The sequence below is a fragment of the Cyprinus carpio genome, chromosome B20 (assembly GCF_018340385.1).
Source record: "Cyprinus carpio isolate SPL01 chromosome B20, ASM1834038v1, whole genome shotgun sequence".
Taxonomy (NCBI): Eukaryota; Metazoa; Chordata; class Actinopteri; order Cypriniformes; family Cyprinidae; genus Cyprinus; species Cyprinus carpio.
The window spans coordinates 12,820,683-12,892,030 of NC_056616.1; the positions used below are offsets into that span (position 1 = coordinate 12,820,683).

Sequence of the window (71,348 nt, forward strand, 5' to 3'; positions counted from 1 at the left end):
TTGGGAAAAAAAGACTAAAAGACTAAAAGAAAACAAAAGAAAAGACTTTAAAAATGACAAGTCCTTCATTATGTCCTGATTCATCTTCCAACAAAAACAACAACAAAAAAAACTCTGGTTAGGTGTCCTGACATTTCACTTCCTGTGAAGAGTTCTCAAGCAAAATAAATTGCGGCCACTGACTAAACTCACCAACCACAAGCATAATTCCTCACACACTCACACAAACATACATATTTTGCAAGCACCTTGTTCTCCAGTGACTAATAGCCAGAACCACATCAAGTGCAATTAGGATGATTGACGGATGCCAATAGCCTCTTGTCTGGCATTTCAGTTTAATTAATGCCATTGTTTAATCAAGCACATGATTTAATGTTCGGACTTCAGTTGTACTTTTAATGGAAGGTAAAGGTCCAGAACGGCTGCATGCTTTAGAGCGGCTCGTTGTCGTTGCTTTGATTAGATCATGATTACAGCCCATCGAACGTGAAGAAAAAAAATCACGCCAACAGAACAAACTTTAATGGCAATTTGTAAACAGCGTGCAGGCCTGCATCTTGCCTGCTTTGACTATTGACGAGTTGACTGTGTTGTCATTATGTTGTCAAGCTGCCATAGTGAAAAAGCATGCCCCCTTTTAGTGGTGTGTAAGTGAGGGAGATTTGTATTCCCAGAACAGACATGAACCTTCGACGTATAGAGCCGTTTGCTCACACTGTGACTCTAATTATTGCCATTTGCTGAAATGATCAGGCTTTGACCAATGCATGTGTGCCTTTTTCCCCTCCACTGAACAAATGCAAATTCTTTTCTTATATACAACCACTTTTATTGTATTTCAGGCACTTTTATTTTATTTTATTTTATTTTTTATTTATTTTAGTACATCAGGTTGAACAATATAAAGCTGAAATAAAATAGCTTTACATTTTTTTTAGACTTTATTTTAGCTAACATTTAATTTATTTCAAGTAATAAAAATAATTTTATTTTATTTTATTTTATTTTATTTTATTTTAAACACTGGCTGAGCTCTTCGCCATTAATTATTATGGCTGTTTGAGAGGTGCAATTAATAAATAAATAATTGAATTAAATAATCATGTTTTTTATATGTGGAATTACAAGAAAATTACTAACCACATTTTTTGAATATTTAAGTTGACAAACAAACAAAAGTAACAGTAAAATCAGGTATAATAATAATAATAAATTAGGTCATTTCATAATGATAAAAATAATAATAGTTAATAATAATTATTATTAATTCATAATTAGATCATGACATAATAATAATAATAGTTGTTAGTGTTGGTTTTTGGTGTTTTATTGTATTTTTTGTACTTTTATTATTTATTTTTGAGCATCTTTTCAAATGTGTATATGTTTTATCCATGTGTCAGACCCAGACTGCCAATTACCCATTAAATTAATCAAAAATATGAATTATTATGTTTAGAACTATGATAATCTAATAACCAAATTAATAACAAAGTTTTATCATAAATAGTACATACTTTATTACCAAGGAGACAAAGGTACTTGAAATGTAAGACGTATGATTCATGAAGAAAAAACAAGGTACATCTCCTTTGTGAACATAAACAACGTATTATGTGCCAGTCATGCTGTAAATCTGTCAAATTAAATTGGAATGTATGTTTAATTGAGTGTATTTAGGTTGAAATCAACCTCCACAAGACTAAGAATAAGTAATGTTATTCCAAAAATGTTTAAAATGTCTTTTCCACCACCTTCATTTCCCATACTGTTAAACTCAATAAATGATTTGAAATGTGTTGAAAATGACACCGTGAGAACAAAAAAGTGTGCACTTGAAACACATCTGAGCAAGCACAAGCCCTTGTCTCTGTATATAGGACATCTCTGATCCCAGTGTGATTAGCAGACAGCAGAGGGGAGGAATGGCACTGTAACTGTGGTAAAGGCAGCACTGGCTCTCTGTTTCTCAGCTGGAGTGATCTCCCACTGCGGAGCGCTGGAGGAGGCCTGAGAGGCAGGCATCAGCGGCCCACTGTGAGGTTGCCTCACAAGGAAACATTCACTAAAAAGGCTGTCAGTCTCCACTTTAACAGCCTAACGAACGGATGTAAGCTTTATCATTTTGTAGATTCTTTCCACCCACACATACTGAAATTGATCTTTTTTTTAAATCACAGGACGCAAAAACTACTGACATGAACAGCATAATGGCAGTTGATAAAATCAGATTTGTTGGATCTGTTAACTTTCACATTTGCCTTACTGAAAGAAGGTGATTTTATTCTGGGCTGGTCATGTTGGGCTGTTGATAATATATATATTATGGGTGATCCATGAACTATTATAATTATACCCTTGAGCAAGTCACTTCACCTCAGGTTTCTCGTGGTGGATTGTTGCTATAATAACTGTACAGTAAATTGCTTTTGATTGAAATGTCATGTCAGTTAAATAACAGATTAGTAATATAGTTAGTCCAGTCTGCAGTGTTCTGCTAAAATACATTAATGCACAGAAGCCGTTTTCTCTGGGGTGCCATATAGACCTGACACTCTGAAAATACTTAACGTTTCAGGATTCAGACATGACCAAGAGGGATTTTCTGCTGCTTTATGACATGAAAAATGAAATTGTAAAATAGAACGGGCGGTTTCATAGCTGCTGACCTAGATAAGCTCTTATTTTTGACATCTGAGGAAGTGTGTGCATAGACAACAAAATTAGCCCCTGTGACGTTTTGCTGTAGAGAAACTGCACCACCTTGTGGTTACAATGAATTTGTTCTTCTTAAACGTTGAAATGTTTATGTACTTTAATTGAATATGGGAGGAATCTTAACTTTGTCAGAAACATTGTTTTATATGTGACAAGCAATTTTTTTTTTTTTAAACTGAGGGACTGGTGAGCTCTGTTTGTGTGCATTTGTGTCTGTGAGATCATATTTCTTTCTACACCACTGTCCATCTGTTTTTATTGTAGCTGTTTTGCAGCATCTTCTGCTGGTCTGAAGGATAATTATGCCCCGAGGAATGATTGCGGTAAATCTTCCTGTTACACTCATGCTTCCCAGAGGATCTTTGCAGTTACAAAACACACACCATCCAAAATCCACACAGGTAATAATATCCCAATGTGCACATTACCTAAAACAGAGCTGCACTCAATATTATTTCCTCATTTAAAAGTTGTAAACATGAAATCAACAGTACTCTTAAAGCCAAGATGCCCAAACCAAGATTGGCCCATGATTAAGACTTTAATGGATGCAATACACTGGTGAACGCACCTTTAAGTGCACAAAAATATGTTGTAGTAGAGACTGTTGTGGTGATTTTAATTGGGGATAAAGGTGCAAGTCACCCGCAGGATATTATTGAAGAAAACAAGAAGAAAGCACAGTAAAGGTGGTCGTTTTTTGTCGTTAACATAGACTCTGAACCCTGAAGCCTTCAAAAGCCCGAAGCACTGCTGAGAGCCAAGCTCTTCTGCTGCTTATTAATATAAACACGTGATACATCTGTGAGAAGGGAATGTAAAACAGGTCGAAGAGCTATTTACTGAACGTGTCTTCATGAGCAGTCATATTTTATAGAAGTAACTTCAAAGAGTTTCAGGTCATCAGCAAGATCGAAACATTGAAACGAGCCCTTATGTCCTTCAGGCAGATCTGAATGTGCTGGAGAGGCACTAATTGAGCAAAATAATACAATTAAGGCTAAATCCTCCATTAGAGAAGTGTTCAAGGTTGCTTACGCTGTGCAGAATTGACTCTTGGCTGGAGACCGTTATCATGCTGATTTAAAAGGAGCAGCGTGTTAACGAGCAATCAATTATGCCCCTCCATGTGTAGATGTGTGTGTTTGGCAGGGGGCAGGCATGATGAAGGGTTAATGCATTTATATTTACTACCCCCACTGGGGTGCCAATGCAGAGGCGGGACATAGGAAATGTCAGTGGGCACAACAGTATTCAGAGAATTGTCACCTTGGTTTAGATGTTTTCATTCAGCTAACCACATCTGTAAAGTCATGTACACAGAAGATCCAGTTCTGCCTAGAGGTTTTTAGACAACTAGTAAGTGTAACACATCTGCTTCTTGCTTGACCAGGTAATTTTGGTTTATACTGTACTGTGGATTCTTTCATTTGATTGCCATAAAATTAGATGTTTGTCCATCCTAGGCTTTTAGCCAGCAGGTGTCACCCTGCAGCATTTGCTGAGCAGACTTGAGACTTGAAGGGATTTTTAACCCCAAAATAAAACATCTGTCATCATTTACCCTCATGTTGCTCCAAATCTTTATCAGTTTCTTTCTTCTGGGGAACAAGGAAATATTTAGAAAAATGCATTTTAATCAAGATATTTTGTGTTCTGCAGAAGAAAAATTTGTACAGGTTTGGAATTACATGAAGGTGTGTAAGAGTGCTTTCATACTTGGTTCGCTCGCCTGGTCCGAACCCGAGTTTGATTGCCCCCCCCTCCCCCTTGCCCCCGCTGGACTGCGTTCATATTATGGTATTTGGGTCTAAACTGCGGTTTGTTTGCGTCATCAAGCCAGCAGCCATTTCCCTCGTTGCTTAGTAATGACAGTGCAGGAGAAGGGGGCAAATGCTTAACATTGCTCTCTGCACTTTTATATTGTCAGGAAAGTGAGTGAAATACACACACAAACACACATTTTTTTATCAAATAATGCGTCATTAATAGCGGTTCACTTCCGTGATTTGGTACAATTGCATTCACATCAGCAGCGAACCGTACCAGAGTTCACATGAACCGTACCCCAGACCACCCTTTTTAGGTGGACTCTGGTACAGTTCGCGGGTGCGCACCAGACTTCGGAAGACAGAGTTCACATCATCCAAACGAACTGAACTCTGACGTCAATCGAACCCGGGTGCGCACCAAAAGTGCTAGTGTGAAAGCACCCTAAATGATGACAGAATTTGAATTTTTAGGGTGAACTATCACTTTAAAATACTGTACCTTTAGTGCAGTGGTTCTAAACAAGGGGACGGTGGCCCCTAGGGGCTTTAAAACGTCTTAGGTGGCCTCAAAATGACTTTAAATAAACAAGTAAACAAGCATTAAAATGTGTAGAAACAACAGCAAGATATTTCTTATTTTAATTCACCCCCTAAACACAGTTTGTTTTTCTGTGAATACTGAATTTGGGATAGGCATATAAATGTATAAAAAACTTAAACACATTTTATGTATGTGCAGTTTTCTACTTTCTAGACAGGAATAAAATGAGTAAAAAAGAAAAAAAAAAGGATGTTGTTGTGGACAACAAGAAGCCTTGGAGTCAAAAGTGTTGAGAACCACTGCTTTAGTGAAAAAATAATTTCTAAAAAAATTTAAATACATCACACAAGAAAAAAATTAAAAATGACACAAAATAAATATATTGTATATCTTGTGATAATGAGGAGGAATGACATTTGGTAGATGTAGGGTTTAGGTTAATGACTGTAGTCAGGGCTTTTCCTCTGCTGTTCATCATTTTAATGGTTTCTCTGTAGCTAGTTATGATCAGATCCATTATAAGCGGACATGTTAATAAATAACAATGAAATCAGATTTGTGTGTGAAAGTAGATAAACTGGCTTGAGAAAATGGTGAATAGTGTTTAAAAACACTAGAGCAACAATGGGAGTAGTTCTTTTTTTTTAGTTTATCACACTTATCTTGCAGAAGCTGTTCAGAAGATTTAGTTTCTGCTGATTATAAAGCAGATTTTGAACACTGAGTCCCTTCCATAGGCCAATGAATTGCAGGATAGACAGTGAACACTTTTGTCAAGAGAACTCTATCCTGCTGTGTTCCTTGCTTTTTTGATTACTTTTTTGCATTCATTTTTAAAGACCTGAATGCTTAAGTGCAGTATCCAGCTACACTTCTGTCCGTTATCTCTGCAATCACAGCAATACCCTCCCTCTCAAAGAAGCAAAATGCATCACTAAGAAAGACAGTCTTTTGCCCTTTCAGTTCTTTGTAAGTGTCTACACAAAAAGAGTGTGAGAGAAAGAAAGAGAGTCAGTGGATCAGAAAGAAGTTGAGGCTGGTGTATTATTTCACTTGTGACACTTATAATGAATGCAGATGGTGGTTGGGTAAAATTACAACAAAGTGTGGGTGTCCCTTTTTTCTCAGGTCTGTGACTGATATGTGGATAAGATGTGTAACAATGAGCCTGCTGGTCCTGACATTCTCTGTCTCTCTAAAAAAAAGGTCTTTGTCAATCAAATACGTGCAGGTCTGAGCTGTGGGACGGTGGTAGTGCACAAGCTCAGGGTTATACTGCTCCCGTGGGGGCGCAGCTCTGGAAGATGTTGTCAAACCAAAAAATAAAAAAACTGAAATATTTTCCATGTTATCTTGTGTTTCCATGTTCCAGAAGTGTGACCAGGTAGCATCCAGTCATGAAAAGCCTGCCAGGCGTATCCTTTAGACCCACATCTACATCTGCTGAGCTCCAAAGAAAGCTCTACAGATTTCCACAGAATTGGGACACATGTCAATCATAAAATTCTTAAAATCCCTGTTCCCTTGCCTGAATGTTTCTTTAAAAAACTTGGATATTTTAGTAATGCTTGAAGTTACAGTATTAGTTGTCTCTGTTTACCACATTTTCCCTCAAAAACAGTGCTAATATACAGTATAGAAATAACAGTCAGGGCCAGTCAGGTCACATTACCCCACAGTGTAAAAAATTATATATATATATATATATATATATATATATATATATATATATATATTTATATATTTTATTTATTGCTGTCTATTTGTGATAATATTTGCACTATTGTTTTTTTTTTTTTTCTGGTGACTTGTTTTGATTGTGTCACTGTCTATTTTGTAGACATAGAAAAGCTACAATAGGTAAATGTGTTAGCTGCGTGAATGCTAACAATATTGATTTCTCGATTTGAATCAGTCTTCATTTTGTTGACATGATATTGATTCCTAATTTCCATGCTCGATCTTAGTCTATGTTGTTTTCTGTTGATGCATTAACAAAACTAAACATTACTTGTAGTGTGCCCGCCATACAACTGTTACTTACATGAAACAAAGTCTCAAACAATAAAAATGTAAAAAAAAAAAAAAAAAGTCAAATCAATAAATGTAGTGTAATGTAATCTAATGTTTTTTTCACTCTTTAATGTGGAATGACAGATAGCTGTAGCCACATTTACTAAATATGTACTATATTACATATTCAGTATATTTTTACTTAACCTGTTAGTGATGTCTTTATTGTTAAATGTATGTCTATTCGTTAATGTAAATATTTATTACAGCCACCATTGAAATGTTTATATTGTGAAAGACTTAATAAAATATTTATAAAAAATCTTTACAAAATTAAAAAGTTGATAAACTGCCTAATGTGTAATTTAAATGTTTGTTTTTATTGGAGTGTTGAGTATAAATAAATCTGGTTAATTAATTCATTAATAAATAACCCAAATATACATTTTTGGGATTTTGGATGAATGAAAACTTTAATTTTGGTTTCTGTGATTCAGTAAAAAAAATAATAATAATAATTTCAGTGAATATAGGCCTAATCTATATACTGCATGTCTTTTTAAACCAAGCAAAATTGCAAGCAACTGTACAGAAAATAATTTAAGCATTCAAATGTGTAGATTCTAACTTTTTTAAAATTACAATTTGAATAATTTAATAATGATAATACTTATTTTTGGAAGTTTCATTTATAATCCACTCATCTCAAAATGGTCTGTGTTTATGAATCATCTGCACACTTCTTTGTGCACTCTCAAGGGGATGCTGGTAAAAAGATGGAGATGGGTGTGACTGGGTTCCCATGATTCCATTTATTCTACTTGGTATATAGAAGAGCCTCAGGCATCTACTGCATTCATGAGTTGCTGCTCAGTAGACGGCCTCTGATTCTTATTGATGTCATGAAAGAAGCGTGAGAGCATCAGGCGTCCATTAATGTCTCTTTAACACAGCCTGTGAGCATGAGTGAATGGTTCAGCTCAGTCAAGTAATACCATTGATCTGCTCTCATAAGCTTGATGTCCAGCAACAACCTAACAACCACCCTACATAGGCATCTGACTTTATCATGTTAGTCATGTTATGTTTTTTATCATTAAGAAACTTAATCTGTATATTTTCGGTCTGGTCCCTATAAATCACCCAGAAAAATCCTGGTAATCACATAGAAACCCACTAAAATCACTCAGAACCTCTTAGCAAACACAGCAAGGCTTAGGCAGCAACCCCACAATGCTGTGACATTGTGATGGCCACTTCTGCACGAGCAAGCACTGCTCACTCTCCTTCAAATATAAAAATCTACTATCAGGTTTTTGTGTTTTCACGACCGGGTGTCTAAACGTGCACTTAAAGGAATTTGATAGGTCAGTCTCATGCACTGCATTACAGAACGCCACATACCCTCATACATACTAATGTGATTTCCTGACATGGGAAACTAATATAAGGCCATTTTGTGTCATCACAGACCTGTATTTGGCCATGTTTGATATTAAGGTTGCACCAGAATGACTTGAAAATGGTTTTCTTTAGTGGCAGATCAAATCCGTCGATGTGATTTTAAAAGTATAAATCATCTTTTAATTCTGGCTCATTTTAATGTGTGTGTTGTTGGTTTTTTCTTTTTCTTGTTTTTCCATTGTACTCACTGAGGGCAGGACTCAACAGTGAGGATTAGCCACTATTGCAAATTTCTTTTCAAACATATAATTTAATAGAAATAAAATTCAAGTTATATGTAAACAATATATAATTATGTTTTTTTTAATAAGTTGTAAAATAAGAGAATTAAATTACAAATGTAAATATAAATAAATAAGAATTAAATAAATATAAAAATACACACATGCGCGCACACACACACACACACACACACACACACACACACACACACACACACACACACACACACACACACACACACACACACACACACACACACACACACACACATATATATATAATCCAGCAGCAAAATTCATTATTGTTAAGATCTAGATAGTAGAATAATGTGAAAACTTGACATGCTGGCTAACAAAATGTGCTGTTCCATTCCAGACATTAATAAAACCTAATAAAGATTAACATGGGAGTAAATGATAATAAATGAATACACAAGAGTGACATGAACGGCCAGATGGCGCTGTTGCCAAATAAAAGCAATGCTTTCTTCTGTTTTTTTCAGCTTTAACAAATGAAGTAGAGCAGGGCCAGCATTCTCCTTGGATTCTTTCAGTGTAAATTCAAATATACATAATATGAGCTTTCAAAGCACAGACTCAAGACCTTGGTCTTTACTAAAGCTGAGTTTAACTGTTTACTACGCAATAATACAGCCAAGGTTTATGCCAATGATAGTTTGTTGACTTTGTTGATAATTATTATTTAAGGTACACTAAATTATTTTGTGTATATATATATATATATATATATATATATATATATATATATATATATACACACACATATATAATCTTTATCTATTTGTTTTTTTTTATTTTATTCTTTATTTTATAATCTGTTTTTTTTCTATGCTTTCTTCTAAGTTGTCTCACTGTGATTTCTTGTAAATTCTGAACCTGTCATCTGTGCAGGTGTTCCAGCACATAAACTGTACATCATTTGTGAACCGTAAGACTGACTGAATTATGCCCTACAGCAGAACTTCGTCTAAACTCACATCAAAGCCTTAGTAAATCGTCCCCTTATTTTTCCCCCATGTTAAATACTTGTGATTTTGATTAAGTTTTAGTGCCCATACAGCCCTGTTTTGTTGAACTAGAGTTCAGAAAACCTTTTAGGATATTTGATGTACCTGTTCAAACCTTTCTAATAACTGGTCGAATGAGTGTCAATTGTAAATATAGTAAACATAGCAATTTGCAATCATAAATGTGCATTCCTCATTCTCATCACAAAACTTAAATTTAATTTAGTTGTTCAATGTTCAATCTAAACCTATTTAAACAAATCCTGTGTAGGAATTTTTAAACTGGGGTCAGCAGAAAATTGCAGGACAAAAGTTGTTTAGACAAATATGTTTTGTGAAAAAAACTACACATATTGGGTTCAAATCTTAATAATTATTTGTAATTATTCATAATATTTTCCAAGAAATTATTTGAATAATTTAGCTTTAGAATTATACAATACTGTATGTATATGTGTGTGTGTGTCACCATTAAAACATTAATCTGTATTTCTCCCAGAATTTTTTTTTGCAAGGGGATCATTATATGTGGGGGTCCTTCCTTGGCAACAAAAAAATTGAAAACCACTGCCATGTAAGTAAGATTTCCATAAGGCACCTCAAATAACCTTCCCCAGTAGCTTTCCACCTATTTTCCACCTCTATGCATTGTTGTGATTGACACATGGGTTTGTTAATGATTATTCCATGTTTCCATTGCTGTGAGCTAATAATAATAGTTCTCGGAACGTGCCACGGTAGCCTATATAGGCCTGTTTGCTCCCTTAAGCTAATCCCTCCTGAAAAAGAGTTCCGCTCTACAGCAAACTGCGCGCCTGCTGCCCTCCCTCCTTCTCTCTTGCAGCAGGACTGACATGAGGAAACACATCCCATTAGCCGCCTACGCTCGCTCTTCTCCTCATGGATAAACCAGCTGCACACCACCTTCAGTGCACCCCCAAACAATGGCACTCAGAAGGCACATTCTTCTCTATTCATATGTTCTGTAGCCTCCTAACACCGGCTGCACATTTCTCCATTCTCTGCATAATCATTATTCAATATAGCTAGGCTTCCTCTGGACTGCTCGGGTAAAGCCTAAACAAGTTCTGTCATATGACGGCTTAAGTCCTGCTTATCATTCACTTTCCCTCAGACTGTCATGGTTGGAGGAACTGAGACTAAAGCCAAACACCATTTCCAGTAAAGCCAATAGATCCTGGAGGGAGTAGGAGGACGTTATAATTGAGCTAAGGCTAAGCAGAAATATGATCTCTGCTGTAACACTATCTTCCTAAAGTACAATGCGGCGATATAAGAGATTGTTGTCATCAGGGGAGGCAATTAAACATAAAGAAAGGAGAAAAGAAATAGGTGAATTGAACTACGGTATACAGTATATACCACTTCAATGTCAGTCGGCAGAATCGGTGGAATCAAAGCTCCCCTGGGAGGAAGCTGACTCCACTTCAAATGCTGGTTTCGTTGGTACAGTATATGGGCCTGGCATTAGATTCCTCTTAAAGGAGTAGTTCACTCAAAAATAAAAAATGGTACAAACCTGTATGGCTTACTTTCTTGTGCAAAACATGAAGAGATTTTGAAAAATGTTTCAGCTGTTTGTTGATATGATGAAAGTCAATGGCATCCAAAACGTTAAAAGTTTTTGTTTATATAATATACGTGTGTGTACTATGTATATTTATTATGTATACATAAATACTGTACACAAACATGCATGTATAAATTTAAGAAAACTTTGTCTTTATATATACATCATAAATATACACATATTATATAAGTACACATATATTATATAAACAAAAACGTTTATTTTGGATGTGATTAATCATGATTAATTGTTGCCCAGCACAATTGCTCACTCAGGCTTCATTTGATCAAAAATAAAATAAAAACAGTAATATTGTACTGTAATGGCTATGCTACATTTTCAGCAGCCTTTAGTTTATAGTGTCACATGATCCTTCAGAAATCATAGTATGCTAATTTGTTGCTCAAGAAACAATTATTGTCAATGCTACAAACAGTTGTGATGCCTAATATTTTGAGTAAGCCGTGACAATTTATTTATTTATTAATTTTTTTTTGATGTGATCTGAGCTAACTTTGCAATCGTTAGATGTAATCACCATTGGTATCGCAAATTAATGTATTTTGTTTTGTTTTTTGTTGGTCAGGACAAAACTGGCAGACATATTACTTGTTCAGATGACATTTTACGGTGAAACTTTTTATTTTGGACATACTTCTAAGATGTAGTATCTTTAATTCCGAAGTACAGTAAATATCCACACTGGTGCTTGAGTGACAGTCCACACATACACCTCAAAACATTAGATTCATCCGCGGTGAAGAGCTATGCTGATGCACATCCCACGTAAAGAAGACAATTCTGCAAATAACTGCATTTGCAGGTTTTACACAAAAATGGCGCAGAGGCAAAACTCACAGACTGCAGCTTTAAAGGTGGGGTAAGCGATTTTTCAAAAACGCTTTAAAAAATGGATTCGGGCCGAGTAGCAAGACAAACTTGTAGCCAATCAGCAGTAAGGAACGTGTCTACTCATGATGTGGAGGAGAGAGCGTTCAGTGCACAGGACAGAAAGTTAGAGATGGCAGATAAAAAATAAAAGAGGAAAACGTCTGCAGAACAAAAAAAGGCTTAAGGCAAGAAGTAGGACCCATGTAAATATTGGATCAGCTTTCCAGCGCTCGAGAGAACTCAAGGAGTGGAAGGCCTGCTATGGGATGCCAAGGTTGCTTTGTTTCTTCTTGATAGGTGAGTAACACCATGTCTGCGGCACAACAGCTAAAGTCTGTCTAGTACACTGGACGCAACAAAGCGACCACTGAAAATCATTTGAAATTTGTGTCAATATGTCATAAATAGAACGCAGCAGCAGTTTCCTGTCTGGGATTTGTCGTGTAGTGCCGTGCTGCATCCAGTGTAGACCATATATATATATATATATATATATATATATATATGTATATATATATATATATATATATATATATATATATATATATATATATATATATATATATATATATATATATATATATATATACATACAGTGGGTATCGAAAGTATTCAGACCCCTTAAATTTTTCACTCTTTGTTATATTGCAGCCATTTGCTAAATCATTTAAGTTGTTTAATCATTTAAATCAACCCCATGTTGACAGAAAAACACAGAATTGTTGACATTTTTGCAGATTTATTAAAAAAGAATAACCGAAATATCACATGGTCCTAAGTATTCAGACCCTTTGCCCAGTATTTAGTAGAAGCACCCTTTTGATCTAATACAGCCATAAGTCTTTTTGGGAAAGATGCAACAAGTTTTTCACACCTGGATTTGGGGATCCTCTGCCATTCCACCTTGCAGATCCTCTCCAGTTCTGTCAGGTTGGATGGTAAACATTGGTTGACAGCCATTTTCAGGTTTCTCTAGAGATGCTCAATTGGGGTTAAGTCAGGGCTCTGGCTGGGCCATTCAAGAACAGTCACGGAGTTGTTGTGAAGCCACTCCTTCATTATTTTAGCTGTGTGCTTACGGTCATTGTCTTGTTGGAAGGTGAACCTTCGGCCCAGTCTGAGGTCCTGAGCACTCTGGAGAAGGTTTTCGTCCAGCATATCCCTGTACTTGGCCGCATTCATCTTTCCCTCGATTGCAACCAGTCATCCTGTCCCTGCAGCTGAAAAGCTCCCCCACAGCATGATGCTGCAACCACCATGCTTCACTGTTGGGACTGTATTGGACAGGTGATGAGCAGTGCCTGGTTTTCTCCACACACAGAGAATCTTATTTCTCACCATCTTGGAGTCCTTCAGGTGTTTTTTCATGTGTCTTGCACTGAGGAGAGGCTTCCGTTGGGCCACTCTGCCATAAAGCCCCGACTGGTGGAGGGCTGCAGTGATGGTTGACTTTCTACAACTTTCTCCCATCTCCCGAATGCATCTCTGGAGCTCAGCCACAGTGATCTTTGGGTTCTTCTTTACCTCTCTCACCAAGGCTCTTCTCCCCCGGTAGCTCAGTTTGGCTGGACGGCTAGCTCTTGGAAGGGTTCTGGTTGTCCCAAACGTCTTCCATTTAAGGATTATGGAGGCCACTGTGCTCTTAGGAACCTTAAGTGTAGCAGATTTTTTTTGTAACCTTGGTAACCAGATCTGTGCCTTGCCACAATTCTGTCTCTGAGCTCTTCAGGCAGTTCCTTTGACCTCATGATTCTCATTTGCTCTGACATGCACTGTGAGCTGTAAGGTCTTATATAGACAGGTGTGTGGCTTTCCTAATCAAGTCCAATCAGTATAATCAAACACAGCTGGACTCAAATGAAGGTGTAGAACCATCTCAAGGATGATCAGAAGAAATGGACAGCACCGGAGTTAAATATATGAGCGTCACAGCAAAGGGTCTGAATACTTAGGACCATGTGATATTTCAGCTTTTCTTTTTTAATAAATCTGCAAAAATGTCAACAATTCTGTGTTTTTCTGTCAATATGGGGTGCTGTGTGTACATTAATGAGGAAAAAAAATTAACTTAAATGACTTTAGCAAATAGCTACAATATAACAAAGAGTGAAAAATATAGGGGGGGGCTGAATACTTTCTGTACCCCATGTATGTATGTATGTATGTATGTGTGTATATATATATATATATATATATATATATATATATATATATATATATATATATATATATATATATATGTCTATGGTGTAGACAGCATCACTGATTATAATGAGTTCTATAGTGTAGACTTGATGTAACATTGGTTTTGCTTTGTTTCACAGAACTAATTGTTGCCTGGGTTGCGTACGTATGTGTGGGCAGAGCTATGAAAATAGGAGTGAGACCCTTTTGGGGTAGGGCCGTGTTTGTTTTGGTGATTTCAAATGTCAACATTGGCTACCAGAATTCGCTTACCCCACCTTTAAGAAGAGCATTTATTTGAAATAAAAACTTTTTGTAACATTGTAAATGTCTTTACTTTTACTTTTGATCAATTTAATGCATAATATGAAAATAATTCGTATTATTTATTATTATGTTTTTTATTCATTTCTTTCAAAAATATTAAATTTTTGGGGTAGTTTTTTTTTTAGCCTTGGAATTAGCTTGAGCGTTTTGAACCCCATTGACGTTTGTTGTATATACAAAACAGTTAAAATATTATTAAAATAACTTCTTTTATGTTCTGCAGAAGAAAAGAAGGTCATACATGTTTGGAAAAGCATGAGGGTGAGTAAATTTTTCATTTTGGAGAGAACTATTCCTTTGAGGAGAGCTGTGAGTATCTCAACATACTGGCAGTTTTGTGTCAGTAGGCCATAGCAACTGGCCAAATGTCCTTGGTGATGTGAAACACTATGTTCTTATGTGTTGTTATTTAAATCAAATTATCAGGATCTGAGCTTTTAAGTAGGCACACATGCTCCATAGAAACCAAAAACAGGAGTGTATTATGATTTAGGCCGATCCCTTCTTTACAAAGTCTTTTTTTTTTTTCAGGATTACCAAAGCCGTGGCCTGATTGAGAGAAAAATGCTAACAAGTATGGGCAGGCAGTCTGACCCCTCCACTGATTTCTGGGCACACACAGGTGTGGTGATATACAGGAAACTATCCAACACTGAACAAAAGATCCTAATGCAACCCCAAGGCACAAATGCATCTGCATTCAGGAACATGTTGTTGTGCACCGTCCGTGGCTGACAAACCTGCAACGTAGCTTTCAGATAACTTAAGCACTATTGCACTATTTACCCCGTGTTTATACAGAATGGACGCATAATTCTTAATTATTATTAATAAGTTGTTCCCTGGTGGTCTTAAACACCAAACAATGCAACAATGAAAGGCATGTACAGGATATCAGCAGTTTTAAAGCACCGTACAGTTACGGTTATCATGATGGGAAACAATCAAACTTGTCGAGAGCTTGTAATACCCCGTTCTTTGTTGACGCTTCCTGCTGGTCACCCAGTCCCATTGCTGGGACATGTTTGCATAGAACGCCACTCTTATCAGGGCCTATCTTCCAAAGCCGGCCGAGCCCGGCGAGTGACAGCAGGAGCACGTACAGTGGAGGGCAGATAAAGGCGCTGCTGTTTAAATAAAGAGCGGTGGCAGTAAAGTGGGCTCGGAGGAAGGCCCCATTCTACCTCTAGTACAATGGAATCATTCTTCAGACCTGGGGACAGAATAATATTGCCCTTCTGAAGCGGGTGGCACAGGAAAAGAGGGAGCCTCGAGGGAGTTACCCAAAACTCTCTGGCTTTATTTACAGCCGTCCGGTCACTGAGGTACTGCTGGCACCCATGGGAGGGCTGCAGAATCAAAAGCGCTGCACAAAAAAACACCGTGGCTGGGCCTTGACTCTGGAAATCTTTTCTCAAGGCCTCGCAAGTGAGGCTGCCTCAGCCGAGGAATTGTTGTGCAGCAACAGGAACTTTTGATGGATTTACAGCTACATGACGTGTGTTTGCTTAGAGATTGATGTAGAGTTTTATTGAGGAGTACAATGGCTGAGCTGAAGATGTCCTTGTATGCTTGTGTTTGAATACACAGTACTTCTGAATTCATTTTAACACAATAAATTTTCTGGCTTTCAGGGGTGAAAATGGCAGTTCAGGGCTCTGACCAATGGATGGCGCTTATCCCTCAGAAAGTTCCAGACTTATCACGCCCTTCTATAAAGAAAGTCGCTGAAAAGTAAGTAGCTGTGTGATAAATATCTTACTGTAGATGAGAATCAGCTTGGAGGGGGTAGGCATTATACATAGTGTGTATGAGTGTGTGCCATATGTGATTAACAGTTTACTGTAAGACCATCTGTGACTAATCAATTTACACTAAATGTTGATGTGCAAATGTACAGGAAGAGATAAGCAGCAAACATACAAAAACTTTTCCATGTAAATAGTGGTCATTGGATGAGAAGTTACAGCCTTCTGGATTGTATTTGTCATGATTTTTAACGTAACCTCCCATGTCTGTTCCAAAAAAGACAAACCTTAATTTTCTATCTTTCTCAGTCACTCATTTTTTTGGATTATGGAGAATTATTTTTTTTTCTACCACTGCAGGTGTCTTGCTCTCTCCGTGCCAGAGGTGAAAATGAATGCTGGTTGTTCAGTGGGGGTGTGAAACTGTTTCTTCACACTGATAATGAATTCTGCCCCATAGTGATTAAAAGAGGTTCTGAATACCCCGATGATTTCTACATGTGTTTTACACTCAGTTTCGATAATGAATGTGATGATCTAAGGCTGGCCGCCCACCGCCTAAAATGTAATTCCTCCTTTAATATATTTCTATTTGAGCTTGTGAAAATATTCTAGAACTTCAAATATTTAAAAAAGCATGTCAAATTATTTATTATTGTAGTTTATTCTTCTTTGATCTTTGATCTGTTACCTGTTTGTCTCAATTGTTGCTCCTTGTGTTTTTTATTATTATTATTATTATTTGTATTAATTGGTGGATGTTTCTTGCATTGTTGGATGTTCCCTGTCTTTTTTTTTGTACAATCTTCAAAGTAATAATAATAATAACAACATTAGCGAAAGCTAATTTATAAAATGTAAAAATAAATATGAAACAAATAATGCTGTTAAAGTATTTGTCGTTATTTCATGTTCGCTGTGGCATAAACAAATTTTAATGAATACAACTATATTGTAAACTGTTACCAACCTAGACTATAATTGCTAATTGATAAACCATATTACTGTAAGGCTAGACCAAATCTTAGCTATATAAGCTGTGGAAGTGGCCAACTATTCCTGGTAGTAACCAGGCTCTAGTTTTGTTTAGGGGCTGTTAATCCCCTCTTGTACGTTTTTTTTTTTTTTTTAGCCAAGCTTCCTTGATGCAACATCATGTGCAGTTGATGTTTAGGGCCACAGTGCCGCTGCAGTCCCTCTCTCTGCAGTGATTACAGCCCAGCATGTCATTAACATACCACTGCTACAACAAAAGCACTAATTATTATTCCTAGACTGTAGTAATGAACCCAGCTGCAACCGATGGCCCTCTGCCATAGCGCCTTACCTACCTATCACCACCAAATAACTTCATCCACCACAACTGTGACCAGCACCGATCTTCTCCCCCACCGTCACGGGGCACAGAATGGTCTATGGAATTAGAGACAGAACTGCGTTTGCACAGTTGGTTTAGTGTGACACACTGTGTTTCTCTCCTGTCACCTTTTCCACTACAGCCCCCCACCGCCACTGCCGCCGCCCTCCGTAACCCCTTGCTCCATATACAGTCTGCATCTTCTGTGGAGCGTCTCAGGTTTTTGGGATCAGGTTACATGTCATTAACAGTGCCTCTGTGGGCCAATTCAAGCAAGTAATTAGCAAGGGAACGTGCATTCCCATGGTGATGAGAGGCACAAGCCATCTCACAAACACACTTGGGCCAGAGCCCTGCATTTGAGGCCAAGCTCGAGTGTGTGCAAGCATCGTATAAAAACAATAGGATTTGAATTTCGAGGCAAAAATAGTCTTCCCTCCAGGAGAGGGGGTGGTCAGCTGTTCCTTAGTAAATTAAGAGAGTGAGAGATCAAGGTTCAGTCGGCTTGTCAGGCCTGTGGCCCTATAATCCCCAAAGACGACTGCCACTTTTGTCCACTTCTAAAAATACCTCCTCCGGCGCCCCTTTATCACTTTACCATCACCTTTCTCAACACATCAGAAACACAAACTGCCTCTTTCACCATCTTTGTTCTGTTTATGACTCTTGATCTCTTGGTCTGAGTACGGTGATCATAATTTTTGCCCAAAATGAAGAGCAGGACGCGGGAATTCTGTCTGGGTAACACATCCGTGGCTGAGAACAATAATAGCTCTGCCTGAAAATACAAGAGGCAAAATAACAGCGGTGGATTCCATTACAAAGGCCTTGGATGGGAGAGAGGCCTGCTGCTTTGAAGGACTATTCAGGAGAGGCGAGTTCCACACAGATCGGGTTGCCTTAATTTAGGCCCTACCTGGAAAGGGAGGAGGGTCGAAGTCTCGTTTGAAGTGACAGGCAATGGCCATTCTTGTCCCGACCAAAGCTGCACACATCACATCTGCCCACATGGCATCACGTACGACCCTTTTATTTTCCAGACCAGCTTTCTGACTCGTGATGGTCACGGTGCATTCATTGCATTGCTTTAGTGGAAATCAGCAACGTCTCGATACAGCATCACTTAAGTTCTTCTATTTTGAGTAATATTCTAATTGTGTATTTAGATTTTTATAAAGGCATTTTTAGTTTTTAATACTGGAATTCAAAGGAAATGCCAGAAGGAATATGGGTCAATGACACTTGTCATTTTTAACTTATCTTTAACCTTTTCTACCAATTCTCATAAATGTCAAGGTGACACAAATATATACACACACACACACACACACACACACACACACACACACACACACACACACACACACACACAGGAATGCTTTAATGCTTATTTATATGCTTGTTTTTGCTCATAAAATATATATTTTTTATAGATTTACAATATATTGCTTTTAATATTATAAATAAAAAGTAACATGCTACTTTTTACATGAGTGATCTAGCATAATATGATTTATCAATGAAAATCATTCATTGATAAATCATATAATGCTAGATCACTCATCACGTTGCTTACTGCTTGCTTAGATATTTAAAGCTGCCAAATCATGTCAAGTCATGTGGTCCAACCATGCAGACACATGCAGGGGAAAAACATCATGACAGGAAACAGGAAATTATATCATAGAGAGGATGTGGATGTCCCCTCGTGGATGTGTGTCAAGGTCACTAAGTGTCTTGAAATATTGCATAATTTGACCTTTTTATGACAAGAATGTTTTACGTATTTATGACATTTTAATTCAAAACACTTGTAATATATATGTAGGCTACTATATAAACTGTATGTACTGTATGTATGTATATACATATATATGTATATAGATAGCATGAACATTAAGATTGACCAAATCAACAGTTTGGTACATTCTGAGAAAAAAAAAAAAGAACACACTGGTGAGCTCAGCAACATAAAAAGGCTGAATGTCAATGGAGGACAACAGTGGTGGATGATCAGAGAATCCTCTCCATGATAAAGAAAAACCCTTTCACAACATCCAGCCAGGAGAAGAACACTCTCCAGGAGGTAGGCGTGTCACTCCCAAAGTCTACAATCAAGAGAAGATTTCATGAGAGCAAATAATGAGGGTTCACCACAAGGTGCAAACAAGGCCAGATTAGACTTTAAAAAACATCTAAAAAAGCCAGACCTCTTCTGGAAAAGCATTCTTTTGGCGGCTGAAATTAAGATCAAACTGTACCAGAATGACGGGAAGAATAAAGTATGGAGAAGGCTTGGAACAGCTCATGATCCAAGCACTCAACATCATCTGTGAAACATGGTGGAGCAGTGTGATGGCATGAGCATGCATGGCTTCCAGTGGCACTGGGTTACTGCTGTTTAGTGATGTTGTGACACAGGACAGAAGCAGCCGGAAGAATTCTGAAGTGTATAAGGATATACTCTCTGCCCAGATACAGTGAAATGGAGCAAAGTTGATTGGACGGCACTTCATAGTGCAAATGGACGATGACCCAAAACATACAGCAAAAGCAACCCAGCAGTTTTTGAAGGTAAAAAACGTGGAATATTCTGCAATGGCCAAGTCAGTCTCCTGATCTCAACCCCACTGAACATGCACTTACTGAAGACAAAACAAAAGCCAGAAAGACCCACAAACAAACAATAACTAAAGTCAGCTGCAGTAAAGGCATGGCAAAGCATCACAAAAGAGGAAACCCAGTCTCTGGTGATGTCCATGAGTTCCAGATTTAGTTCTGTTCTGGTGGCATAGAGAGCCAAAATTGTGTCAGTATCCAAAAATATAAATGGACCTCTCTCTCTCTCTCTCTCTCTCTCTCTCTCTCTCTCTCTCTCTCTCTCTCTCTATATATATATATATATATATATATATATCTATATATAAAATGTGTGTGTGTGTGTGTGTGTGTGTGTATGGGTTTGTTTCAATCAGTTCCCTGGCTCCCGAGCTTGTGAATCAGTAGATCATGTACATGAATTCGGTTACTTGAATCATTCCAGTGACATGATTACGTACAGCGTCAACGGACAAATTAGTAGTTATTGGTATTATTATTAGTAGTAATTAATATATATAATATATATATATATATATATATATATATATATATATATATATATATAAAAAATTTAATTCTCTTTGAACACATCGTTCTGTTACATGTTCTTACAACATTTCAGCCAAATATTAATTATAAATGATAATTAGATGTGTTCATTACATATAAAACCATTTGTCTTTACAAATAAATATACTAAAAACGGTCTGTCTTTGCAATCGAGTTGACTTGTGTGGTTTATGTTTCACGCTTTAGAAATGTGATGCTATTTCCGGTAAGGGAGCATAGTGAGCGCCGATGCTCCCTAGTTTTTGCGGTGCATTGTGGGATTTTTCAGGGAGCAAACATTCACTTACACTTACATTAGAGCTGTAAGAACAAAAGACACTTTTAGAGTCATTAACCTGGTAAGTTCAAAACACTATGAACCCAATAGAAGTACTAAGAATAATTTTCTATCAATTTTGCATGTTTTGAAAAGATCCTTTTCTTTATAGTGTACACTCTTATACAGTATGTCATTGACCCATATGCAACTGACCTTCAAGACCACAATCTATAATGGGATGTCGTGTCTGGCTCAACACCCTGTGAACGCTAACAGAAGGATAGCAGGCACCTCAGCTAAGTGCATTCCCAGAAGTCTGACCTTTGTCATCTCCGGCAACAACAAATCCCTGCTTGACCCATGCTGATAAACTGACTGTGCCTAGACTACTAGAGGAGACATAGAGAAAGCTAGAAATATGAAAAGGAGTGTGTGAAGCTCCATGACCCTGTATTCTGTGGAGCCAGCAGTGGCCTGGCTTATGTTGAAGCACCAAAGAGTGTAATTCAGAGTGAAGGGACCGTCCAAACCACAGCGACGCCCTGAGGTGCGCACAGGGGTGCAGGATTAGCACACTGTTGGGGCTCCCGAGCCAAAAAGATGGTCTGATAAGATACAGGGGGTCTTGCAGGGGGCCTCACATTGACTGAAAGGAAGACCAGGCAATCCAGTATCCGTTTTCTATTCAGCTTTCAGAAACAGACTGTGTAATGAGCCATGTCTCATCTTGAGTTATCTTGTGTTCTCAGACTTTCACTACTTAGGCTACTTATTTGGATGCTGTGCAAAGTTCAAAACAAGGGCAGTTCACACAAAAGCTCTGCCACAGAACACAAGGCTATATTTACAATGGCTCATATAAATAGCTTCCAAATCCTGTGAATGTTTAATCTCTTTCTGTACAAAGCATTTTACTGTGTGCTAGAAATAGAACTTGGAGAATAAGACATAAATGAGGCAAAATATATACTTTACCTGAGTTGTGAATGTGAGTCATTGCAAATGACTCTTATGAGCCGGTTCTTTCAGTAATTCAAAAGCATACAGTGCAGCCAATGTAGTCTGGTTCCCAAATTAATGACTCTTACAGTACGAGTCGGAACTCAAAGGATAGTTCAAAACCACAAGTTACCGTTTTGAAGAGCAGTTAACTTAATCAACATCCAATTCACCTACTGAACTGCAAGTTATCGTTATACATGTATTTAGTGATGTCTATGAAATGAACAAAGTTTTGTAACAAAGTTTTTGTAATAAACAAAGAAATATTAATACCAATATGCATGCATACATATGAATACACATATTCAAATCCTGTTAAAAGTCCCTTAAACTCTCTGTGAACCACTTCTTCAATTCTGAAAGCCACAACTGTGAACCCCCAGTACTGCTTATCATAGACTGCAGCCTTGTTCAATCGGCTCATATCAATTGGCCGGGTGGAGAAAAAAGGGCTGCGTTTCCATTCCAGTCGCACATTGTTTTGTCTGGCAATGTTTATTTAGATGTAAATCAGCCAGCAAAAGTGTTACATCCTGCCAGTGTATGGAGGGTGGGACTTCTGGCCCTACAAGGAGGAAGCTGGCTTGAAGAGATTGGGACCCTCGGGAAGGCAGAGACGCAGTGCCATATTGCAGTTTGGGTGACATCATTCTCTCTCCATCAAAGTCAGGGCATCCTGGGTGTTACACGTCTTCAGCTCCTCTCAACACCTCCTGGCCTCGGCCTGTATGGTGCTCAGTGATTGCACTGATTATTGTATTATTGTAAGCAACCACAATCACTGTACCACACACTATTGCGTCTAAAGATGTTTGGAAAGGTGCACACCCCGGGGTCCATAAGGAACACACTGAATTTCCTTGCACCTTATCGACCGACTTCCACCCAGCCTTAATCAAACTATCTAATTTAGATCAAATTAGAACTTGTATTTTTCCAGTCAAAGTCAGAAGATTGGAAGGGTGGGAAAGAGGAACCAAGGGGCGGAAACTGTTCGTGTGGGAGAGTTCTGAGAACTATGATTAGAGGTATGAGAAATGTGATTGAAAGAACAGGGTGTGGAGTATATTGTGGATTGAATTGCCATCACATTAATCACTGTGGTTATAAAGAGAAAACCGCGACCACATGAGAAATAAAACACTTGGGTCTTTTTTTGGTGTCTTTTTTATACTATTTGTTTGATTTCTTGCACAAGACAAAAGCCTCAAAGATATTGCTAAACATAGAAGAAGAATGTTCGTGCAAAAAAAAAAAAAATCGCATTCAGATACATTTGATTGATGATCAATTAAGAGAACAAAATTACATACAACTATATCAAATTAGAGCTTTTCTAGTAAAAATCTGATGTCTTTCACTAAATGCTTGTATTTTGGATAGGAAAAAAATTTTACACTTAAAAAAAGGTATATAGATAGAAAGTGGAAAATAATGTGCATAATTCAAGAACTACAAGCTAATTTTATACTCTTTATGTTTGTAACCTTGACCTGACAGTCATATAGGTCCCGGAGTGATTTCCTCAGTGTACTTAGCAGTTCGCTCCGCTTCTGCTGTCTCTGAAATCATGTCAAACCATCAATAGACACATTCTCCATCTGTTTATGACATACCGACTAGATGTCATTTCTATATGTGAGAGCTATGATCACAGACATCTAAAGTAGACAAAGGAAAATTGTCACCCTACAAAGAGGCAGTGGCGGCTCGTTGGGGGAGGCAGGGGAGGCACAGCTTCCCCAAAATTTTAAGGTGAAAATGGGACAATTTAATGTTAATAAAATTCACAATTCATTTCAGTTCATGTCTCAGAATGTGTATATTTTGTTTGTAATTTCACAGCTGTAATACCATACTGAATTTCCTGAAGCTGGAAAGTGCCGCTTTTCTATGGTGAATGTGCTGAATCTACTGATTTAATCACAACTGCTAAGTGATAAAGAAGGGGAGGGGGAGAGCTGAGCTCTAGTACCTCCGCTGGTAAAAAAATAAAAATAAAATAAAAAAAATTAGCCAATCAGCATCGAGTGTTCACTTTCAGCGCTGAGGAGTGTTGAGAAAAGAAACCTCGCAAGGGAGACTACTTTCAGCGGCTCCTCAGAGAAAACCATGTGTCTTGATGCTTTAGTGCTGGGACCCCCAAATAAGTCACCTCAAGACTCAACCATCGAGAAAGAAAAAAAAGAAAGTAAAGATAAGTAAATATGTTTCAAGGAAGAGAGGATAAGCTTCTTCATCTGGTTTTGATGAGACATTAGCAGAGGCATAAGGTCAGATAAGAAACCATCATGATACACACAGCATTCTGTTTCCTCAAACTACATTGAAACCACATGTTTAGATGTTTCCTCTGAGATTACTGATAGTTTAAGGCAATCAGATAAGCAGAAAGATTTACTTTGCAGTAGTAGATGTTTTTAGTTTTTGTGAGGGAAAAAGACAGAAAATGAGGATGAAATACTTCTGCTATAAGATGAAAGACAGAAAGGCTACGTCTAGAATACTGCTGTCTATAAAAGTAGGCTAGAAGAATGTTTAAGACTGATGACACTCGACCTCATTATCTCACATAATTCATATATAAAAGTTATTAGGCTATATAAAGTTAGCCTATTTCACTTTTTAATTCACTTTTATGTGGAAAAAAATCCTATTTTTCGGTAGATTAACAAAATAAATGAAGAAAGAGAAAACAAAATAAATATGAATGTGAACGCATATAGGCTCAATAAATCTTTTAGTAAATTTTGTAATATTTTTAAATCAATAAAAATGATATAAACATTTTATTGTTACTTTCTGTATAATGTATTATGTACAAAGTGTTTAATTTGGTTGTAATTTTCTCTTTTTCCACAATTATACTACTACTACAACCTTATTAATTTCTCAAAAGCTAATGGTTGAATACCTTATTTGTTCTGTCGAGAAAGGTGAGGGGTCAGTCATTTGGGCAGTGTCCGTTTCTTGAAAGATTTACAAAAAATGATTAAGTATACGAGATTTGGCGGTTTATTCAGTGAATAACGCGCTTCCTGAAGTTGGCGCTAAATCTGAGGTAACGCCTGCACGAGCTAGACACACCTGCATTCGCGCGTCAGGCGCGCGCGCGGTAAAGGTGAAAGGGATTGTGCTGAGGCGACAGAGTCCGTAGTTTAACCTTTGAATAAATAAATGACATCATCCACCCGCAACTATCGCTGACTGGCAGTTTTCTGCACCGCATAGTCCGAACATTACTGCAACGCAAAGACTAAGAGCGTTCTTATTCTGCCCTTCACAGGCTTCCGTAGACATTTCCCCATTCTCCTCCAGTAGTCTGCGGCTGTGCCATCTGTGGGGAGAAGGACCCGTGGGCAGCTATATCAAAGCCATGGAGCAGATCAATAATATTCAGGTGGTTCCGTGCACCAGCTCTAACTATCTGAGACCGTTTAGGGTGCATTATAACCAGGTGAGTGGCTACAGTTTAATCGCACGTTATCATCTGTCAGTGATGCGGCCGGTCACACCTCATCATCAGCTGCCCAACCCCCATTCATTCTGTCATTGCTTTTATCGACCACCATTGTTTGTAATGTTTCACAATGAGCATAACATACATTGCGCAATTCAGGATTTCAGAGGAAATGTTGCTGATTTCGTGTAATGTCATCTTATCTTGACTAGCAAGACGGTATTGAGCTATAACGTTAGACAGGAAAGCAGCCACTTTCCCTCGAGCACATGCTTCACATTACAAGCAGCAGCACAGCTGGCTTAGGAAAGCTTTATTAAAAGCCTGATACACACAAAATTGTACAGTTGGTAGTACTGGAAACTGGGACTGACATTGGACTGAACATGATGGAGACATGCTAGAACACAAGCTATGTTATTAAATCTATCTATCTGTCTATCTATCTATCTGTCTGTCTGTCTGTCTAAACATTTATTTTAATGCTATATATACTTGTGTGTATGTGTATGTGTGTGTGAATATAATTTCTAATATGAAATGTTAAAAATAAATAAAATTATAAGTATTTAATAATATGATAGATAGATAGATAGATAGATAGATAGATAGATATAGTTACACATAATATATATAGATAAAGGGCATTATGTATTTTGATAGTTATCATGGTTAAAGGCTACTGATGGAGACATCTCTTAGTAAAGGCCTTTTCGCTTTAATAAATATTACATTTAAATATAAGGATAAATTATTACAACATTTTCCAAGCAAATTCATTAAGTGGCATCCTTCTCCTCTCTAGAATATAATTCTTGGCATAGCAGAATGTTGATAGCAAAACAGTCCTCTGTTGTAGCTGTGCAGTCGGGTGAACAGGTGTTTTATATCATAGCTGTTACTCTCTCAGTAATTTCATTGTTGGGTTTAGCATAGTTAGAATGCTACAGTATTGACCAATCAGGCTGCAATGCTAATTTTATTTTATTTATTTTTATTTAGTTTTGAGACCGAGTGAGTTTATCAGACATTTTTAACATTAGCTTATAGCTATACATTCAACAACACTCACCATCACAACATATAGGGGGGAAAAACACAGGAACACCATAGGATGTCACTACAAGGTCATTTTTGTACTTACATTTGAAATATAATTGTAAAATAATATTTTAGGCACCCTCAGTGTCTTTTTGCCTGAAACTGTGTTTACTTTGTGACCCTGGTTTTATTTTCTAACCTGTTTTGGTGTTGCATTCCTTTTCTTATTTCTGTGAACAGATTAATAGCAGGAATCCTATACCAACACATCTGTAGCCCTTGCAATTATATTTAAATAGCCTACGGGTATGGTTTAATCTTTTAACCTGTTGGTACTGACTGCTTTTTGGCATGCATCCCCATCCTTTTCTGTGAAACTGTGGTAGCAAATATGTCAACACATCCATAGTGTTTTCCTGAATTGACGTCATTTTTCTTCTGTTGTGCTGGCATGCATTAAAACCAACCTTTTTTTGGAGGGCACCTGTGGGTGTTTCCTCTTTGATTGTTCTCCTTAAGCTGTGTGTTGCATTTTTAAGAGTATAGTAATACTTCCTCCTGCTATAGTTTGACAAGCAGACCCTGGGTCCACCTCATACATGTCATCTACATCCGTTGCACTGTGCGGGCATGGATGGAATGTACGGGGCTTTCTGTCCAGATTCTCTTGCTATTAGATTAAGTCTCTTAAAAAGTAAATTAAATTTGCACCAAATTTTTCAGTTTCAGTGTGAAAAGCCCTTAAAGCATAGCCAATTCATTCTCAGACCCTGCTAAGAAGCTTATTTGATTTCAATAATGCTGTTTTGACATATTAGCATGACATGTTTACATTGTGTAAATCTGGTTTCAGTCTAGATTTGGACTCAACCCTTTTCCATTCTCTGTTTTAAAAATAAAGGTTTCAGAAGGAGGGTTTCACAGCGATGTCATAAAGGAATCAATTGGGGTTCTCCAAAGAACCTTTAAGAGAGCAATTCTGAAGAATGTTTTTTTTCTTCTACTTTTTTACATTATGAACAAAGGTGCCAATAAAATACCTTTATGTTTCATAGTCTTCAGGTCTCAGCTTGTACATGTTTTTCCAAGTAAATTATTTATTTGGCAGTCCAACCTATAAATTATAATATAAAAGAATGTCAATGTTTGCCAAGCACTATGCCAACATGTAGTAGAGTGTAGGGCTCATTATTGGTAAAGATTTCCCAATTTGGTTAGATTTCTGTTCACAAGCACATTCATATGCACAAAATACATGGAACGGAACCTTCTAACAGTTTCTATGTTTGAATCACTGAGCGGTATACCCTAAACCTACCCTGTGAAAATTTAGCAATGTTTGGCAGGCTGTAATTTTTTTTTGCCTTTGCATTATTCACAGAGTGTTGATTAAACAATTAAGCATGCCTATTTGTTGAAAAAAAAAAGACAGGATTCCACTATGAAATTGATGCTGTGGTAGGTCATAGTAATGCACGCCATTTGAATAGGTTTTCTTTGTGTTAGAAATTCTGCATAGGTCCATTAGAGTGAAAAAAATGTTTAGGCCAGTCAGTTCATAGATATAATTCATGTTAATAATTACAAAGTGTCATCAGGATTGCATGTGTATGAATTCAGGCTAGTCAATAAGAATAATTAGGCCTTAATTGTCCCGCTTTTCCATTATGAATGATCGTAGGAGGTCTTAAATGCATTAAAAGTGGGTGCTTTAAAGTGCAGGTTAGACAAAAACAGACACTTTTTCAGGTGCAACTGAAGATAAATGCAATCTATGCAACAACACCTCCAGCCTTTGCCTCTGTGAAGGAAGTTGAGTTTTTTCAGCACCAGCCGCATCACTGAGTCACAGCGCTTTACCACCCACACGGCCCTGCTGCCATGTAGCAGTAGACGGTTGCTGCCAATCCATTCTGCCACCTGTATTTTCAAATATTTCCACCGCCCAGCACACATCTCACCTTGGCACTACACCTTTTAATCAATTTTCGGTGACTGTGAGAAAATGTATTTGTGCATTTCGGCACTTTCCTTCCTGCAAACTGTGTTCTGCTACACAAACTTGCTCATCCACATATTCAAATCTCTGATTAGAAAAAAAAAAATCATTCGTAATGTACCAAGCACATATGCAAGTTTTATGCACTGCTTTTCAGTATGCAAAAGAAAGAAAAAAAGAAAGCTTTGCATGTGAATTTTTCTAAAGTGCGTTATACTCAAGACAAGCCCATTTGAGTCCAAGTCGAGAACTGAGTATATGCTTAAAATATTGGCATCAGTGGTTCAATGAAGAACCTTTAACATCCATGGAAACTTTTATTCTACAAAAGGGTCTTTATAGTGGAAAAGGGTTCACTAGATTATTAAAATGTTCTTTACACTAAGGAAACTTCTCTTTAAGAATTGTCTACTATGACATTGCTGCAACACACCCTTTTGGGACCCTTAATTTTCTTGAGTCAAAACAGAGAACAGAAAGGGTTGAGTCCAATACTGGAAGAGGGTCTAACCGAGTCCAGATTCTCCTCAACAAAACCGATGAGATGAGTCCATGACAAAACCAAGACCATGAAAATGTGGTCTGTTCTTAATACTGGTACCAAATCCAAGGTTCTGGCTTGAAACTCTAGATGGCGCAGTTGAATAGGTCAAACTCAGTAAGACATAATTACATCATTATCACATGGCGCAGCTGATTGGTTCTTTTTGTATCTGCAGCTAATGAGCTTGCTGCTCAACATTCAAATACTTGGCTAGTGCTTGCTGTAGCAGTTGCAGCACACTTCAGAAAACCTCCACCTTCCCCAGCTCCACCTGTCTATATCTGCTACAAGGAGATTCATGTATGCTATATGGGGGTTATTTCATATGTTATATGTGTAGCAGCAGTATTTCTTACATGCTCACAGCAGCATGTTGTGGATGTGCTGGCAGTAGCAAGTCGGTACTTTCTGAGCAGTTGCATAGCAGATTTATTCCATTAAGACCATACACATTAAAGGTGGACTAAGCGTTACGTTTTTTTATCTCCGTATACTTTAATGTTAACGACAAATTTGAAGCTGCTGCTTGTCATTTTCCTTCACTGAATGATGTGGCAGAGGTTTGCTCGAAGTGCATGTGATATCAATGCGCATGTGTGGTGTGTGTTTGCCTGCAATCATCACTGCAAGAGTGTGGGCTTACGTTAAAAAACTAAGCGACATCAGTGTTAGATGCAATATATGCAGTAGTGTAATATTGAACAAAGGAGACAACATTACTAACATAATAAAACATTTACTAACTAAATACAACATCTACCTCAAGCAATGTGCTGTATTATGCTGTCTCTTCAGGTTTAAAACAATTTCATATTTTTTGGACCAAATAGTATCGATAACAGTATTGATAAGTACCGATATCGATAAGCGGTATCGGTATCGATAAAATGTAAACGATACGCATCCCTAGTGGAGAGAGAACTCAGAGAGCAGGAAGGGCTCAAATAGGATGCAGAGGTTGCATTGTTTCTCTTTGATATGTGAGTAATGTTGATTTTGCTTCATTTCACACAACGTATCTGCGTTGGCTTTTGTTTGAATATGCTTGTGTCATCTTCACTTGTTTCTGCGATCGTTGTTATGCCAGGGTTGTGTACATACGTGTGGGGCAGAGTTTTCAAAAAATGGGCGAGGTCCTGTTGGGGTATGGACGTGTCTGTTTTGGTGCTTTCAAATATCAACATCGTTTGGCAAAAATCGCTTAGTGCACCTTTAACATTGTCATGTACATAACCATGCCAATCCTTCAGAGAGTTGTCATGATAGAAATTAGTTTTGACTGTCCTTAACATGTCATCTGTTATGGCAGGTTCTTCTATAGCAGATTCTTGTATCTCAGGTACAGTAGTCACCCAGTGCTCTCCCATGGGATCCACCTCCAGTGGATTAAGTCGCAATTAATTAGAGTGGTTGGATAATGAAATTTAGCCTGAGCCGGTTTCCAGTGTTGTTCTCGTGCAGAGCCCAGAGTCACTCGGGTCCCGAGAACTAGCAGCTGAGCCAACATGGTCAACTGCTCCAGCTGCCAGGCTACTGCTTTAGCAGCAGGGGTCTTGGCTAGGAAAGGGGGGTATCAAAGGAGAGTGTATTGGGGAAAGGAGGGGTGTTGGATTAAAGCAGGGGTTGGTGGGCAGACAACAGTGTGCACTGGATGGGGAAGAACAGATGAGGAACAATAGGAGCAGGGACGCTGGAGTGAGCAGAAGGGTGAGGAGGCCATGGGAAACGTGTGGCGGCCATCGCCCCAGCACCAGGCCACTGGGTGCACTCAATAGACACAGGAAATGGGATTTATGTGAGGCAGATGTGTGCAAGAGAGGTAATGAATGCATTAGAGCCCAATGAGCAAGAAAAGGTGAGAGTGACCCATGTGCGCTTCCCATGAAAGACGTTAACCCTACCCTCTGTGTAGACCACCTCTCTTTGACAGCTTTACAGAAACACTCTAAAACAATGAGAGCACAAGCAGATGAAAAGAGAAAGAAAGGCTATTGATCCTTAAGTACTCTTTGTTGCCCAAGGCTGTCCTGTCATCTTGCATTGCGTGGTAAGTGTCGTAGTGAAGCTTTCTACTTATTCACAGTTTCCAAACCCATAACACAACTGATGACAGGACACTGTCACTTTCCCAAGACTGTACGGCCCTATATCACCATTGACATCCTCTCTGACTGCACCCACGAATATTTTCCCACTGCATGGCATAGCCACAATCTTGTGGCTAGAGGTTTTCAGCCATAATTCAGGGCATTGTATTTATGTCCTGTATATCATTTCCTTGTGAGATTGTGGATTGTTCACAGGAACAATGATGTGTGGTGCTTTGAAAAGTTCATAAATCACTAGCATAGTGGAAAATATAATGTACACTGCTGTCTTCCCTTACATGTTAGAGTCGTTTTCTGATGCTCGTTTTTGAAAGCAAAGTTACAAAGGGTTACAAGTTTTTTTTTTTTTTTTAAATAATACATTAATTCAATTCATACAGACAATACACTGCTTTTATTAAAAGTAGGTTTTTGATTTCTGAATTTAAAAATTAATTAAAAGTTTTAAATGCTCTGATTATAAAAACATGAGGAAAAAGACTAAAAACAAGAAAAAGAAACTTGTCAAGTAATTTGGCATAGTCTCTTTTTTTTTACACACACATACATACACATACATACACGTATATATATATATATATATATATATATATATATATATATATATATATATATATATAAAATTACAATTTAAAAAAGTGGAGAAGGGGGCAACATAAAACAGGAAATGACATCATAGAGAGGATCTTTGCAGATCTTAAAGATGTTTGTCGAGCGTCAATTAAAATATTGGATAATTTTTCCTTTGTATGACAAGGCAAGGCTAATTCAGGTTGTAAAACACTATAAAAGACTCCCCCAAAACCTAACAGTTATTATGAATTAATTATATAATTAATACAATTCATGATCTGTGAACATTTTTGAACATTGTATAATTTTTTTAATGGTTTTCTTAACCATATAAAACCAACAAATATTCTACGATTTTGCATTTACAGTAACTCGATTTTTTTTAAACCCTTTTACTTTTTGTAGACACACTTATTTGTCAATGACAGCATAAATTTAGAAAAGCCTGTCATAGTGTTCTATATCGTAAGAACCAAACAAGTTTATTTTACCCTCCATCAACTGGCGGCATAATCAAGGGCCTTTATTTGCCTCCCCAACAGTAGGCATTTGTAATGTAATGGTTGCAGGAACTTGTAGCCCCAGGCTTAGAGGCATGAGCGCTACTTACACCCAGCATGGAGCTTGAAGGGGGGTGGGGGTACATGGAGGGGGCAATTTGGGGAGGTAAGCTCACACCTGTGGGATGGAAGGGCAGAAGGAGAGTGGGGTCGATGAGGGGTGGAGGGCACGGAGAAAGCAGATGGAGACACAGAGGTTGAGCTCCCTCTGTTCTCGCATCTCTTTCATCCCTACCCCTGTGCTCTGAAGCGCAAGCACTGGAAAAAGAAGCAGCGACACAAAGCCTTTTCAATTTGGTTAAAACGGTGGACGCGTCTGCATTTGCTCTTTTTCAAAATTGAAGTAAAAAAGATGACAGATGAAGATGAGCAAGAGATGATGGTCACATCTGAGAGGCTGACAAGAAACCTTCCATAAAATGTAGAACTCTTGTGTTTTTTTTTTTTTTTTTTTTTTTTTCTCATTGTAATTTATGAGTGAGAGCAATCAGCATGTGTCCATGTCAGAGGGTGGGGTTTTGTTGTTTACACAGAAAATGTTTTGTTTTGGTGGTTGGTGGGTTTGGTTACATTGTTTGTTTCGAAGTTATAACGTCTTAGTGTTTGCCTTTGAGATCTGAAGTGTGGTAGAGGACTCAATTAACCTTTGTACCCTCTCCGGGCTGGTGGCGCATAACTGCTTTCCTAAAGAAATCTTTCATTTTAAGCACCAGTAGTATGGTGGGCTGATGTTCAGGTTCTAGAAGAAAATGAATGGTTAAGTGCAGTAAACAAGAATGTGATTTTAAAATAATGACTCCTTTTGCTTATTATCCCTTGTATTTCACACCAACACACCATACCGGATCCAGACAGCATCTTTCTTTCTATGAATATCAGCAGGGCTTGGCACATGATATCCTAGTGGGAATAATGTGCGATAAGGGCTTTAAATCTTGGGAAGTTGAACAGCACATGTTGGGAATTAAAGGCCTTGATTGTAAATGGCAGCGTGACGGCAATTGAATTCTCAGCAGCTGTCGGGGTCACAGCATTATAAACTGCAAGCTGATGATAATTAGACTTTAAGCATGCAAAAAACTAGGCCTTTCGCTCCCCCCATTTCTCTCATAAGCCTTTACTGAGAGTAGGACCGAGGGGCGCAATAATTTCAAGGCCCTGCATCTCCTTCCACTCCCTGTAATCTGTGTTGTAATCCATGTCGCTTGTGATTCCCTGGGTCCCAAAAGGCTTTTCTTGTTGACCTAGAGAGTGGTCCTGATAATGAGGGACCCCCACCATCTGTGTGCAAGACCAGGGACCCTAAACACGCTTGGCCACACAGAAAAGACCTGTAGGGGGCAAACCATAAAAACAGCAAGAACCTCACCAGGGCTTCTGAAGGCAATACAATTGAATGATGGATTAAAAAAAATTCTAGTGGACACTTAGTATTTTCTCTTTAAAGCGATACTTCACCCAAAAAATTTAAATTCAGTCATTATTTACTCAGTCTGATGTCATTTTAATGTCTCCTTCTGTGTTTTTCAGACCACAAAAGGAGAAAATCGAAAAATAAAAGTCTTACTCACACTTGTCCATATAACGGTAGTGAATAGTGACCAGATTCAAGCTTTAACAAAAAAGATGCAAAAGTGTCATGGAGCCTGATGGTTGTTGATTCAAAATCTGGCTAGAACCCAGACAGATGTTGACTTAATGTTGTACGTTATTATGTACTTCCTTGTACTACAACATGCTTTACCCTGAAAACCAAGTGGTGCAGCCAAATGTGTACCACATTTCTCTTGTGAAGTGAAGCCTATAGCCCTCCACTAAACCAGAATTTCTTGTACAACAGAATCATTTATTCAGTTAGAGTCATTTGACCTTGGGTTCAGCTTTTCATGCATCTAACAGCCATAAGTTTAGTGGTTGTTGAATTTATGAGTTAGGACGTTGTCTGGCTCTACAGGATCCATTCCTGCAGAGCAACTCTCTGAAATTTTCACGTCCTCCGTTTAAACAAGATGCTTTGCAGAATTTCATTAAGCAACATCAAGAACTTACAGTGATAAATTTAATTACTCTTAAAAAGTCTTTTATTGCAAAATATTGTTCTTTCCCATTCTAATGGCATATTGCTCCCAGTTGCCTGTATGTTTACAGTAAATGCATCTTCTCAACATAAGTTGGCATCTGTGTACCTGCCTCAATCTGTTGCTTATATCTCACATGATTTGTAAAGGCTTGTGGTGTTTACATGCTGTTTATTCAACTGCAGAGTTTATCTGCAGATGAGATTGTGAGCATTTTGGTTCACCACTTTGAAATCAAGGCCATTTTTAGTAACACTTCTACAGTGTGGTGGCATGAATTTAAGAACCTGTATTGAGATTGATAGATTTTATAAATCAGTTAGTCAGATTTCTTTTTTCATTAAAACCTTCTTATTATGACTCTTTTTATTAATGTTTTCACACTATTGCAATTGAATCAGTTTGTGAAATCAGTAGCCAGCCATTACTGATAAAGTGCCATTTAGTAGAATCAGCCCTCATAAAACTGTTCTCAATGATTCAGGATGCTGGCTCCATGTGATTAGTCACGTTTACTATTGACCGATGGCTGGTCCAACAGGCTTATCCCTGATTTTAAGTTTTTTTTTATTTATTTATTTTTTACACACTTATCTCAAATACTTAGCATTCTCTATGGCAGCACTAGTATTACAAAGAGGCTGAAATCCCACATTTTTTTATACTTCAGGATGTCATGGCAGTGATTATAGACAATAGACCTGGTGTCTGTGGTATGTGAATGTGCATCACATTCTGTTGAGCAACAAACATTAAATCTAATCTGTTGTACCCTCATCTTAAAGCCCTTACTCTTTGCTCTTGTGTCTTTTTCTACACTGTAAGAGCTAATGCTCAATTTGAAGTACTTTCGTTTTTTTGGGCTTGTCTTTGAGGTGCATGAACTTGCATAGCCTCTCCCTCTCTGTACTCTTTCAAGTTGCTGGTGATGGTTGGGTTAATACTGGTGTTCAGACAAAGACTAAGGGTTTGCGTTCATGGAATGCAAATGTTCAAGCTTCTCAGTAAACTGCGGGTTGTCTCTGCTTCAGATACTGTAGTTGGCATCATCCCTTATGAACCAAAGAAATGCTCAGATAATAGTAGTGTAAAGACTTACATTTGACAGTCTAAAACTCTGCAGGTTACATCCCCCTCCACTCATTTACATACCCACTTTCGCCTCCACAAGTATGTACTCAAGTATACACTTGCCGTGAAAAGGCACTTTTTATCCCCACTTGTCTGACCCTGCGGGAAAGATTGAAGAATTTAGTACCTACACAAAAAATGTTTGGATCACTGTGAAATGAAAGGGGAAGCGGGCACACACCTCTTTCCTGACTCAGGTGTTTTTATAAAACTTAATTTTTGAAAAGTGAACAGCATCTCTTCTGGCTCACTGAATCATTGACTCACCCGATTTGTTCAAAAATGCTGAATCATTCAGTAACGAGACAACAAGCTTGATACTGTCAATACATTATCCATCATCAGTCAACCCTCTACGGACACCTTGGCAATTGAATCGCCATTGGCTACTAAATATTTTAGTTTACTCGCCAGACTATACATAAAATAAATATTTGTAAAATGGCAGTTTTTTAAATATCTGAAAGTACACTATTAATATCAGTCAGTCAAGCTTTATTATAATATTATTTAATAATAGAACTTTAGTAATTAGAAGTAAACTTGATAACCATGTTTGAATGCATATTAGTCATTTTAACTGAACATTTTAACTGGAGGTGGTGGTGCTTTTTTTGGTCATTCAGTGTTTCTGTTTAAAAAAAAAAAAAAAATTGGGGGAAAATACCTAACAAAAATACTGATAAGATAATAATGATAAGAATTCTAATAATAAGAACTATAAAACACATTAAGGATAACTTAGGATTAATGAGCTGCTGGATTCATGAATATTAATCAGGTTTTGTGCGTTCACTTGAATTGATTTGCTGAAATCAAAACAGGGGCGATAATAGGTGAGCGCCTGCCAATGAGATTGCCGTTTACGCATTAACTCCACCAACTACTGGAAAACCCGGCTGTTCTTAAAAGATGGAAGACTTCCATAGGAACTCCGTTATTTTGACAGGAAAATACAACAAAGAATATTGTTTAAATGTAGCGCGTCAACTCTCTCTCTCTCTCTCTCTCTCTCTCTCTCTCTCTCTCTCTGCGTGTGTGTGAGAGAAAGCGACGGCGATTTGTGCACCTTCACACTAGAGTTAACGGTACATCAAATACAGGTGCGCTGCACATCCGTTGAGATGAACTGAAAAAAGCACAGATCGCCTGACGGAGAGTGAAACTCTGAAGCCCTCAGTCAGAGAGTGTTCGCAAGTGAAAATATATTTGTGCTAAACTTATACTTAGCCTCCAACTAACACACTGGTGAGTAAAATCTGATAATCTATTAGCCATTGGCTAATATTAGACATCATTTAGTCGCCAGAATGAAGATTTAGTCGCATATGCGAGTGATTTACTCACAATGTAGAGGGTTGTCAGTCACCATTTACACTGAAAGTAATAAAATCAGAATTGTTCTAATCAAAGTTTCTGTGCTGCCCTAGTTATTGTTTGTTATTGATGTTTTAATCAGGTTACTTGTCCGGTCGGGCAAGTAAAATTCTGTTTCACTCGCCCATTCACAAAATCCATATGTCTCAGACAAGTGTTAATGTCGAGCCCTGCTTTTGACAACACTACTCTGATAATTTTTAGTGGTAATAAAAATAGACCTAAGCAAACAATAGACTAGGGCTGCACGATATATATCGAAATTATCGAAATATCGCGAATGTAAATATCACAATGTGCATATCGCAACGGCGTACGATATCGGAATCATTTTAATAATCTCGCACAGCGTCTCTTTAGTTCTGCCACGCACATGCAAAGTGCATGCATGCGCACACACACACACACACACACACACACACACACACACACACACACACACACACAGACGCGTTTCAGACAGCGCGCAAACACCGAGTTGATTCATCTTAAGCATCTCCACATGCTTGAACAGACTCATACACACAGAATTATGTCAGTAGTACCCGTCTTGATGATCATTCTCATAAATGCAGTCATTTATGTTTTAAATGAATGTAAACAGCTGAGAAAGAAATCGGATGTGTATCATTACACTGGTTCCGTGCAGTCGGATTTAAAGGGACAGCAGCCAATAAATATGTGCTACTGAATATCACTAATGTTAATCAAACAACAAAACAGCTGTAACAAAGATTAATCTAAATTTTAAGATTAATCTAAATAGTGAACACTATGCAGTCTTATTTTACACTTAATTATTACATTTCTGTACCTGAATACTACTTTTTTATCTATGCTTGTAAATTGTGTATTTGTCCCCCCCCCCCTTTTACTGATATTTTTAATAATAATTACTGTTCACTTGTCATTAATCATGTTTGAACTTTCTCAGACTATAGTTTTTGCTGTGGTATATGAAGAAGTACTTTCACTTTCAGAAGTTTTAGTGATTCATTCTTTTCCAAGAAAGAATGTGAAACATTCGTTATATAATTTTCATTTTTAAATATTTTTGAATATAATTTAAGTAGATTTTTCACACCAAGCAATATCATATCGCATATCAAATATCACATTTTTTAACAAGGTATTGCGTTTTCACATTTTTTTCCAATATCGCACAGCTGTACAACAGACTCTAAAATGACTTAAAATACATATATATTATAGCAATGAGGCAATAATAAATGGTTCAAAAAAGGAAGTAATCATATGGGTTTATTGAACAAAACAGTTAAAATGCATAATTTAATAAAACAATATAGGCCTAATCTTAATTTATATACATTATGTATTTTATCAAATGCCTGCAGAGGGCGCCAATGGCCTGACAATTGTTTTTACACTTTACAGCGCGATCTTATCCTTTTTTAATATTGATTAAATAACATTTAATATAAATGTTCTCTTAATCTTTAATATTTGGTCACTTCTTTGATAGAAATACAGTCACTTTCATTTCTTGAATGAACATATGGGCATCAAAATATGCAAACTCAGAGCTGAGTCAGTAAAAAAGCAAACTCAGAACTCAGAGACTTTTATTTTGAAGTTGTGTTGAACAGTTAGCATATTTAGAAAGATGATGTATTCTCCTGTGTTGGCATAGGTTTATAAATGATTTACATTATAAATCTGATAAAATGATGAACATTGTTCTCAGATCAACGTTTTAAGCAACTCCGCGCATGTAAATGCTGTTTGTGTGGAGCAGCATTTACTGTGAACGTAGTCGCTCTGAGATGCACGTCACCTACACACACATAAATAAATGGCATATTAAACCAGAAGCTTGTATTTATTTAATTGATTCACAGCCTTTGTGAATTCACAATAGCACTACGTTTTATTATGATTTTTAAATGTTTTAATGTTTTGTGTAAAATGGTCTAATAATGCTTTTCATGGATACTCGTCCATGGAGTGCGCCACTTAGGTTATTTTGCCAGTTAATCGACAGGGGCAAAATGTAATTGAGGATTTTTTAATTGAGTACTCAAATTTAATCGAGGAAACGTGACAGCCCTAGTCTAAATTATCCTATTTAGCAAATCTGAATTACTGAATTTTAAACAATCACCAATGATTGGAAATTCATTAGTCAATAGGATGCACTTTTTTAGGATGCATTTCTTTCATGTTGCAAAGCAGCAGATTCTTGAGTCTGAAGATTACAAAGACCCTTTCAAGCATTTAACTAGCTGCTCTCGGATTAATGGAGCAGATCTGACACCATACAGAGAAACAAGACTGAAGTTTGTTCCGCTCTCTCAGTCTTCCCTCCAAAACAGCCACATTTTGGAGCCAAAAGATACAGGTCATTAGCACGTAAAGCTGCATTGCCCAAAGCAAACATGACCCCGTCGGATCCACTGACCGTGCTTGGTATGCAGGTTCACTTTCCACACTCTCGTTTTACACTGGTGCCTCAGGTAACCGATGGCTGTTTCCATTAATGGAGCTTTGCTTCTTATTAACAGATCAGACCTGCGACCATGATTATGTAGGTCACGCTTAAGCTGTTCAACTGGAAAAAGGTGCTGCATTTTTTAAATGGCACAGTGTCTGTTCATTGAGAGGTGTAATGAAGCGTTTGATTATTTCTGGCTTTGTGCTTGTGGACCATCGTACTTACATATGCATATAAAAAAACTGTTAAATCTGCATAAAGTGACCATCGATTTGAGGGTTTAACTAGGCCACAGTGAAATTCTGCATGAAAGTGCGTAAACTACAATAAATTATGACTTTAAATGATTGTATCTTCATACATTTTATTTGATTTTTTTTTTAATAGAACCACATTCTGTATAATAAACATCACTTCAAAATTTGAAAGTTCTCTCATGATGCTGCCTGTTATCATGATGATCCTTTAGCTGATGAAAGTTATCATAACAGTCCTGCAAGATGCTGCTTATGCTGAGCTATGCTTAATTTTTCAGAGTTGGGAGTGATGTGCTAATTCACTCTTTTATGGTGAATGAATAGTTACTGTGGGTGTAACCACGAAGAGCACCCATGAAAAGAAAATTACTCATTTCCAAAACTTTCTTGTTATAAAGGCTGTAGGCTACTTGTTCACAGATATGACACATGATCTAGTATGTGTTGAGACAAATATTGGCTGCAAAGACTCAAAGTTGAGCAAAGTCTTAATATCATTTGAAGTGTTCTGTTTGGGAAAATATGATTGGGATCTGCTGAAAACACACTTCTGTGATGCCAAGCATCTTACAGGGCGAATCACCTTTGATGCACAGCTCAATTAGTTGAGTGTTCATTCCCGTTTTTATCCCAAATGACAAGTAGGGCTGGGCGATTTTGCGGAAAAAATAAATCTCGATTTATTTATTTATTTAAAAAAAAAAAAATTTCAGAATGTTTGACCGATTTTCTTTTATTTTTATTTATTTATTATAGATTTTTAACTAGTCCACTTGAAAATTTAACTACAACATGATTAAAGTTACTTTTTATTTATTAACCCCTCTAGTTAAAGAAAATTCTATTCCAAGTGCAGCACATATGAAGTTGTCAACATGTTAAATGTTAAACAAATCACTTGTTAAATATCTTTGCAGAAAAGATGCAAAAACTACAACTACATATTGTACAAACTTGTCTTATACATATTATGTGTTTAGAAATAATAAGAGGAAAATTCTTTTAGAAAATCTCAAAATTCAAGGTAATTCAAAATGACTGAAGGTATAACACCAGTAGACTTTTATTTACTATAAATGTTCTTTAAAGACAGCAGCAGCTTTCAGCCGTCACCATAATGCAAACATAAAATATCAGTCTACAGTAGTAGTTCTTTACAGGTTTTTTATTCGACCGTGCTGCCTTTCCATAGTTTTTTCTGTGTAAACATGGATGTGTTTGACTGTTGCGGTTAATCACATGCACCGACATGCGGTTGGATCGTTCTTTTCTCTTTACTGTTATCACTGGCATATTGTCAGTGTCTAATTCTAACATTTGGTAATATTTTCTATTCAAAATCGCGATTCCTCGATTTCATAAAAAATTAAATCGTGACAAAACAATAAATTCAAATTAATCTATAAAATCGGGAAAATCACCCAGCCCTAACGACAAGTATAAAGTATAAAGAAAAGGCAATGTTTTACAAGTATGTAGATTGAACAGGAGGTAATGCCTCTTCAAATAGAGTACAAACGCACATGCACTAGGCCGATCCCCATCATCTTAGGCAACACCAACAACCTTTTTCAGAAACATGTCCGTTCTTGTGAGATTCATGTCTCTAAGAATCCCTGTCTTCAGGCACTGTGGTGATTAAAAATGCTAGAGGTTTATATAAAAGGGTGATTGAGACACTTGGTACTGTACATGCACTACACAAAACATACACCACGTTCCAAATCATTATGCAAGTGATATATCAATAGGATTTTGGTAATATAAAGAGTCAGGTTTTTGTTTGTGTGGTTTTTCACATCTTTTTAGATAACTGGTATCAATCTCAGACAGGTTTGGTCAATAGTTTGCCAGGTCTTCTTAGGTAAATGGAAACCCTACTTAAAGTGGTTGTTCCAAATTATTAAGCAAGTCAAAGTTTTCATGAAATATGGTGAGGAAGAAAGATCTTTCTGAAGATAAAGTATGAAAAAATGCAATGTCTTGCAAAAGGCATCAAAACAAACTTTTTTTTTTGTATATCCATGAGAACTTTAATGTGAACATGCTCATTGTTATAGCAATCCAGCATGTTTTTTTTTTCCTTTTAGCTGAAACAACAAAAACTATTATTATTATTATTATTATTATTGAACAACTTTTTATCCCTTTCATTAAATTTTGCATTAATGAAAGATCTGTGACTAATTGCTCTTTATATAATTTTGGATGGATGACATATGTAGTTGCTAAGCAACTACTCTAGCAATTATATTTGCACCGTTCAAAGCATCAGCCCAGCTACCTCTTTTAACCTTGGAAATTTAAACTGTCTCTTGATAGAAGTTACAGAATGAAAAAAAAAAAAAATCTGTATTTAATGTTTTAAATTAAACCTTCAAAAATCTTTTCATGAACCACTTTTCCAATGGAACTTCTTTACGGGTCAAATAGATTTCTTTACAGGTCATCTTTGGACATGAATTTTAAAAGGTTACAATTGTTTGGTTACTTTTTTTTTTTAATGTAAGACACCTTCAGTGCAATGATTAAGGCTTTCTACAGTTTTGAATATTCAGACTGTTTGTCTCAGTTGTTTGTTTGTTTACATCTTTACCTGTACTGTGTTATTTTAGAAATTATATGATATTTAAATTTTGCTTTTTTTCACAGAATGGAACAAAGAAGTCCTGGGACTTTATGCAAACCCATGATAGGTGAGGATGTGTCTTACTGTTTTTTTTGTTTGCTTGTTTGTTTGTTTGATCATTTTACAAGTAAACCCTCTCTGACTTATTTTGAATATAATTTATTTGGTTACTGTGTTTAACTGTATCTCTTTCCTTTTGGTGTACACTGTAAAAAAAACCTCTGTAACATTTACAAGTAAAATACTGGCAGCTGTGGTTGCCTGAACTGTACCAAAAAAAATATGGTAGTAACATTTTAGGTTTTGCAGACTTAACTTAAACTCACAGTAAAAAAAGAAAAAACAAAAGCGACTTACAAATGAGGACAATAGAAGCAATCAAAACTATATATATATATGAAAGGTGTACAATGTCATTCACACAGACACTAAACACCATCATGGTAACACACGTGATACTGAAATAATGCAATAAATATGAATTTAATATTACATGTAAGATAAAACCCTGATGTACACAACTGATAAGAAGAAACTAAGAAGAAACAGTTATTTCAATGAAAAAGCATCAAATGTGAAGTGTCATGCAGGGAATTCTGGGAATGCCAATTTACAGTTTTTCACTGTAAATTATACAATGACTTGTTCTTTTTCAGTTCCAAAAAACAATTTTTAAGTGTAATTTAAAAAAAATTAATTAACAGTATTTTACTGTAAAATTACAATAAATATAATGACAGTTATTTAACTGTTTATAGTACGGAAGCTTGTTGCTAACCAATTAACAGGTTTTTACTTTAGCATTTTTGCAGTCTTTTACTGTTAAATTCACTATAATTTTTACATTTATTGGTACATTCTGCCGTAGTAAGAAATGAAGATTTGGTTTTCCTGTTAGTCTATCTAACCATATTCTCCTAAAGGTGTTTGTTGCATTAAAGGGATAGTTTACACAAAAATGAAAGTTCTGTCATTAATTATTCACCCTCATGTCGTTCCAAACCCGTACGACCTTCGTTCATCTTCGGAACACAAATTAAGATATTTTTGATGAATTCCGAGAGCTCTCTGTCCCTCCCATAGACAGCAATGATCCAACCACTATTAAGGTCCAGAAACGTAGTAAGGACATGTGAAATGTTGTTCAACCATAATTTTTCGAAGCTACAAGAATACTTTTTGTGCGCAAATAAAACAAAAATAATGACTTTAATCAACAATTTGTCTCCTCCGCTTCACCCTGGCGCCATTTTAGAGAGTATCACAACGTATGCGCATGCGTGTATCTTAATTTGTGTTCCGAAGATAAACAAAGATCTTACGGGTTTGGAATGACATGAAGGTAATTAATGACAGAATTTTCATTTTTGGCTCAAAATATCCCAAAAACCGGAACGATTTCAGCCCCTATAATACTTTAAGATAACATTTAAACCTGGAAGGATTTGAGGCTTTTGGTGCTAGAATGTCTCACCATGGTGCAACAATAGGGTCTCCCTCAGCCCCAAAAGTCTTTATGTGTGCACATCTCGATCTCTCTTCATTTCACACAATCACACAACCATTTATCCATTTAACAATAAAACAATAAATTTTTTTCCCAGTCCATTTACTTTCATAAACATTTATATCAAACTTCAGTTTTAATACCCACATAACGTTCAGGTAGGCATTTGCAACCCTCCACCTGTCCTCAATGCACTCACTGATCCCTGACCAAGTTTGAAGTGTCCAAGAGAGAGGCAGAAGCAGTTAAACTTCAGTTCAGTTTCCCACATAACCCCTTCCCACCGACCCAAAGTGGTTTTTGGGTCATTACACACCTAAGAGCAGCCTCTTTGTACCTCTCCAGTTGTCAACTGCTGCCTTGAGATCACGGATGACCTTTCATACAGGGTTCATTAAAGCTATCGGTGAGGATTGAGTACCTCTGTGGACCATGTGTCAATATTGCAAAACACTTTTATTTTCTCATGGAGATGTATGGAGATTCAATCATTTTCAGCAAGGAGAACAAAGAGACTACAAAGTCTCTGGCCAATAATATAAAAAGAGTTACAGCACATTCCTAAATTAAGTTTCTTAAGAAGGCCTTTGTTCTTTGATGAGGAGTGTCTGGACCATGTCTGTGAGAAAATGGTCTGCGAACCAAAACGTGATTTCTTTGGGCTTGTAACACCATATTCTAACCATTCACAACATGACAGGGCTTTTTCCTTCCTCATTAAATTCAAAGTGAGAAACTGACCAAGCAAGGAAAGAAAATGACAGTCGATCAGACCGGCTGTGTGGACTTGGATTTTGGACCACCAGCACAATTCAAGCAACAATGGGAAGAAGAAAAACTCAAATGAAAAGATTGTCGCCATATCAAACCACAGTATCAAACCAGTTCAAGGCCAAGGTGAATGGACTCACCACTAAAACCATGGAGGTTTTGTTGTAAATCCATTGAAGGTTGAAAACTTATTTGAATGTGGGCGTTTGTGGTTTTATTTTGATGAATTACAATGATTTCTGAAAGATCATATGACACTGAAAACTAAACTAATGGCTGCTGAAAATTCAGCTTTGCCATCACAGGAATTAATTAATAAATATATTCAAATAGAAAGGTTGTTTTTCACATTTTAATATTTTACACAATTACTGTTTTTACTGTTTTGATCAAAAAAAAGTAGCCTTGGTGAGTATAAACATATTAAAAAATAAATAAATAAATAAAAACTAACCAACCACAAACTTTGTGTATGCGTGCTCTTGTTTGATGTCACCATTTGACCTAGTCATTGTTTTGTTGCACTGTTTGGTGGCTTGATGATTGAGATGATCTGCAGTTGAAAGGTAAAGCCATTAAAAGCATCTGTTCAGGTCATTAGTGCCACTGCTGCAGTCTAATGAGAGCTCTGCTGGTGTTTGGGAGTTAACGAGTTTGTAGCCATTGTCTTTTGTGAGGACTTTGAAGGTGAGTGTGATATGATGTGCATCAGTGTTGTGATGCGGGTAATTCTTATAATCACCAGCACCAGTCCTCTGCTTTATTTCCTGCTGCACCGGGTGCATTGCATCCTGCAGCAAGAGCAAAACACCACTAATGGACAGCATGCTTAACGGTGTGTGACACGTCCTGCGTGACTTCGACAGTATTTCCAGGGTGGAGAGGTGAAGCGGCGAGGAGCGCGCCATTCAGACATGCCTCGGCTCGCTGGGGCACTGACCTGTCAGCTGCATAGTTTTCAATGGTTGATCCAGACTCCACTCTTCATTTGGGACAGTCCACAAGATCCAAGGGCGGATCTTAACTGATAGACATTGGATTTGTGCCTTAAAAACTACAGGACTGCTCTTAATCAGGCATCAAACCATCAGATCATTGTGTTAGGTGATAGCACTTCCTACCAAATGTTTGTGCATGATCTGAATCATATCAATTCAGGAGCACTTTCATCATTGAAGGAGCTCTTAACGTTTTTTGGTCAATGATCGTGGCCCTCCAAAACAATTTTGACCGAAACTGGAAATTATTATTATTTATTTATGTATTTATTTCATTTTTTGGCGCTTTGTCCAAATATTTAGTTGCTGAAGTTTTGGTGCATCACTAAGATATTAGTGTTTTTAAAGATTAACTGTAAGGTGATCTAAGTAAAATATGGAAAATGAATATGAACAAGTAAATATCTAGAATTATATTTCATCCTACTGATGTACCTTATTGTGCATCCCATTGCTAAGACTTATTTCTATGTGTTGTACAAATGCTTGTATGTGAATACATATTGTGGGTAAGATTCAGGAGTGTGTGTTGGTTTACATTCAGGCTGTGTGGTAATCTCTGGCACGCATTCACCATGGGAAAGACAGGGCAGGGCTTCCTGCCTCTACAGACATATCCGCTTTCCCCACTCAAAGAGCCGTCTCTTTCCATTGCCACTGAAACAATCACACTAATACAACGTATTATAGCATAGAATGATCTGAGGCCTGTGACAATCAGCAAATCTTGCACTCTAAAGGTGCGGTCACATTTACCGCCTTGTGCCGAATTTTGCAGGCAAAATCCAGTCATTTCAATAGAGCGCTGTCAGACAATTGGGAATTTCATGTGAAGCCGAAAGATTTGCCCAGACAGATTTCGCAGCCGGTTCAATTTGCCCACACATTTGCCATGTTGAAAAAAATGAAGTCCACACCTTAAAAAAATAAATCACCCCAAAATATTACATACATACATAATTATATATTATAGTCACCCACTCACCAATAAATGGGGTTAGACGTGGTGGTTTAAAGAAAAACGCCTTAATGTTTGATTTATTACTTATAAACACACTCAGCTTTTTTGCAATTATTGGCACCCATACATTACAAAGGATCCAATGGTAAGCAAGTGATGTATTGCTGAGTTTCTCCAAATCTGTTCTCATGAAGAAACAAACTCAACTTCATCTTGGATGGCCTGAGGGTGAGCAAATTTTCAGTAAATTTTCATTGAACTATTTCTTTAAAGGGGTCATCGGATGCTACATGCACTTTTAAAAAGTTGTTTGAACTGAAATATGTGTTGGCAGTGTTGTGTACACAACCATCCTATAATTATAAAAATACACCCAGTGTTTTTTTTTTATCTTGTAAAATAATTTCCCCTTTCTCAAATTGAGCCGATCTCAGATGCCTGTCTATGTGATGTTGCACAGACCCAGGCCCCTCCCATGATTGTTTGATTGACTGGTGCTTTAGCACAGATTGGACTGGTGTCTTACCTTAGACCCGCCCTGAGTGAGCTGTCATCAGTCCGCCATTGTTTCACAGCCGAAGCGGATGTACACAAGAAATGTCTCCTAAGCGATTGAGGTGTTTAGTTGTTGGATGTAATAATGAACATTGCAGTCGTCATTTACTCCCGACATCTGAGCCACTGAAGACGCAATGGATTACCTTTGTTTTTGAAAGGAATGCACCCCCGATTTACCTAAATTCATCCATGTTTGCGCAAATCATTCATGATCCAGCCTCACCAACAGAAGAAGTGAGTATAAGGTTTTTTAATGAATCTTTGCAAATCGCCTTTCCTAATAATGTGCTAATTAGCAAGTTTCACGATGAATGCGGCTAAAGTAAACAGTCCCTCAGAGAGCAGCTCGGAAGAAAGGGGCGGGGTCAGCAGAGCTCATTAACATTTAAAGGAAAATGCTACAAAATGGCTAGCTCTGAAAAGAGCTGTTTTTGACAGGGTAAAAAAACTTTTTTTACACTACCATTGAGAAATTTTAACCAAACTATGTTACAGAATTTTATTAAGACCCTAAAGAATCCTGTCAACTTGTGGGAAATGGGCATCCGATGACCTCTTTAAGGCCTTGTACTATTAAGATCCATCTCTAAAAGTTTGATTAATAAAGACATTTGACTAAATAAATTTGACTTTCAGCCTATTATCAATGATTTGTCTATTTTAATAACTCTCATAAATGCTGGAGACAGACGTTATGTCAGGTATGTGTCCTGGTTGAGGAGTGGGGGAAGATGTTGCTTGTATGAGTGTGAAAGCTGTACAGAAAAAAAACACTGTGTCCTCTGACCTCATACCATGCTGAGCTATTAGCTTGCTTTCAGTCCACGAGGCCTGGCTATCCCAGTATGCTTCAGTGGGTAAATCCTATTATACAGAGATCCTTAAGACACAGGGATTTATTCTCTTCTTCTTAGGGCATTATGTTCAGTGTCAAACCGAGATAAAGTGAAAAGCCAAGACCACATCCAAGGTGTTAATCCTGGGTGATTTGTTGGGGCTTGATGGAGCAAGGGTGTCCATGGGCCTCTTTCTCACACACACGTACGTTCACTTTCTCTCTTTATCACTAAGCCTAGATGAGTTGTTGGATCAGTTGTGCTGTTGCTCTGGCAGGACTGGATACATTAACAGGAAGTAGAGATATCCATTGTTGAGTACTGATCAAACTGGAACCACTTCTCTAAATGCAACTCAACTTCTAAATTTGTTGCTCTTTCCTCTTTCCAGTGTCTCTGTGCTGATTTTCAACACCACCTCACACTGTTTCATCCTGGTCAAGCAGTTCCGCCCAGGTAATGCCCTGCAGTCCTTGTTAATTCCTGATGTTTTTCCACACTGGAGTCTTTGATTTTTTTTATTGATTTTAGTTGCAATCTTTATCTTTGATGACTTTTTTGTACAGCTTACTTTCAGAAGGTTTAAGCCTTAAGGTTTTTCAATTATTGTAGATATCAGGGTTATGACTCCCTTTTACTTAATGAATTGGAATTAGAAATTTCACTCCCTGTCTTTCTAATTAGAAAAAATACAGCACTGGTAATGCAATTCTGCTTCCTTAAAATTGAATTGCGATGCTGCATCTGTTTGTTCATTACAATTTAATTCAGAAATTGATTTTGCATTTAATAACCATTTGTAACAATTCAATTGTGAATTTTGCACAACCTTGTTCCAAAAAAAAAAAAAACACACAAAATTGTCAAGAAAGCTTCTGAGGCATTTTGCACCAAAACTAATGCTTCCTGTTTGTTTTTAAATCTTTCTGAGTTGTGCTAACCTATGCTCCCCCTCATCCTACACAACCCAGGCACCTGTGTGGGATAGTTACATTCAAAACTGCCCTAAAATCTTCTTTTAATGGGTTACTCTAACTTTTTTGTAGTATGATTTCACAGCAAAACAACAGCTTGATATGGATTTTACAAAGACTCGCATCCAAACTTTCTCACACTTACTTCATTTATACTGTATCTTGTTACAAAGTGACGTACAACACCCAGATCCCTCTGTTATCTCTATTTGAAAGAGATGATAAAATATCTTTTGTTCTGCTGCAGATTTTTTAAAACATCTGATACGCAACAGATATCAGGTGCCGTTTTATAACTGCTATTAGAGAGTGTTGCTATGTTGAAATGTTTGGTTGACAATAACATGGATAATAGACATTTTTCTGGTAAAACACAGTTTAGGACATTCCCACATCCAATCAGGTAATTTCTCTCAAATGTGTTGCACTTTCTATGACTTTTTAGGCTTTTTCAATGGTCTAGTGAACTTGTATCATCTTTAGTCACTTCTAAATGAAACGTTCAGTGTTTAGATTACACATAGAGAAAACCACAAAGGCATATATTGACCTAATACAATGTAGAAAGCCTCTAAAACAATAAGAGTCTCATAATGGAACATTTGTCATGTCGGTGGTCGTCGTGCAAACAGAGCATTTTTCAGTGCTCTCTGTGAAGCTTTGGCCCCACGCTACACTGTTACACTATTGTTCTATACATGCTCGCCAGGGACGGCGCCCTGCTTCTCAGAATGGAAGGAAAGCCTTGCATTGAAAGAGAGACGTCTTTCTACAGTTTTTTTTTCTCTCTCTTTTCTGTAGTCTTCAAACAATGCTTGAAATGAAAAGGCTGGCCTTGTGCAGGGAAACATAAGAACAAGTCTTCTCAAGGATGGCTTTTCTTTAAGTGAGCTTTCAGTCAGTCCCAAATGTACAGTACATTCGTCTGAAGGGCGTAGTACTAAAGATCTGGGTATAGATATCTGTAGGGTTGTAGGCTCAGACCTATGTGTGGTGAACCATGAGTTCAGCTCAGGGTTATTATTGTTAACTAAAACTAAAACCGTAAAAGAAATGTCATTAACTGAAATAAAATAACTTATAAAAATCTTTTATTACATATAGTTGCCAAGGATTTCTGATTTTCATTTAGTTTAAGTGGAAGTACTAAAATAACTAAATCATTATAAAAACTATGTAGACATATTACAATTATAGACATATTGTGCAATACATTACTGTTATTGCAAGGTCCATAAGTCTCTTAAAATATAAGATAGGTTTTCCCCAAAAACATCTGTTTAAACATCTATTTATCTTCAAAAACATAATACTTATAAATGTAAAATATCATGAATATATTCATTCATTCATTCATTCATTTATAATTTATATAAATGGCTTAAAATATTTCAAAATGGTTTAAAATTTATTTAAAACCATTTTTGAAAATAATGATTCTATATACTTGAGTATTTAAGATATAGGGAATTATTATTTTTGGTGATGGTTACGCTATATGTAAATAGCAAATATGTATTAAAAAGTTGGGCTGTCAAATTAATTAATCGCATCCATAATAAAAGTTTGTTTACATAATGAGCGTGTACTGTGTATGTTTATATGTATGTAAGTACACACACACACACACACACACATATATGTATATATTTAAGAAATATTTACTTTTGTGTGTGTGTGTGTGTGTGTGTGTGTGTGTGTGTATATGTATATATGTATATGTTCATATTTATATGATTTATATTATATGTAAATATATTACATATTTCATAAATACACACACACACACAGTACACTCTCATTATGTAAACTTTTATTTCAGATGCGATTAATGGATTTGACAGCCCTAATAAAAAGAATTATTTATATTTTTCTAAAAACTTTTTTTCTTTGTCTAGGGCACCCTTATTGACCCCTCTACAACAACTTCTCAAACATACGTGTGCCTACATGATCTAAAACATTATGTTTGAGACCTCATCAATCAAAGTGTTTCCCATTCTCTCTTTGTATTTGAAAGCATTCTTGAACGATGAGTGACACGTCTTCTTTCTCCACAGCTGTATACATGAGCGAATGGGAGCGCAGCAAACTGAAGCCCCTGCAACCTGCAGAGGAAGAGTCAGCGGAACCCGCACCAGCAGAACCTAAAGTCCCGGAAGAGGATAAAGCAGGAGAGACAAGTGAAGGGACGTCGAGCCACCAACCTCCCGCTTCGGCCGGTGTGACCTACGAGCTGTGCGCAGGATTGGTGGACAAACCCAACCTCTCTCTGGAAGAGATTGCCAGGCAGGAAGTGCTAGAAGAGTGTGGCTATGATGTATCAGTCACCAAGCTGAGAAAGATCACGTCATTCAGGTGAAAACCCATCTTAAAGAAGTCACATTTCTGATCTTATGGTAAAAGTTCATAAGCATAATTCACACATAAAGTTATCGGCCCACATGATGCAGAGTCAAAATCTTTTAGCATGTTAGTAGCTAGCTAGCAGCATTGTATTAAGAAATGAGATCAAATTAAATTTCAGCAAGTTATTTCTTGCAAATGGTGTCAGATGTAATGTATTTTGGTGATGTCAGTGGGTATAGAACACTGAAAGCTGCTGCTTTTGCTAATAATGGATGTGGGAAAGTTGTTCTGGAAATTTAGCAGCTTTCAAGTGTGAAAGTGGTTAAGAATAACACAAGCAGTCTCATCAGTGATACACTGATAATGAAACAAGTCATGAGGTTTATACAGGCTTATTTATTTTCTTTATTAGATGTCTCTCTGGAATACTTGATTCTGATTGGTCAATCACAGCTTCCTGCAATTAGATATTTTTGTAGTGTCCCCGTCATCATCGCAAAATAAACCCCTTCAGGGCTTTATATTTATCATTTACATATATTAAGAGAATATTTACTTATTTATACTGTATATTACTACTGTTACTATCAGTTAGGTTTTTTTGTTTGTTCTGCAAGGATTCATTAATACTGATCAGTCAGAAAGTGACAGTAAATATATTTATATTAAAAAAATATAGATTTCAAATAAATGGTTTTCTTTTGAATTTACAATTCATCAAACATTCCTGAAAAACAAAATCACAATTTACTCAAAAATGTTATGCAAAAGAACTGAAAAAAAAAGCAAATCACCATATCCAAATGATTTTTGAAGGATCATATGACACTAAAGACTCATATGATGCTTTTTTAAAGATCATTGTTTTGTGTATTTGGTGTAATAGAATATGTTGACATGCTTTAATGTTCAAAAAACACAATATTTTTCAAATACTGTACATTATGGTAGGTCCTCTATGCCCCACCTCTCTCAAACATGTCATTTTCCACAAAGTCCCTCCTTCTGACAAGCACAGTCTGCTTTGATTGGCCAACTGACCCAGTGCATTGTGATTGGCCGAACACCGCAAGCACTCGTCGGAAATGTAACCCTTTATGGCCACTTTCCATAATCGTGAGCTTCATCTTTCAAAATAAATGTAAAGACAGTTAATAATGTTCTTAGTTTTACCATCAGTTCAAGCCTGAAAAGGGAACAGAGTCGCGTGAAAGACACAGTGATGAAGCTCCTAGGTGTTTGCAGTACACAAGCCATGGACGGTTAAGACAGCTGACTCCACTGTGTGACCCTCTCTCTCTCACTCACACACACACACACACACACATACACACACACAACGCACAAAACTCCACTTTTGAACGGTCAATAGTAAATACTAAAACTAATAACAAAACATACTTACAGTAGCTGATTCAGAAACACCAGATTGTCGTAGAAAAGTCAGAATTACCTCCTCTCCTAGGTTCACGAAAAGGTCGTCCATAAAATTTTGGCATCTCCATGTCAGGGAGATGCTGTGTGTTTCTAGGCGAAAGCAAAAGCACTTTATTTGGCCTTCCGAAAGTAGATGCATTTAGGAATCTTTTTTTTTAAAAGATTACTTACAACAGAACAGCAACGCCTTACAACACACAGCATCTCCCTGACATGGCTGCATCAACACTAACTGCATTTACTGAAACCACACCTTCTTTCTTTCTATTTGGGCGGCATTACGCAAATATTTCCACAAAGTGGCGTAGATATGGGGGGCATGGCAGAGTCTTAACTTTTATAAAGAATATCTCTTTGGATTTAAGACTTTAGTCTTTGCAACTTTACATATCTTCTTTATGCACCGAGAGCTTGTAACACTCCAAAAAGAAAGGAAAAATTGAAATCACATCATATGACCCCTTTAAGTAATGCCTACTAAAAATTCTGCTTTGTCATAAGAGGAATAAAATACATTTGGTTATTCTTTAAAAAAAAAATCTGGTAAAATGCACTTTGTCATGGCTGACATACATTTTTATGTAACTGATTTTCCTCTCCCTATTTAAGTGAAAGTGAAAGTGAAAAAAAAGTGAAAGTGGTGCCATTTGGTAAGTATGGTAACCCATACTCGGAATTAGTGCTCTGCATTTAACCCATCCAAGTGCACACACACAGCAGTGAGAAGTGAACACACTGTAAACACACACCCGGAGCAGTGGGCAGCTATATCCAGCACCTGGGGAGCAACTGGGGGTTCAGTGCCTTGCTCAAGGGCACTTCAGCCATGGGTATTGAGGGTGGAACAGAGCGCTGTTCATTTAATCCCCCCCCCCCTCACCTACAACTCCTGCCAGCACCGAGGCTTGAACCTGTGACCTTTGGGTTACAAGTCCAACTCTCTAACCATTAGGCCACAGCTGCCCCGTACAAAACAATCATAGCAAAATGGCAGCAGCTGCGTTTGTATGAAACAAGAGCGAGTCCGCGATACCAGGTTAATATTTAACCTTCATCTCAATCATTACCAGCCCTATACCCCCAGAGTTAAGAACCTCAGATAAAGTATTCAGGGGTTAACTGTGCCCCGATCTCATGTGTAAAAGAAGAAGAAACAGTGCTGCATTATGCTCTTATCAGTCTTCATTGATGAGGATGTCGTAAACCTCTGCCGCCTCACACCTGCCAGAGTCACACACCTGTCTGTGTGTGTGTGTGAGTCTGCGACATCTGCCTGGTGCTGTTTGTTGTGACCTGTGCCACAGCAATCTCTGATTAGCTAAAATACCACATGGAGTCGCAAAGGATCCTCCTCTAAAATGCACACTGGCAAACACAGACACGGTCAGACACACCTGCAGACTGCACCATCATAAACACCTGTGGACCTCACGCTGCACCTGCTGCTTTCACGGGCTGGGTAGGGACATGAAGGAATGCAGAGAGAGGGTGTCCTACTTCTGTTTGATTGTGTTAAACAGTGAAATTGTCTTTTTTTTTCCCTTGTCCAAATTTCCAAATTAGAAGTGAGAGGGAACAGGAAATATTGTGGAGAGGAGGATGAGGAAATGACAAATTGTCCTTATGGGCATTTACACTAACCACTAGACCACAGCACCAACCAGACTGCTTTATAAATATGTAAACTTGGAAGAAGCAGCCAAAATGAACTTTCTCTCTCTCCTTCTTTCTGGCATTGTTCATCATTTAATACAATTCTTAAATTCTCAGACTCTTATAGTCACCAAGGCTGCATTTATTTGGTCAAAAATGTTAAACACATTAACAATGGGAAATATTATTACAGTTTATTACACGGCTCTGTGGAATACTTGATTCTGATTGGTCAGTCAGGACATCACAAGGTATGTTATCCCTCGATAACAACTGGTAAAAGCTAATAACAGGCTCATCCGGGTAACAGCAGTCAGCACTGTACTCTTGCTTGAACTATTTTTTTCTTGGTGGAAGCTTTGTGTTTGTTAATACGCTAATAAGCTAATAAATAAGCTAATAAAATATTAAAACTCTATTCAAAATCATGTACAATTGTTTAATTATGTCATCCTGGTATCGCAGACTCGCTCTCGTTTCAAACGCAGCTGCTGCCATTTTGCTATGATTGTTTTGTACACTGTAATGGATTATAAGAGAACTAACAAACTGGTAAGGTTTTAAAACATTTTCGTCTTAATTCTTTTATTGCCTTAAGTATTTTGTGGTGAAATGTTGTGTAATAAATGGTTTGACTGCACCGTTTCCGCTAAATGTCCGTCTAGTTTGAACTTGCCTCTTGCTCGCAACTGCGGTCTTCACGGAAGCTTTGCATTCAAATATTTGAACTCAAATCAATATTTTGCATCTAATTATTTACTTATGTGGCTAGTAGCTGTGTAATAAGCAGAATAATGTACATCCATACGGTTGTTCTCGCAGAATAAACCCCGACAGGGTGATCAGGACCCCGACTCTTTTCTATTTCAAAATGCAATTATTCCTGGCAAAGCTGAATTTTCGGCATATGTCACATGATCCTTTAGAAATAATTCTAATTCTGTGGTGGATTGTAGACTCAGAAGTAAACGCCCACTGCAATTTATCAACATATGCACATATCAAACGATCTTTAATAACAGACAAAGCAATAGTGATCACGTAATGAAAACATAAAAAAAAATATGTATACACACATACTCACACTTGTGTGGTGTGACATTACTGTCAGATCCAATATAGTCGGCACAGCATTGTCTTTTAGTTTCAATCTTCAAGCAGGCGTTGCTCTTCTTCTGCGGAGGCGGTGCTTATCCACACTATTACATCATAGAGTGGTACATTCCACTAGCTGTCGCTTTGGCAGACTGACTTTAATATAAGATGTTTTAGATTAATGACAAAGTTTTCAATTTAAGAGTTCTGAAACTTACAGGATGTTTTTTTTAGCTCAGTGACCTCCTATGTGTCAAAAGATCAAGGGAATTTTGATTTCTCAGTTCATGACCCCTTTAAGCCAAGTTATTTTTGGCAGTACTGAAGGAACAGGCGTAATCTGCATTGAGTTTACAATTTGCAAAATTGGTGTCAGCGTAATAGAGCTACACTGACATTTGTAGTGCTAAACTTTCTCCTAAAGAGAGGACGATTCCATGATGAAACCAGAATTGTCCATAGATTTAATAGAAATACTGTAAAAATACTGTACCATATCTTCTGGCCCCTTTAGAGCTCCAGAAGGGTTTCAGAATAGTTTATTTGTCATATCTTTCTTGTCTCTATTCTTCATGAGTGGGTGTCAGCATAGACCCCATTCTTCATTGGTGACAGACACAGTGGAGTCCTGCAGATTCTCTTGAAATTCGTCTCTGAAATGTAGAGTCATGTTTTGCAATGCACCCATTGTGGTTAGTTTAAACTCATCCTAGAAACTGATTGCCGGGGCTTGTTCCATTTTTATGTCCTCAGGCCATCATCCATCACTTCAGTGGTGCGCAGGCATCACGGCCTTGTAATTTTCTTCCATATTTCATGAGCTCATTTCAAAAAATCTTTTTCAGTCTACAAAATACTAGCAAAAGAAGGGGCTTTTGGAAGCTTCCCATCTCTGTAATGCTCTGGGGTGTCAGGGAGATCTCCATGGTGACGTCTCCATGACAGAGTCTCAGGTGAGGTAACGCCTCCGTCACAGTGGCGCTTACCAGATGCTGCTATGTTGTTGTCCATTAAGGTGTGAGAGGTCTTTCTCCAAGCCTTCAGGTCTTCATAGTAGACCTCTGTGCCCCTACCTAGTCTAGCCATTTCACAATACAGCTAGGGGGCTACTTGGTGTCTATTTCCTCATTTGTGGAATCCCTGATGTGTTTTTTTTTTTTTTTTTTTTTTTTTTTTTTTTTTTTGTAATCATCGGTTAATGGATGGGAGTTTCTTTCATGATTAAGTGCTTTTAACTGCAGTTAGTACATTCACTGACCATCTGGGTAACACCCCTGGGCAGCTAGTTTCTAGGTTTGTTTTAAACATACAAGTGCAATACAGTTCCTATCGAACTGAATGGGGAAAGACAGAGATTTACTAAGTGGTTTGCCAAGATTACATTTCAGTAACATTTCAAATTAGGAATACAATTTGACAGCAATGGTACAGTATTTCACTTTTTTAGCAAAACTTTATGCTGCGTCGCTCAAATTATGAGCTGTTTGTCAAGGTTACATTTCAAGTCAGAAATAGAAGCTAATATTTAGTGTATTTAGTATTAGCAAAAAATGTGAAAAAAAAATGTGGCTTCTTTGGCTTAAATCATTTGAAAATTTACTAAGCTATTTATTTACATTTCAATACAAGTCAGGAATGTACTTTAACATCAACTGTATTTGACATTAATATTTAACAAAAATGTGACGTCTTTAGCTTAAATCATGCTAAAAATGTGCTAAGCTATTTGTCAAGCTTTCAAAATTGGGAATGAAATCGAACTACACTTGTATTAAGCATTAGCATCCCTGCTGAAAAAAGCTGCTAAAACCATCCTGGTTGGATGGTTGGATGATTTTAGCTGGTTTAAGCTGGTCTCCCAGCCTGGCCAAGCTTGTTTTAGTTGCTTGGCTAGTCTCAGCTTCAGACATCACGCTCCCACGGACCATTGGCTGAACATCTGATGCATATGGCATAATGGCACACAAAAAATGGAAACACCTCAGGAGTTTTGAAGTCATCATTGGATTGGTTGAATTCTACAGTATTTCCGGGTAGACATGTGTGTCGTGTTCATTAAAGTTCCATCTGGAAACAAAGATGCCATGATGCCAAATCCCCTTATGGAACAACGTGTTTAGAACTGTGACGGTGAGGGATCAAGTAAACGCAAAAGTATTTGAAATATGTAAAGTTTGTGTATAGACCCTTTAAAAGGCGCCCAAGAGTTTTACACACTGGTCTGTTTTAGTGGGAACACTTCCACGCCCCTAAACATGATGCGGCCCAAAACCAAATGTGATTGGTTGCTTTACCTGTCAGTCATATTGCCTCTTGGGTGTTCCTAGGCCATTCAAAGCAACCAAGGTTTCCAGACCTTCTGTCATCAGTCTGAAGGTCTGGCAGTGCTAAACTACTGGTTTGCCAGCTGGTCTCCCAGCCTGACCAGCTAAAGAAGTGGTCAGAACCACTCTAAAACCAGCCTGCTTACCAGCTATTACCAGGCTGGATGACCAGCTAAAACTCAAACCACAATAGGCTGATATTTGCTGTTTTTACCAACAATTTGACTTCTTTAGCTCAAAACATGTTACAAATGTACTACACTGTTTGTGAAGTTGCAGTTCAATAACATTCGAAATCAGAAATAATATAGTTTGTAGTTGTATTTAGTATTAGCAAATTAGCATTAGCATTTATTTCACACAAATCTTGCTTCTTTAGCTTAAATCTTGCAAAACATTCATAGCTATTGTTTCTTATAAAAGCAAACTGAGGCATCTCAAGGTTCGTTGTTCTCGTGTTGCTCCTTTTGGCTTGTCATTATCGAGTGTGCTTTCCTCCCCCACAGGTCAGGAGTTGGAGTGACCGGATCGAAGCAGACCATGTTCTACGCTGAAGTGTCCGATGAGAATCACGTTGGAGAGGGAGGAGGTAAACCCCAAGAGGGCGAATTGATCGAGGTGGTCAAAGTTCCCCTTCATGAAGCCATGACCTTCGCCTTTGATGAGGGCATCCCGAAAACGATGGGCGTTATTTTCAGCTTCATCTGGTTCCACAGCAACATGTCACCGAAGTACAAAATCTCCACCAACGTGTAACATAATGGTTCCAAGCCATCGAGAAATACAAGTCATTGCATACATTTTTATATATAGTAATCAAAATGGTCACTAACTGTTATTTTGCTATTTCTTACACTTTTATCTGTTTGTTGTGGTTCTAGCTATTGTCTTATTTCAGACTGAAGCCGCACTTGTGTGCCATCCGCTGAAAAGGTTCATTGTGAGTTTGTTTTGTGTAACTGAATGCTTTGTTTTTAACATGCCAGGAATTTCAGCCAGCCATTTGAAATCACACCACGGCCCTTAAAGACTTTGTAATGGTGATCTATTCCACTCTAATTTGAGAGGGTAAGATCTGAAAGACTGCGTTGATACCATCAGAGAGAAAATCACAAACTGGATCAATCATGATTGAAGCTGTACTTTGTGGTCAGAAAGTGAGACCTCTAGCCATATTCCCACCACTTTTGCAGGCTATTTAGTAGAATGACATTTATTTTTAAATATAAATAAGCAAGTAAATAATCACAATAATTAATGTGAATTATGTGAACAACACACAGGCAGCTACACAAATGAGAGAACTCGAGAATAACTTCTTATAAAACAATCATTGACAAAAAACAATTACTCTCTTGCTAAATCTCAGGTCCAAAGCTGACTTTGGGACATTCAAGGTTAGTGATGATGCCGAAAAATGCTGAGATGTTTTTTAATGCCGCTTAAAATTAAGTTGATATTCTGAATGTGTGTTTTGCACAGAATTTATTTATGAAATATCTACTACAATAACCTAAAGTGTGAGTACAGTGCTAGTGCTACAGGTTTAAAGCTGCTTTGCCATAATCATCATATCTATAACACTGTTCTGAATTCTTTCAGAACTTATGGAACAAAATACATGAGGGGTGCATGAGCTTGCCTGCTGAAGTAAAAAAAAAAATTAAAAAAAAAATTGAATATTTTCAAATACCATATAGTGTCAGAAGACTGGTACCTCCTAAAGTCACAGCAACAAAACATAGTGACTTTCTGAAATCCCTTGAATACGATACTTGAAAAACATTTGTTGCAGTTTCCTGTATGAATATATAGGGTGATGACTATAAATGCTTGAATATAATCAATATGCCCTCAATTTTCTCCACGATACCTCTAAAATTTGAGAGGCTGCTTGCAACGTTTTATTAAGGTGAGCTGAAGCTTTCTGAATCAGATTTTCGCTCTGTTGTGGTTCAGTTCAAATTCTCATTCACTAGTTTAATTTCAATCGATCAATTAATCAGTCGATCGTTTTTCCTATATCTTGTTGGCTTAATTATTTTGTGAATGATATTGAAGTGCACAAACATTTGTTAATACTATCTTTGTACTTATCATGACAATGATCACTACAGTGTTGAATACTATTGTCAGCTGATTGGATCTTATGTGTAAAGCATTTTCCATTGTCCTATCACTGTACTCTGTAGTCTATATTCTATTGTGATCAAGTGTTTTAACTTTATCAATACATACGGTAAATGTGCAAATTTACAAATTTCCATCATATAATCAGTCAAAACAAGTGTGGAAAAAGAGAAACGGGTTTGGTTTGGTCCACAATAGGAGTGTTTTTAACTTCAAGCGCTCATTTTAAAGTATGCAAATGAGACATTTACGAATTATGCATTTGTTTTGGAAGCATTATTTTCATATCACAATGCCTCAGATATCATTTGCTCATTTTCTTAATCTCTTCTTATGAAAGAAACGTTTAACTTGTTTGAGTGTTTTGTACCTTTATTTCAGGATAGGGCTTGATTTCTTTTAAAAATTAATAAATTGTTGATTTATTGTCATGTGCCACTGTTATTAATGCTTGATTTTCAGACTCAGTGTTTCAAGAGAAGTGTTCACTACTGCATTTACATTTATTCTTTTGAATCTCAAAACATTTGTTTACTGATTGTTTTCACCTCAAATGAATATATATATTTCAAATATGTAAGTTTTATATATGTTTTATATATATATATATATATATATATATATATATATATATATATATATATATACATGTATATATATATGTATACATGTATATATATATATATACATACATACATACATACATACAATTAAGTATCTTTTGACATTTGAAAATATATATATTTCAAAAATGAAATATTGCATGTGCACTCTGTATTACATTGATCTGCATTCAGTTTAAATGAATAAAAAAAGGTTATTGCCTTAGGTCACAGAGTCTCTATTTGTGTCAGTTGGTATCCGTGCAAAATTATTATACATATGCAAAATTGTTAAGTGGTGTAATGACTCATAAACAACACTATTTTGCATTATATTTGGGTGGTCCTAGGCCATTCAAAGCAACCAAGGTTTCCAGACCTTCTAAAATAGTGCATGTTTTGATCTAGCACGTCACACTTTTCCACAAAATATGTGCATTTTGAAGCATTTTTACTTTCGACAACCATTTTTAAGGTGAAGTCTTGTACTATCCCTTAATCATCAGCAAATCTGCCACAAAGACATAATTCCTATCTTCCTTTATCCAGGTTACAACTATTCAATTCTCAGCCAATTTTCACGTGTTTGAATGATTCTGAAAGTGTTATTTTATACCTAATCCTGATTTCAAGGTTAGAATTATGGCCATGAACAAAACAGAACTTTGCATCATCAAATTAGGTAATATTAGGCCTTTGTTGCAAGTAAGATTTTTTTTTTTTCAAGATGCAGTGCTGTAATATATTCAAATAGTGGTGAGATCCGCTCCACTTGCCCTCATGTCACTCTCCTTTCTTCGGTCCCCCACATTACCACACCTTTTGGTTGCAATCTTTCTTCCATGTGCCAAACGAGTGTGATGTTTTCATTCAAGCTGAGGCACAATTTGTCAAGTCCTTTTCATCCAGAGCTCTCTAGGGGTCAGACTGAGCTCTTCGTTATGTAGAGCTTCGAGAGGAGTTGAGTTGTGAAGGTAATGTTGGTTTTTTGTCTCTGCTCTTTTTAGGCACATTGGTAATCATTAGACAGCCTTACTGAAGGATGTCCGGGGCGAGGGATTGTGGAGGAGGGACAGGTGGTTGGGTGAGGGGGTCACAAATAATAGCATTAAATAACTGAGTGCAACTACCACGACTTTGCTATAGCAACCGCACGCCTCACAACAAGACACACAATGAGTGTGATCTGTGGGGCAGGAGAGAGGAGAAGACATGGCAAGGGAACTTAAGCATGCTTTCTATGCTTCTTGATTTACTGATGGCTTTGTTCAGATGACCCAGAAAGGGCTTGTGCACTGTACGCAGACTGAATACATTATCAATACAGAACAATCTTTCAGTTGTCAGGCCCTAAGCCCTTTTTTTTTTTTTTTTTTTTTTTGCCTTTTCTTGTTGTGTGTTTAATGTAATGAACTAGAAACCGCTCTAGAGATGCAATGATTATTTCATAATACACCCTAATGGGATTAGCTTGCTGATAGAAATTAATGGTGGGGGTGGGACAAATTTACATAAAGATTTTGCCTTGGTTGTGTTTCTTTCAGGTGCATTTTATTATCATTAACCCTGTGATGCCTGACCTGAAATATTAGATAAATTTGATTTGTTTGAAGTTGTAGTTTTTTTTTTTTTTTTTTTTTTTTTTTTTTTTGCTTTTGTTTGTTTTTAACAAAATATTAATTACATTTTTAAAATGTGTTTTTGTTGACTATCATATTTGACACATTGGTTTTTATGGGATATATAAAATATAATATAGTAAGAAGCTTGTGAAAAAAAAGTCCCGAACTGAGCAAAAATATGCAGTTTAATGCAGTTGCTGATATTAATATGGCTAAAAAGGTGCAATCCTTAAATTCTGTAGCTTGTAATGTCAATGAGATATTTATAACAGCATTGCAAACTTACCTAAAAAGTGTATAAATATCAATTACTTTCGCTCTATATCTCCCAATAATATGTCTTAGTATGGACAGTAAATGATTGAGAGACGTACAAGTAAATGCTCAAAGTCTAGTTAGTGTTTATCTTGAAATATGAACCACAACCTCAACATTTATATAAAAACAATTAAAACAAAAAGGCTTAAATTATAAAAAAAAAAAAAAAACAACAAACATATAAATATATATATATATAAATTAATTAATTAATTTATATATATATATATATATATATATATATATATATATATATATATATATATATATATATATATATGAGGCGGCCATTGAGATTACATGAACATTCAGTTTATTTAAGTGACCCTCTTAATATCAGAAACCATCCATCAAACAAGAAACAATAACTAAACATGGTTGTCTACATCTAGAGTATTTGTACAGGTGTGTTTCATTTTTGAACGAATCATCTTATTCATTTCCTCATATTTCTATAATGAAGTCTCCTTTTCCCTTTTGAAGCATGTGATTAGTTTGTTGGCTTTTCCTTCCTTTTAAAACCCACTAAATGTCGCCCTTTACTGAATGAGTCTAAACAAGACACCAAACAAGACATTTCATTCCTGAATGAACTAGATTCAGGAATGATCTTGTTTTTTGAAATATCTAATAATCAGTTCCACATTCTGCAGTGGTTTTGACTTCTGTGTCTATGCAAGGTGGTTTTAAAGAGATAGTTCATCTCACTCTTATATTGTATGACTTTATTTCTTCAAAATATCTTTTTTTGTGTTCTGCAGAAGGAAAAAAGATCTACCCCTCAGGTTTGGAACAACATGAGGGTGAATAAATGATGACAGAATAGACATTTTTGTCTGAATTATCCCTTTAACACCAGTCTGGATTCTGAATATTCCAGATGTTGTCTATGTGAAGCCTGGCATTGGTTTGATTTGCAGAGGGAGACTCACTTTACAATGAAAATGATGTGTGGGAGGCATGTTTTGCACTACTTTATGTTTTGTGCCGACTTCATCATTTTCTCTGCATACTTTTATCAAGCACAAAATATAATTGTGACTTTATACCTCAATTTATGCATTTATGTTACTTCTTTTTCCCATAATTGTGACTTTATTTCACAGTGTGTCTCAAACTTCATTTCACAATTATAGTACCTTTTAAATCTACTGTGAGGCAGAAACAGGTTTCAGAATCCTGTGCAACATTTGCAATGTTGTGAGCAAATATCCCTAACGGTTATGTTGAGGCTGCCAAGTTCTTCAGTCAGTTATGCCTTTTATAGTTTCACATAATTTGCATACATAGTCCACCTGTAAATATAGACCTATCTTCTGAGCTTCCAGTAAAAGTATATGGAAATCTGGAGAAAAGCTGACTTATTTGTATCAGGAAAGTGTGGGTTTTGTTTTCCATTGCAACCAATTACTTTTCCTAAAACCTTTCTATTATTCCATTTCTTAACTTACGGGCTGACTTGTAAAGAGTTGTTCACTCTCATTGTTGTTCTTCACTGTCAGTGCTTTCATAAATCATCTACATGGAGGAAAAAGTATCAACACAGTGTTCTTGATGAGGAGGTGAGGTCGATTCAGCTCATGTTGAGCGGCAGCTTCTAAATTTCATGCAGGTTCCGATCTTTCCCTCTGCTGAAGGACAGGGCACTTCCATTTCCCTGAAGTCCTGATCTGTCATCACTCCCCCATCCTGCTCCACACACCAAGCGCAGCTGATAACATTCAGATCCTACGAGCTTAATGCATTAATGGTGCTGCTGAATGTTTATATGAACTTGCCCCATGTCAACCGCTGGCTCCCTCTAATGTGCCGACTTTGCTTCTAGCAGTAGCTTACGACAGGACTGATTAGCAGTGAGCTTCAGCGGGGAATACCCAGACATCCTCCGGGAGCTCTGTCACGCTAGGTTGTTGGAGGGTGATTAATTAAGGCCTGTTGTTTTCTGTTTTGGGCTTTAAATGTAGAACGATAGCCCATATTGTTACTTCTATGTGAGCCACAGATAGGCCTATGCCATATTAACTTACAGCCAACTGAGTTTATTTGCAGAGCTGACGTGATCTTTAGCTGCCTAATATATCACCGTTGCTCATGTATCCCCTTTGAAAGCCACCGTGGAACATTTATCGTGGGAAAGTGCGTAAACTGAAACATTTCTAACATTGGTACAAATCTAGCTATCAATTTCAGTTCTGATACATTATCGCTTTTGACAAGACAACATGTACCCTTTTTTGCTCTCCTCAAAAAAAAAAAAAAAAACCCTGCAATAGCAAGCATATCGCACAACAATTTCAAGAACGATTACAAGAAAATACCAATAAATTCATAGGGCTCTTTGTTGTTTATAAATCAAATGGATTTTAGAAGGAGTGTGTTATTTTTTACTGTAGTGTAAAGATGGGATACAATTTTAAAACTTATTCAGCATACATAATCTAAAATTTGATAATACACTCCAGGGGTTTATTTTTTAAAATAGTGTGTAGCCTAATAATGGTGGAATCATCAAATATATGAAAACTAACAAGCAGAAAACCTGGCAGCATAGCCCCACCCACACTGAAATCTCATTGGACCAATTTGCCTCAAACATGGATGGGGACATGTTGATTGATTGTAGATGTTTAGAATGGGATTTTCTGTGACAAAATCTTAAAGTAACAAAAGACTACTATTAATACTATTAATAAGTTATTAAAATCACTGCTAAATTTGTTGCGAAAATACAAGGTATGTGTTTTAATGTTTAACTTAAACGGTCTTCAGCAGTCAAACAGAGTGAAACTGTTCTGATTGGCTGTGTTATTGTGATTGCGTCGCGCCACGTCCCATTCTTGAGTTCGGCCAGGTGTCCTGACATTTTATCCTACACGTCAGATTGTCCTACCAGGGCTTACTGCACATGCACACATCAATATTGCGTCTTTTTTCTCAAGCTGAACAACAATAATGACTGTATTTGCATTACTGTAAGAGGTAGGTTTAGGTTTGGTTAGGTGTAGACAGTAATAAAACACAATATAATAAGTAGAAAAATTAATTTATTGCTGGTTTCCATCCGTGGCTGTATCCCTTCGAGCCATAACCCTGAACAAAAAAAAATCACTGACCCATCTTTCAAAGGTTTACGAATCCCACATTGAACTTTGTGTAGACTTTAATAAATCATAGTTTGACAGGTAGCATTTTTCATTGTGGAATTGTACTACCTTCTCTTTTAATGGAATTAGCAAAATCTGACAGGGTAGCAGCACAAATCGACAGAACTGCTTGACGCTGGAGTCTCTTTGCGTCACTCCTGTTAAGGAACACGCTGTGAAAATTGTGATTATTTTGTTTACATACATTATATACTTACTGTGAATTTTATGCCATCAGCTCAGCATACAGGTGCTGGTCATATAATTAGAATATCATCAAAAAGTTGATTTATTTCACCAATTCCATTCAAAAAGTGAAACTTGTATATTATATATATCCATTACACACAGACTGATATATTTCAAATGTTTATTTCTTTTAATTTTGATGATTATAACTGACAACTAAGGAAAATCCTAAATTCAGTATCTCAGAAAATAAGGATATAACTTAAGACCAATACAAAGAAACGATTTTTAGAAATCTTGGCTAACTAAAAAGTATGAACATGAAAAGTATGAGCATGTACAGCACTAAATACTTAGTTGGGGCTCCTTTTGCCCGAATTACTGCAGCAATGCGGCGTGGCATGGAGTCGATCAGTCTGTGGCACTGCTCAGGTGTTATGAGAGCCCAGGTTGCTCTGATAGTTGCCTTCAGCTCATCTGCATTCTTGGGTCTGGCATATCGCATCTTCCTCTTCACAATACCCCATAGATTTTCTATGGGGTTAAGGTCAGGCGAGTTTGCTGCCCAATTAAGAACAGGGACACCATGGTCCTTAAACCAGGTACTGGTAGCTTTGGCACTGTGTGCAGGTGCCAAGTCCTGTTGGAAAATGAAATCTGCATCTCCATAAAGTTGGTCAGCAGCAGGAAGCATTAAGTGCTCTAAAACTTCCTGGTATATGGCTGCGTTGACCTTGGACCTCAGAAAACACAGTGGACCAACACCAGCAGATGACATGGCACCCCAGACCATCACTGACTGTGGAAACTTTACACTGGCCTCAAGCAACGTGGATTGTGTGCCTCTCCTCTCTTCCTCCAGACTCTGGGACCCTGATTTCCAAAGGAAATGCAAAATTTACTTTCATCAGAGAACATAACTTTGGACCACTCAGCAGCAGTCCAGTCCTTTTTGAAGCGAGACGCTTCTGACGCTGTCTGTTGTTCAAGAGTGGTTTGACACAGGGAATGCGACGGCTGAAACCCATGTCTTGCATATGTCTGTGTGTAGTGGTTCTTGAAGCACTGACTCCAGCTGCAGTCCACTCTTCGTGAATCTCCCCCACATTTTTTAATGGGTTTTGTTTCACAATCCTCTCCAGGGTGCGGTTATCCCTATTGCTTGTACACTTTTTTCTACCACATCTTTTCCTTCCCTTCGCCTCTCTATTAATGTGCTTGGACACAGAGCTCTGTGAACAGCCAGCCTCTTTTGCAATGACCTTTTGTGTCTTGCCCTCCTTGTGCAAGTTGTCAATGGTTGTCTTTTGGACAACTGTCAAGTCAGCAGTCTTCCCCATGACTGTGTAGCCTACAAAACTAGACTGAGAGACCATTTAAAGGCCTTTGCAGGTGTTTTGAAGTTAATTAGCTGATTAGAGTGTGGCACCAGGTGTCTTCAATATTGAACCTTTTCACAATATTCTAATTTTCTGAGATACTGAATTTGGGATTTTCCTTAGTTGGCAGTTATAATCATCAAAATTAAAAGAAATAAACAATTGAAATATATCAGTCTGTGTGTAATGAATGAATATAATATACAAGTTTCACTTTTTGAATGGAATTAGTGAAATAAATCAACTTTTTGATGATATTCTAATTATATGACCAGCACCTGTACATTTTCTTGCTTAATAATTGCATAAAATGTCAACAAATGAGAGGAATATTTCAATAAGGCTAATTGTGTAGATGTGGATGCGCAGATGACACTAAAGCCAAGCTAAGCTGCCAGAACCAATACTTGTAATCAGTGCACATGAGACTGCAGGTGTCAACAAGGGATTGTCCTCCCTTCCTGTTATTTCCTCCCATGTCTAACCACTCAAACATAGCCTGTGGCATGAAATCTTTAGGTAGTCTTTTTATAGTTATAGCCCCAATGTACCATCTGTCTGTGTTTAAAGAATTATGACCTAACCATATAATCATAGTATTTTGCAAATGTGCATCAACTGGTCTTTTAATTCTTTAGTAGGCCTATTTTGCATTTGAGCCCTTGGAATAATAATCATATTATCATAATAATCATTTCATGGCATCATCATGCTTTGCCTGCTATGAAGTCTATAAAAAAAAATTTTTCTTTTTTTTTTTTCAAAATTGTCCTGCTGAGACTGGTCCTGGTTTCCAGTAATTCCTGCTTTCACTTTCACTCTGCTTCCAGTGCCTCAGGGCAGGGCACTCAGAATCTGACATGTAAGTGATCATTTGTTTCCTCTTTCAAGCTACACCAGCTTTTGAGCATCTCATGACCAGCATGTGGGTTTGTGTTACAGATAAGGGCTTCATTTTCCACCGCCCTCGGCTATGGATCACCCACACTGACGTGCTTGTGTTCAGATCTCCCTTAAATATTTTGAGTTTGCTCCACACTGTAAGCGAAGCTCCTTGGGGTCTATCACATTGAAACGGATGCTGTGAGTTCCTGGATTGAGGTACAGTACATAACAGATGTTATCATTGCAGACCTAAAGGCTAAGTTTCTTGGAAAAGGTGGATTTTATGAATCGTGACTCGACTTCAATCCACCTACAGCATTCCTCAAAACTTCTATAGTACAACCAGCACTGCGTGAAAAACTTGTTGCCAGGAAACGAGATGGGAACAGGTCATAGAACACCCCCTCAGGGTTTTGTTCAATGAGATGCAAGTCTTCCTGTCTGTCTGTTTTGCTTCTTAGAGCATTTGCTAACCTTCAGTGTATCTTCTTACGGGCTGTGGTAGTATTCTTGCTTAACTGAACATCAGTTATTGCATTTTCCAAGCACATTTTTACTCATTTTGGTTTAATCAATGTACATCACATCAATGGCACCACATCGATAAAAATGCAATGATGAGCATATTAGTATTTTCTGAATTAAAACTCATTTATATATATATATATATATATATATATATATATATATATATATATATATATATATATATATATATATATATATATCAGGGTAACACAACTGTCCTGACATTATCATTTCATTAACATTAAGTAAGAAAAAAAAATGTTTTACTGCTTATTAAAATTGTATACCATATCGGAACCAAACTATCCATGTATGTACGTATATAAAATAACATATAACAATTTATTGCAGTCACACTTTATTTTAAGGTTCAGTTCTCACTATTAACAAACCAGTAACTATGACTTTTGCCTCAATAAACTCCTAATTTGCTGCTTATTAATAATTAGTAAGGTAGTTGTTAAGATTATGGTATTGGGTATAAGGGATGTAGAATATGGTCTCGCAGAATACATGCTTTACACTAATGAACAGCTAATATCTAGCATGTTTATAAGCAACTAGTTATTAGTGAGAATTGGTCCCTATACTAAAGTGTTACCATTATTGTTCAGTGGTTACACAACATGACATTTTTGGAGTATTTTTTTTTTTCTTGAAAATTTTATAAAGCTTTATATGGTATAAAACCATATGAAACCAACATGAATACAAAAAGACATTTCTAAGAACTTTTTAAACATTTTGTCCTTTTTTTTAAATCATGAATACCTGAATTGGCTCAATATATTTGAAAAAACTAAGTATGTAAGTCTGTTTCTTGAAAAAAAAAAAGGAAAATAAATAAATAATAGGACTTTTTCTTAGAATTCTGAGTTTATATCTCATAAATCTAGTATTATGACTCACAATTATGACTTTTTTTTCCCTTAAGAATTGTGAGATTAAAAGTTACAATTACTCTTTTTTATCCCTTGGAGGAAACAAGCTTCTGCAGTAAAGAGTGTTAGTTAGGGTAATGTAATGTTTGCAGGTAATGGGAAACCCTACCATACACCACACAAGCCCATCACAAACGTGATGTTTCCACTATGTCACTACTGATGATGAAATAGTAATGAGCTCCTCTTACGCGTCATAGCTCCCAAAAGTTTTGCTGAGCACTTTCATATGTAACCCGACACAAGGACCTCTTACAGCTCGCCCATTGTGCTTTAGCGTGAGAGGCCATCTGTGCAGCTGGCTATGGGTGCCTACTCCCTTTCTCAGAACACTCCCAGGTGTGACCATCTCTTTGAAGAGCAGCAAGCATTGTGCCCACCTCTGGAGTTATGACTAGCAAACAAAGAGCAGGAGGACACACAATATGATTCCAACACACTGTCCATCTATATGCTAATGAAAAATGGTGTGCACACAGAGGCAGTGAAACAGGATATGACTGCCCACTCCGTGTCCTGAGAGCCTTTTGGCTTGGAAATGGTGGTCAGCAAACATGGCGTAGTCAACAGGTGTCAAATTTTTTGCTTTATTGTTACAGTTCAGATCCTGAATGAAAAACTGAAGCAGATCCCTGTAGAGGAATCTCATGGATGACGGCATCAGTAGTTTCCTTCATTTTTATTAAATAATAATAATAAAATATTAAAAAGCTTTTATGTTATTACAATAATTAAAAATACAAAATTCTGTAGCCTCCAAAGCATCAGATTTTCATTGTGTTATCATTATAACTCATTATAACTTATAACTCAGCTACAGACATGTCCTGGTCATTGTTTGTGGAGGGGTCACTTTTCAATGTGTTTCGGGTGACAGGAATGATGCATGTTTGGACTCAGAGTGAGGCAGAGAACCAGCTGTGAGAACACAAGGTCCTCTCTGCTTATCACATTGTAGATATTTATGAGGCTTCACTGAATACACTCCCCTGCTGCTCTGTCTTCTACAAAGTCGGCTTCTTTCTATCTTTCTCTCCCTTTCTGTGTGATAGGCAAGAAAGGAGTTCTGATTCCACAGTCTTCACTGTGTACTCTTAGACTCGGTGAACCCTCTTTGAACCAGTGGACGGATGTGAGGCTTGAAATGGAGCAGAATAAAAACAAGCAAACAGGGGAGTCACCATTCCGACTCTGTTGTAGGATATCCTGGATGAGTGCATGTCGCTGCTGTTTTTGGGCAGCCGAAGCATGTAGAGTTCGATATGCTCTGCTCTCAAGAGATTCAGAAGCCAGTGTGTGATGTCATAACCAGGACGGACATCCTGGACATTTCTAACCCAAATATAACCATTTCACATATGGAAAAAATACCCTTCTCAAGTGGAGGTTGATGCTGCATTTTAGTACATAAGACTGAAATGACCCTGAAAAGATTAAGACATGAGCTCCAGATGTGATTATAATAGCATAGATCTATTGTTTAGCATGCATATGTAGCACAGCTGAAATATAGTAGACCAAAAATGAATAGAGGCAAGTGGTAAATATGAGTTGGGAATGGGATATTCAAAATACTTGAAAATAGAGAATGTGGATAATAAACAGATATGTGTCCCCCTTAAATTAATTTGACAACAAAAGAAGCGTCT

The 71,348-nt window shown here is 37.1% G+C and overlaps 1 protein-coding gene and 1 long non-coding RNA gene across 3 annotated transcripts; both read left to right on the top strand.

Annotated features, from left to right (window-relative positions):
- The first annotated feature begins 14,830 nt into the window (after nucleotides 1–14,830).
- On the top strand, nucleotides 14,831–17,378 carry LOC109056565. Of its 2 annotated transcripts, none has more exons than XR_006157521.1 (3): nucleotides 14,831–15,375; nucleotides 16,388–16,487; nucleotides 16,862–17,378. It is a non-coding gene; the product is annotated as an uncharacterized LOC109056565 (long non-coding RNA). The 2 variants fall into 2 exon arrangements; XR_002012140.2 differs by lacking the exon at nucleotides 14,831–15,375 and adding an exon at nucleotides 15,387–16,251.
- Nucleotides 17,379–25,371: 7,993 nt separating this feature from the next.
- LOC122140950 (uridine diphosphate glucose pyrophosphatase NUDT14-like) lies at nucleotides 25,372–60,523 on the top strand. The gene is made up of 5 exons (XM_042746509.1): nucleotides 25,372–25,747; nucleotides 42,523–42,566; nucleotides 48,522–48,586; nucleotides 51,165–51,462; nucleotides 58,469–60,523. The coding sequence occupies exons 1-5, from the start codon at nucleotides 25,667–25,669 to the stop codon at nucleotides 58,716–58,718; spliced, it is 738 nt and encodes a 245-aa protein (XP_042602443.1). The 5' UTR covers nucleotides 25,372–25,666; the 3' UTR covers nucleotides 58,719–60,523.
- Nucleotides 60,524–71,348: the final 10,825 nt, after the last annotated feature.

Bases quoted from the DNA above. Each gene is read 5' to 3' on its own strand.
- LOC122140950 (XM_042746509.1), top strand. From the start codon at position 25,667: ATGGAGCAGATCAATAATATTCAGGTGGTTCCGTGCACCAGCTCTAAC. The intron at 25,748-42,522 runs GTGAGTGGCTAC...TTTTTTTCACAG, and splicing joins TTAGGGTGCATTATAACCAG to AATGGAACAAAGAAGTCCTG. The intron at 48,587-51,164 runs GTAATGCCCTGC...CTTTCTCCACAG, and splicing joins GGTCAAGCAGTTCCGCCCAG to CTGTATACATGAGCGAATGG.